We start from the raw sequence: 62,375 nt of genomic DNA, 5'->3' as shown, positions 1-62,375 counted from the left end.
TCTGCAAAGGAGCAAATGACAGTGTTGTGCAAATTTCATTGAACTCACAAGTGCATGAATCTATTGTAAAATAGATTAATGGCGACCAGTGTCGATCCCACAAGGAGATGGATTTTAATTATGTGTAGAATTAATTTTCTAAGTGAGTGCTTGGATTTATGGTGAAAATGACTTAGATTATCCTAAAATTTGAATTAAAATGGCAGTAATAAATTAAAGAGAAAACTATTAAAATGAAGTGCTTGAGTATCTGGATATGCATCAACATGCACCATGTGGTTAATATTCATTATTAGTGCCAATTAAATCATGGGGGGGGGGGGGGTTTCCACTCCTCATAAACCACACTCTAATCAATATGGTGCTAAGGGCTTATGGTGCCTAATAACAATAACCTTGCACTAAGGAGCCAGTTATACCAGTACGGTATCTAGACAAGATTATTATTATCTATCGATGAAAAGTTAAAACATCCACAAAAATCAGAGGGGAAGAGAAAATAAATTTATCAAATAAAGCCCATGGAACATGTTGAGATTTCACCTTCAACCCAAGCTTTAAAGAAAATTAGCTACTCATAATTGAACTAGGGGTACAATGAGAATTTATTAAAATACGTAGAAAATACAAGATGGAGAAGGAATTACAAAAAATGGAGCTAAAAAATGAATTCAGGAGTGTCAAATTAGGGGGGGCCCTTTTTATAGATACACTGAGTAAATCATGGCTATCGAATTAAAAATAATTTGGATGCTCAAGATTGCGCCACATGTCAACAGTACGCGGTTTGAATAGTAATATGGTATGAACAATGAGGCGGCTTGAATAGCAACGTGGTTTGGTTATAAATAATTTTGTGTATATGCATGTACCGTACGCACGATTTTTGATCCACTAACATGCTGCCACGACACCGATCAATAGTACATAAGAATTTTAGTCCAATAGGATCGTGACACCTCATCAGTCAATGTCATGCCATCAGTCAATGCCACACCATCGGTCAATGCCACGTCATCATTTCGTATATGTGAACATTGTCGTGAACAGTAACATGGATAATACCGTACATGTGAATAGTGTCATTTTTCCTTTTATGCTCTTCTTAAGGTTTTCGACTGTCCTAAGTTCAAAAGTGACGTCCGTTTTGTTGTCTGATCTCTTGTTCATTGTGAAATGACCATGATGCCCCTAAAATACATAAAATACTTAATTATAATACAATACACATAATTAAATCACAAGATACTTAAATACATAAAAGTAGGGATGTTAGTGAAACTTGGAGTGTAAAATGACAAATTTCTCCTTTATAAATATACACTTTCTAACACTCAACAGACTGTTGTTTTGCGTTATGTGGATAAAAATGGCTATGTGATTGAGCGTTTTATTGGGATAGAACATGTTGCTAGTACTACATCTATTTCACTTAAAGAGGCAATTGACAAGCTATTTTCCAAACATAGATTGAGTATGTCTAGGTTGCTTGGACAAGGATATGATGGAGCTAGTAAAATATATGGTGTGTTCGATGGTCTTAAAGTATTGATTTTAGAGGACAACAAATGTGCTTATTTTATTCATTGTTTTGCACATCAACTTCACTTGACTCTTATTTCTATAGCAAAAAAGCATGAAGAAGTTAATTCTCTTTTCAATTTAGTTATAATGTTAGTCAATGTTGTTGGTGCTTCAGCAAAATGTCGTGATATTCTTCAAGAGAAACATGCTCAACTTGTTATTAAAGTATTTGATGATGGTGAACTTTCAAGTGGACAAGGTTTAAATCAAGAGGTTACTTTAAAGCGATCTGCTGATACACGTTGGGCTCACATTATGGTACATTATTGAGCATAATCACCATGTTTCCATCTATTATTGATGTGCTTGAGCTAATTTCAAATGAGGGAAATTATGAACAAAGATTTCAAGCTACAATGTTATTGAAGTGCATGCAATCATTTGAATTTGTGTTTAGCTTGTTGTTAATGAAAAAAAAAATACTTAGATTTGCACATGAGTTATCACAAGCATTATAAAAAAGGATCAAGACATTGTGAATGCTATGAAAATAATTGAAATGTATACGAGAAACTTGCAAAAAAAAAAAAGAGAGAGAGAGAGAGAATAGATGGGAATCTTTACTTGGTGAAACTTCTTTTGATTGTGTGAAGCATGATATTAATGTTCCTAATATGGATCATTTGTTTTGAACTCAAGGGAGATCACAAAGTAAGGCTCAAAAGATAAAAAATTTGCATCGTTTTCGTGTTGAATTATGTTATGCAATTTTGGACATGCAACTTCAAGAATTAAGCAATCGTTTCAATGAGACAAATATTGAGTTGCTTCTTTGTGTGGCATGTCTATGCCTTAATGACTCATTTGCAACTTTTGATAAACAGAAACTACTTCGGCTTGCTGAGTTCTATCCAAATATTTTTCTCCAGTTAATCTTGTGGCACTTGAAACTCAACTTGATGTTTACATTATGGATGTGGGTTCTGAGAACAAATTTTCAGGATTGAAAAGGATTGGTGAGCTAGCAAGAAAATTGGTTGAGACTAAGAAAGATAAATTATATTCATTAGTTTATTTATTGGTGACATTATTATTGATTTTACCAGTTGCTACAACTACAATAGAAAGTGCATTTTCAGTAATGAATTTTGTGAAAAATCATCTGGGAAATCGGATGGGAGATCAATGGTTTAATGATAGTCTTGTTGTATATATAGAAAAATATATATTTTGTAGTCTTGACAATGATGTTATTCTTCAACGTTTTCAACATATGAAACCTTGTTAAGGACAATTATAAGTGTATTGAATTAAATATTTTGACGACTTTTTATTTTGATATATGTATTTGTTGATTTTTTTCTTAAATTAAATTACTATTTGAACTTAACCCTGCTAAAAATAATTCCTAGCACCGCCACTGATTATAGCAATCTTAAAATATATAATTCAAAAAAGTTTGTTGAAACTTTTAACTTGGAAATTTATTCTTATTCATTTGGTCTACTGCAGATCCCCCACAGTAATTTACCTAGCTAACTATGTCACTATTGTTCATATAAATTAATGATTCAATTAAGGGCTCTTTTTAAACCATGTGAAAAATCATTAACAAGTACTAGAGGAAGACAAGAAAAATGAACCGTGTGACAATTCAGTATTAGTTAATCTACTAGCTAGGCAAATACCTATTCATTTGGGTTAACAGAAGATCATTTGCAGGTATAAATTTGGAACATTTTTTCTGAGTGATCCAGCTGGTGGGCCCCCAAAAATGGTTATTTATCACTCAAAATAGATATTGGAGGGAGAGCGGTCACTGTAATAGTGGCATGTTGCGTAATCAGGCAGGCGGTGATTGAACCCACAAAGTAGGGCATGCTTGAATGCTTCAGCTGAACTTTACGCGGCCTTGCCTGGCAAATTAATCCATTATAGTGTGTGAAGTTTTTAGATTCCAGTGGGTTTTCAGATGTATGTAATTAATTTGGTTATATATAGCTCGTTTGTAGCCTGGTACATTAGGGTACTAGTTGATATTGGTGAGGACTGAGAGTAGGGCATAGTTCGAGTGAGCTTCCAGGTGGCTTGTCTCGCAAATTGATGCCATACAGAATCAGATAGGTCCGATTTGCTTTAAAGGCAGCCTGAATGACTAGTAATGTGCATGTGAAGGAAAAGTTCAATGTCACAAGCATGTCCAAATGCAAGCCATTAGCTAGCTGGCACTATGCTTAAATTGAAAAGGTACTCAACTCTCAAAAGATTTATGATTTACAAGTGGTCCTAATTATATTATTTGTTTTTGCAAATGTAATAGGGCATGATGTTTGCTTTTTGATAAATTTTGCTTGAAAATCTGATAATGAGCTGGAAGACAAAACCATGTGCTCCCTCACGAACTAATGTCTCTGCATCCAAAATGCCTCTTCACACACCCTCCAGATACCAGAAGAGTTCTCGTAGACCATTCAATGCATTCATCTATATATACATATGATTGGGTTTTTAAGCAACCCAAGTCACAACTTAACATCTCAAGTACTAAAAGTTACCTTCATTTTCAATTTCTTTGAAATCCATTTCTAGTTTTATCAAATCAACTCATGGGTTTCCGTTTCCCTGGTGTTATTCATGCTAAGAAAATTCTTCGAAAGTATCCTTATAATAGACCCCAATCGGCTACAATAACTGCAGAAGTCCCTAAAGGCTATCTTGCAGTTTATGTAGGAGAAAACGAGATGAAGAGATTCATGATTCCTGTATCATACTTGATCCAGTCCTCATTCCAAGACTTGTTGAGTCAAAGCTGAAGAAGAATTTGGATTTGATCATCCAATGGGTGGTCTCACAATTCCCTGCAACGAAGATATCTTCATAGATCTCATTTCCCGGTTAAAAAAGCAATGAGAATTAAAGGATACTGACATTGATCCTTGAATACAATTTTTTAGAGTAGGCATATGCCTATATCCTGAACATTGTTTTTTTTTTTTTCCCTGTGGTGTTATTATTACTTTTTCTTCCTTGAAAAGGGGAAATGTACTTGCAGTAGGATAGAAAATGGATACTGTTTCCTTTTATGTCATATTCTTGGAAATCAGTTGAACGAAAACTGTCTCTTTAAAAGCAATTGAGTTTTTGTTTTCCTTACCAGTATTAGTGTTTATTTTAATTCCTCACCACACTCATCACGTATTAGACGATTTAGCTTCCAGCAAACCCTTTCTGTATGATTGGATCCAGAAGAAGCACAACTCAACTCCATATTCTCATATACAAAATATCCTTCAACTTTTGGTCGATGATGATGAAATACATTTTCTGTTTTGTGCTTCTGCTTTAATTTATAGCGTCAGTGCACAAGTACATGAATTTTGTCACAAAGAAATTACATCAAAATCTGCAAAAGTGTCGAAGTGTCAGCATCCTGTATAAGAACATCCTCCACTGGACCAAGTGCATGTAATCAGTTTGCAGCATCTCTAGTAACTTTCCACAAAGGTCACCGAAAGTTGTTAAACATAATCCCAAATTTTCCACTGCAAAGATACATTTGTTTCATTCAATTAGTAGGATCTTAGCTATAGAACTTTGCTAGTTTCATGCAGGTTTAGCTGCAGTATGGCTCAGTAAGGAATGCTTCAAATGTATTTCACAGACTCTCCCAGCTTGCTTGTGGTTGCATTAATGAAGCATGAGGTAGAAAGTTTCTCTACAGCTGTAAAAGAAATTTGGCAAATTGCCTAGTGGTGATGACACAAGGAATGACATGTCTCTGTTTTCTTATTCACTTTTAAAAAACGTGGGGTATTCATTTAAATTATAAGCTGTAATGCAATAATGACCTAATTAACTTTGTTTAAGATACTCAACCTAATATTTTGCTATTTCAAAAGGTTGAATGAGACTAACTGTTTTTCAAGAATAACGGCGAAATCTTTTCAATAATAGAGTGTTTACTGAAAAAAGAGAAAACAAGTCATTAAAGCTCAGATGAGCTGAAACAAGCGCAACCAATTTGAACTAGACATATACTAACCTATATACTAATCTAACTTATCTAGATGAGGAGATATATACTATTTTGTTCCTTTTTAGGAACCACAATATAATATCAAAATAGTTATTGGCATGCACTGGGAATGCTGTGAGTCAAACACAGTAAGTTATCAGCAACAGACTTTGTTTCTAATAACATAGTTGACAAGAAAATTCCCGAAAAGTTGAGCATTGAGCAGCGTGATTATCCACATATTGTCAATTAATTAGCTAGAATACTGCAAATGGTCAATGAAATGAATTTTTTTTTTGTGTGTGTAAATTTGTCCAAGCCTTGGCTAGTTCTGATAGGTTTCTTTGTTGCTTCCAATGGACATATCATTTCATTAAATGCAGTCCAAGTTCAGGAAACACTATCCTATGAGCTGATTAATTGCTTGACTTTTCCGGTCCTGGCAGCACCAAATGTCTAACTACCAGAAGCCTTGTTCAAAGTTTTCCACATATGACTGCGTCAAAAGATTTTAGCAAATGATCCGAAGTTGTGACCGACAGGCCACGAAACAACGATAATATCTAATATGAAATCATTGTCATCACTTATTTCACTTGTTGGTAGGCCACAATGAGTTTCAATCAAATCTCAGTACAAACCCTGCTCAAACCTTATCATTGGTTGGGAAGCAGAAACATGTGATCTTTGCAGCATATGCCCTTTGTTTGACCCCATTTTCATTATATTGTAGGCCGTTTGCAGAAAATTTTCTCTATTTATATACAGGTTCAATAGATAGCAACTCACAAGGTTCTACTGCTTTCCTACGTCTTTCATATCAATACTACTCTGCAAAACATTTTCATCCTTTTCATCACTTAGAAATATAGACTTATGGCTATCCGATTTCCCAAGATTGTTAATGCCAAACAGGCTCTAAGGCGTGCTTTTATGGCTTCTGAGGCCGCAACTGTACCCAAGGGACACTTCGCTGTCTATATTGGAGAATTTGAAAAGAAAAGATTTGTGGTTCCCATTTCACACTTGAAGCATCCTTCATTTCAGAATTTGCTAAGTCAGGCTGGAGAAGAGTTCGGGTTTGATCATCCTATGGGGGTACTCACAATCCCATGCAGCGAACAAGTATTTTTTGATCTCACTTGCAGTTTGTAGGCCTCAGGAAACATCATTCAGAAGATCTGGAAATAGCTAACCTGGATGTTACTAACAATTCTGCTCCGTTGCCTCGATTACAAATTTTTTGTAGTATAGGTTTTCATTGTGATCGTTTGCTTCAATCCATGTAAACTTAGTCGTATTTGTATTCAATATGATTCTTTCTCAACAACATTTCTTTTAAGCATCTCTTTCTTGCCAATTCTGTTCTGTTTCTATGTTTCCTTGAACAAATTGCTTGTCAAATTTTTCTGCACGGTTCATTTTCTTCCAACGAATTTAACTCATAATCTATGAAAGTGTTGAATTTTTCTTGTACCTGAGACATTAAATTCAACTTCCATTATGTCTCACTTTCCCATCGTAGCACTCAGAAACCATGTTCAGATCTATTAACCTGAAATTTTGAATTCTGCCAATCGTTGTTCTGAGCTCATTCATCACTTGAACAATTCACCTACTTAATCATGTCACTTTCTTTTTGGAAAAGGATAGACCATTTAATGATGGGTCTAATTAGTAAAACCATGACTTCTACTTAAAAGTTGCGCTAGCTGAACCTGGAAAACACTGTTATTTGAACAGTAGTAAGATAGCAAGAAGACAAAAATACGGATACTCTTCATACACAGCAAAACTGTAGCATACAAAACCACAGCATTATTTATGCTACAGTGTTGCTTTTTGGAAAAGGATTGACCATTTAATGATGGATTTAATTAGTAATACCATGACTTGTACTTGGAAGTTGAGTTAGCTGAACTTGGAAAATGCAATATTTTAAATAAGATCACTGGTATTTGAACAGTAGTAAAATAGCAGGAAGACAAAAATATGGATGCTATTCATACACAGTAACAACGTAGCATACCAAACAACAGTATTATTTACGTTGTCTTGCTGACGTTCAAATAGCATTTTCCTTTTAAGTAATGGGGCCCTGAAGATGATCAAGCATCTTTAACGATAGACATCGTGGACGATAATGATGCATTTAGGCGACATTAATGGCCTTAAGAGGGTAAGAACTAAGAAGTAGGGATGTTTCATTTGTATTTCATGGGCTTGTCTATGTAAGTTGATCACTTTGATCCATTTAACAGAAGGCAGAATGTTTATTTCCAGGATATACGGTAGCTGCTTTGCACTGGCACCTTTACCATGCTAGCTCTGTCAAAACTACCAGTATTATCTGTTTCGTATTTCTTTTCTTCTGACATAAGAAAAAATAAATAAACAAGATATAAACTTGCATATACAGGAAGGTAAGGCCTAAAATAAGCCAAGAATATCCCAAATTCGAGAAGTTACACAGTACTGTGATAAAGCAATCAAGCATTTTTTTTTCCTTTTTTTATTTTCTTTTTCAAATTCAAGTGGTTCATCTGTCTTTTAAGAAAGGGTCTGACGCTGATCACAATAATTCAATTGTCATTGAGTCACTATTGCAGATGACGACTAGAAAGACAAGCCATGTGATAATCACGAATTGATAATGTACTAGGAAAGTATTGGCTTGGTCCACTTAGGTAACATCTAATAGCTGGAGATCATTTAGCCAGTAAAAATTTGGAGGCACCCTCAAACTGGTCACTCATAAATCAAACCGGATAACCTGGGGATTCTTTAAGTGAGTTTCATATCTGGCAGGTTGATGCATTATGTTATAACAGGTGTGGGACCTGTATATAAATTTGATGCTGCTCATTTCAAAGTTTATTTCACTTTCTTGCCAACACTGTGAAATGAGTTAGGGTTGAAATACAGTCAACTTTAACTCTGGATATGATTGCTAGTGCTTAGCAAGGTTTCAGGACCCATCATCGATATTCTTTTATGCATGTGTTCTAATAGATGCTAATCTCATCAACAAATTGTCCATGTGACATGTTTTCTTAACATTGTGAGGGAGTAGTTCAATGGCCCAAGCATGTCTTAGTAGTTGCAATGAGACTTGGTATGCTTAAAATGACAGGTTACTCAGCTATCCAATTCTATCTCTGCAGGCAATTTGATTAATCCTAAGTTTAGACTTCGATAATGAGTTGGAAGACAAAACCATGTAATCCCTCGTTGGCTATTGTCTCTCCACCATTCGCATTGTGGACCAGAAAGTTTCCTAGGGACTGTTCCATCTATATATACACAAAGCATTGAGAGTTTACAAGCAGCAGAAGTCTTAATCCTTCAGTCTCAAGTATCAATTGAAAATCCCCTTGAGGCCTAATTTCTTTTTGAGTTTCATTTCTAGTTTTATCTAAGTCTAAACAAAAGAGTAATGATACAGCCACAAACTCTTGTACAAACTTATTTTGTATAAACTGATGTGGCATGATAAGATTGGTTGAATTAAATATCACCTGGCCCACATGATTTGTTTTATTAATTTATATTTTCATTCAACCAATGAATTAATATCATGTCAGTTTGTACAAAATAAGTTTGTATAAGAGTTTTTGGCTGTATCATTACTCCTAAACAAAATCATGGGTTTCCGTTTGCCTGGTGTTGTTCAAATGAAGAAAATTCTTCTACAGTCTTCGCCTGCAGCAAGCAATTCAGCTGCAAACAAACTCAAATGTAATGAATCACTTGACTGAAAATTTTCCATTTCTGTTGGCTTATTGGTCGATTTATATACCTTTCATTCAATGGAGCATTATAATTTTTCAGTTATCAAACATTACAGCTAGCTGCTATTGCAACTAGTTCAAGCATGTACTCGGGAAAACGAACCTTGAAATTATCCTATTATTTTTCATGTCACTACAGATTAATAATGTGGTGTGAAACCAGTTTTGAAGTACTATAGCCCCCCCCCCCCCCCCCCCCCCGGCCCCCAAAAAAATAAACTCAACAATTTCCCAAAAAAAGAAAATAAAAGCAGTCAACACCTCACTGGCAACATATATTAAAAGAACAAAATAATAAATTTATTTATTTTGATTGGAACATATAAGTAACCGTCGGTATCTCCACGGAAGCCACTCAGGCACCCAATTACAAGGAGTAAGCAAATAAATACTAAGGTACACTGTAATTTCGAATCACCTTTGTAATTCCTTCAGATAGCGTGTTGATTAATTCACTTTCTAGCCGCATTTACCATGATCTCCTTAATATCTTGACCTTCATCACTATCACCAGCGTCATTAGTATCATCACTATCCCCATTTTCACTTTCATTGCTCTCTGCATTTTTTTCGCTTTCATTATCATTATCGCAGTCATGATCATCCTCCTCCATTGTCTTTCTGGAAATGACGACCTTGCCGCCTTCTGAAAATATGCAAAAATATTTATTCCCTCATCAGGACGGACAGACTTCAATATACTATTAAAAAGAAAAAAGAAAAAAAAAACTCAATGCATAGGAGTTCACAATCACCAGCTGATTAATTAAAAATTGTTATTGCCCCATTTGCAATAAACATTCATACCTCGATTGAAATTACCAATAGGATCAAGAGGGTTAAAAAAGAATTTAGACTCGTCTACTTTCCCTGCATTCTTTTGACCCTGATCAAAATCACCAGCACCCATCTGTACTTCTCCATTCTTCTCCATTGTCTTTCTGCCAAAAGCCTGCTTAGCAATGTCCTTTACCTCCTTTTGTGCCTCTGAAATAATATTTGAAAAAACACAATTTGAAAAAACTTCAAAATTAGTACTCTTGCATATATAAAATTTAATTGAATATACGAAGTCAAAACACAATAAGTACTCTAATTAAGGACAGTTGATTAATTATTACATACGGTTTGCAACATTTTTGAGTGGATCGAGGAATCCAACGGCTACATTCAATAGCATTGACATGATCAACATCGAAATAAGCATGTTCTTCCCCATGATTTCAATGTCAATCAATATCAATCCAATCAAATTAAATTTATTATCAAGTTAGAGAGATTCAATTTCTCTTGTTAATTCCCATGCCTTTGTTGCTCTTATATACGCTTCATTATTCCGACTAACGGGGCAATGGATGGCCATTGTAAGTTTGTAATAACTATTTTTGGCACTTGTATTTTTTGATAAAACAAGGCTGTTGTCCGCTTCTTATGCATGCTTTGAATTGATCGCTGCCAATTGTTTTTGCAGAATTGGGTGTATTTCAATTTACCTGTCCCCACAATTTTGGTGAAATATTTCTATCTTGATTTACTTGATCCATTTAAAATAAATGAAAATAATGATATACATTGTTAAATTTTAACTCAATCACTAAAACTATAGGAAACATTAGCTCTTAAAAAGTATGCGCTTTTGACGACATGGGACAATAATGAGGCCAAAACATTTAATTTACTTTCCATTTTTTTTTTGGGGATAATGAACTTTCAACAATCTCTTAGTTAGATTGATTGGCAACTCAACTCTTTAATCTTCTAAAAGAAGAATTTAAATCCTCCTATTTTCTTAATTCCTTTTCTGCTTTTTTTTTTCTTCAAACTCTTTTTTTTTTTTTTAGGTATTACGATAAAATCTCTTTGTAATTATAATGTTGGGACCAAACTAATTTATTACTATAAATAGATTATGACATAATAGAGGTGTAGTTACAATTTATTAATGGAGCATATCAAATTCAATGTAAAGACATTGATAGAGTGGTTTACATGGTTTCAAAGAACTAGTAAATTTTTTTATGCAGATATAAAAAATAATCTTTAGAGTCTTTAAACTTTTGCACTCTCTTTAATATTTTTCTATCATTTTCTTACTGTGCTATGTGAAGACAAGTTCTTTTAATTTAATGTATAGATAATTATTACTATAAAGAGGTAAGTTTTTTAAGATGGGATTTAAAAAATTATAAATTATTATAATGTAGAGTTTATTCTTATTCATAATTAGCTTAAACTAGGATCAAAATTTTTTATGACTATATAGTGGTTATATATATAAAAAGTATTCCTATGGAGAAGTATTCCTGTAGATCAATTTTTTTTTTTTCATATTGACACATTACAATTATTACCAAAAATATATATATATACAACCCAGCCCAAAAAACCATAGTTCAAGCCCATGCCCAATTCTAAAAATTCAAAGAAAATACTTCGATAACACGCAGGAAAGCTCGAATGGACCTCGAAAACAATGTGAGGACAGACAAGGCACACACAACTCACCCTAGAATTTGATCGAATTTTAAAAGCAGATTCTGATTGATATTAGGTTATGGTCATTTGTAGGAGTTGGATTAAAACATACTCATTATGATGGAAGTAAAAGAACAGCTGTATATATTTAATGATACTAAGAATTTTCATTGTACAAACTCTGACAAAAATTGTAGTATAAAACTAATAATCAGCTCTCATATGGGTAACATTCCCCATTTGATCCAATCTACAGCCTTAACAAAGAAAAATAAATTGTACAAGAATTAACAAAAGTTTCATGTAATCGCTCATTGCTTAAGAGCAGCTAGCATTATGACCAATTCAAGCGAGAAGTGAGGTTAATGAAGGCATCTTTTCTGCAGGGAATGGTGAGACCACCCATTGGATGATAGTATCCGAAGTCTTCCCCAGCTTTGGTTAACAATTCTTGAAATGAAGGATGATTCAAGAATGATACAGGAATGATTAATCTCTTCTTTTGTGATCTCTCTCCAACATAGGACTGCTAGGTGGCCTTTAGGCACATCTGCAGACACCGAAGCAGTTGCTGCTGCTTGATTTGCTAACAGCTTTAATTGGCGCAGAATGTGCTTAGCATTTAAAGCACTTGGAAAACGAATTGCCATGGCTTTGAAAATGGCGATGAAGATAAAAAAATTACTTGGGAGAGAAGTGTTGGGTTGGATTTTTCTAATAGTGTCTTAAAATATAGTCGATCCTAATCTACTCACAACTTATTGTTGTTGAGTTGGCCTCATAAGTACAACCTGGAGCCTACGTTGGCGACCTGGTTTACAAGTACGACCTAAGATCTATGTGAATGACCTAGTTTAAGAATACAACCTCAACGCTATATGAGCGATTGAGAAATTCATCTGTTTGATCTGAAAGTGAAGTAATCCAACCTTGAAATTCTCTTGTCCGACCTAAGAATTAACTTGACATGGAAAATTGCTAGTTAAGAGAACGTGGCCTAATTTATAGGGAAGTTGTGTGCCACGATCTATTTAAACCACCTCCAACTGACAACCACTTACAATTGCTGAAGAAAGCGAGCTGAAGTTAAGGAGGTAACTGTACACGACGAAGAGTCTATTTAAACTGAAGAGCGCATCAGGTGAGGGGGTTAGCAAAAATGAACCAAAAACTCTATAAGTGACCTATCTAAGAGCCTTAACGGGGCAGACCAGATTTTTAGTTCCTTTATCGGAAAATTCCTTTCTTTTAAACCCATTCACAATTTTCCCTCTCATTTTTATCTATTTATACGCAATTTATGACTTAAGCATCGGAGGGTCTACGCCGGAACCCCACCAGCGTATCCTAACCGTGTTTTCTGGTTGACAGGTACAGAAAATTACGGTCATATTGGCGTTTGAGCTTGGATTCGTGCTGTAGTTTCCCTAAAGAAACAAATTCAGCTGTTGAGGTCGTTTTTCGACATCAACCAGAAGAAAGCAATGATTGCAGATAGAGAAGGTGATGAGGATTTGGTTTTGATTGTGTGACATGATGTATTGTGTGTATGTATCTATAGATAAAACAGTGTCCTAGAAAATCTATTGAGCATAGAAAAAAGTGATGATCAGAGGCATTTTGTGGGGTTTGCCAACAGACATTGGCACCCGCATCATGACATGGTTCTGTATTTCAACTCATCTTTAAGAAATTTCGAGTGATTGAACGTGTAAGTTTGTTGGTAGACGTCCTGCTAGTGAGTGATGTCCTCTAATTTCTCAAGAAGTGTCTACGCGAATGAATGGCGGGTCCTACTATAGATATTATATAAAAGCCACTCAATGACCAGCTATAAATATTACAAATGGTCCGGTAGGGCGTCGAATGCTGACATAAGTAGTTCAGAACCTTACTGACTCTTTGATTAGGAACATGTACATAAGACATCTATTGTTGCGTATGCTCACAGATCGTGAAGGATAACCATTGATTGTTGATGCGAGATTCTGGTTGCCTTCTCTACCAAGACCAGGACCTCTGCTCGACTAACTCTACCACGATCAGGATCTCTCCTCGTAAGGTTTCTTCTCCGAAAGTTCCTGCGTACACAGAAGCAGGTCAGAGTACGCCGGTTGTTTCCCCGGCATAAACCCTCCGACGCTCAAGTCAGAAATGAAGGTTCTGGGAACGCTAGCCACAAATCTTATGGCTTTTCTGTAGTTTCTGTTCTTTAGAGCTTTCTTTATCTCTGTTATAATGTCAAAATTGCTAACCCTTTTACTTTCGTTGGCTACCTTTTTATAGGCCACTTCTGAACTCAGGCCTTCCCTCCATTCGCGCTTGTTATCCTCCCACCTCTCGAAAGTGGATGCCCCATTTCCGTAGTCGTGGGTGGTTGCATGGCCTTCGTGCCTTGATTCTCGGACTGGAGAACACGCCTTGCCAACTGTCGTTGACCAGGTCTCCTCGACTCAACCCTTAGCAGGAATGTAGCAGGAATGGCTTTATGCTTCCAACAAGAGATTGGCCTCGTGGATGAGCAGGATATTCCTGTTCCTGCTCCCCGGATACCAGACTCTTACAAGATATACCTACTCGAGGAACCCTGTTATCAGATGTCTGCTCATCACTGCTGGTCTTCGTCGAAGCGTATCCCACAAACACCGGTCCCCCAGTTTCTGGTGTTGGGTAACGTAGTAAGCCGACAGTAGAAACTTGAAAGTTCTTGCTTGCGCGGGATAGGAAAAAGGCTGCCAAGAGTCGTGTCGCATTTAATTGCGGACGAGGTGATGTGGCAGAAATCTACCCCTCTATTTGAATTTCAAACCGACGGTTACGAGACCCTCGGGATTTGGTGCTGTTAAATGCTGGCAACCCAAGAGTTTGTACTTCATCAGGAAACCCGAGACTCATCAAAAGCAAAAATCGTCTTTTACTCCATCTCTGTCCCTGTCTCTCCGGTGAAGAAGCTCCGGCACAAAAGCCTCCATCCATGTCTCTCCCCGACTGAGTCATTTCTTCAGGTATTACTTCTATCTCCTCGGTCTCGGATAGTTATAGATAATATAATTTCTTTCTGTTTTGCTTGGGTAGTATTTGGTGGTGTTGCTCTAGTTATAGCTTAGAGAATGTCCAAGGGTAAAGAGAAAATCGTTGAGGTTGATGACGATGAGTTAGACTTCCTGCCTAGTCTGCACACCAATCTTGCCTTTGACCTCGGGATCCACTTAGAGCCCATTAGATCTAGTGTTGGTACTAGCGCTAGGAGGATGTCCCCCCAAACAACCTCCTCGAGCGGAAATAACGATGAGGAGGGATCTTCTGGCTCAGAAAACACCTTAAGTGAGGATGGAGGAGGTGATTCTGATGAGGTGTCCCCCTCAGGAACATCACGACCAGAAGAGCAGAGTACAGTAGGAGGCAGAGCCCTATCACAGGATTACGCCATTGATTACATGACGTGCACGACCACGTTTGACGAGCTCACAAACCTCCGGCTTAGGTATAGCATTCCTGGTGAAATACCTCTTAAGATTCCAGGAAAGAAGGATACTCCTAACCGGCCTCCTAGGGGATACGTTACCCTATTTCTGGAGAGCTTTAAGTATGGGCTGAGGTGTCCCTTGCAACCCTACTTTGCCCGGATACTTAACGGGCTAAATCTGGCTCCTGGTCAGCTGAAACCCAACGGGTGGAGAGTACTCTCTGTTCTGTTCATATTGTGGGACAGATGTTGCCAAAGCAAGCCCATGGTTGATGAGGTGAAGCACTTGTACCAGCTAAAGAGCAGCCCCAAAGATGCCTGCTGGTACTACTTTCAATCTAGTACCAAGAGCAGGAAACCCATAACTGATCTTACAACTGGTGGTGGTGGGACTTGGAAGAGAAAATTCTTTTTTGCTGGGAGTCCTTGGGGTCAAGTTGCACAAATTGACGGGAAGGATTATCGCGTCCCACCCCGTTTCGTGGTCCCAGGTTGCCTGCTCGCTTTAGATGTCTTGTATCCATAATTGTTCTCGTTTTACTGGTTTGTCTCTAACCAAGTGTCTGTTCGTGTTGTAGGTTCTTGGGGTGTTCACTTCCCGCTCAAACGGGTCGAGGCTGTACTAGCCAATTCCTGCTCGAGCCGAGAGCTGATAACTACTTACAACTTGATCGAGTCTTGTTTGGTGCCTCCTAGCCACAAGATGGAGGATGCTGTGATTGGGGCTCTGACTGGGAAACGTTCTCGACCTTCAACGACCAAGTGGGACCAGAATAAAGATGCTTCTACTGCAAAGCGGGTGAACATCGTGCAGCAGGTTGCTCCCTTACAGACTCTACCTCCTCCTCCTGCCAAAGTCGGAGAGACTAGTGGAGCTGCCATTGATCCTGCTTCCTCTTCTCCTCCTGTCGGGCCTAGATCTCGTTTATCTGACCACTGAGCAGAACACTTGGTCCCCTATCTCAACGAGCTATCTAAACTCGTGAGCAAGAAGGACCTGGAGGACTTTAATGGCTGCACCCTGGGTGAGCTGGTGGGGGCCATGCAGTATAGCTCTTTCCACCTCAGCTGCATGACCACTTATTATAAGGCCAAGGTCGGCCGTTACGACCGGAAGATGAAGGAGGACATTCAATTGGCGACGACCAGAGCCGATGTTGTCGAGAAGAAAGCGGGAGACTTGAATCTCGAGAATCTAAAGCTGATAGAGCAAGAATCTCTTGCTCAAGCAAAGGCCATTACTCTCGAGGAATAGCTGACTAAGGTCAAGGAGGAGCTGCAAAGGCAGAAAGTTATGTACGAAGCTCAGCTCGAATCTCTCTACGATTCCCACCGAGTTCAAGTCGAGAACTTGGAGAAGAAAGCCGACAACCAGTACGACCAGGGACTTCAGCATTCCTATCGTTGCATCATGGCCATCCTCGGGAAGTAGCATCCTGATCTGAAGATGGATGACCTTGCGGCTGGTGTTGCTCAACACATGGACGGGGAGGCGGTAAAGGAAGATGCCGAAGGGGTGGAGCCAATCGTGGTTGAGGAGGAAAACTCTCCTCCTCGTGTAGTCCCTGCTGACGTTAGTGAGGCGAGTACCCCCCCGGACGCAACTGGTGACACCCCCCCTGCCCCTGAAGTGGACCAGCCAACTGAAGCTACTCAACTTACTGATCCGCCGTCCTCCTGAACTTGTCTTGCGTTGTAATTGCTTTTTGAACATTGTATGTAACAGCATTGCAGACTTTTAAGAGCTTAATAAAATTGTTCTTATTTACTTTCTCGCATTGGAATTTTAATTTATTTATCCATTTGGCTTCTAACCTCGTCACAGAGGAGGCTTTGAGAGTTGACGAGCTTTCTCATGCCTTAGATAATTTTCCCAGTGTTGGGAAGTCTGCTAGCCTTCACTTGGTCGAGCAGATCCCGGCATGCTTGGCTTCTGGTCTCGTTATAAACAGGCTTTGAGACTTGACGAGCCTTTGTATACCTTGGTATATTATTCAATGATTGGGATTCTGCTCGCCTTTGCCTGGTCGAGCAGATCCTGGCACGCATGGCTTCTGGTCTCGCCATAAACAGGCTTTGAGACTTGACGAGCCTTAGCATGCCTTAGTAAATTCTTCAATGATTGGAATTCTGCTCGCCTTCGCGTGGTCGAGCAGATCCTGGTACACTTGGCTTCTGGTCTCGCCATAAACAGGCTTTGAGACTTGGTGAGCCTTTGCATGCCTTAGTAAATTCTTCAATGATTGGGATTCTGCACGCCTTCGCGTGGTCGAGCAGATCCTGGCACACTTGGCTTCTGGTCTCGTCATAAACAGGCTTTGAGACTTGGTGAGCCTTTGCATGCCTTAGTAAATTTTTCACAGTTTCAAGTGAATGAAATTCCTCGACATTTCATTAAGTGCAGGATTCAACTTACATGAAATTACTTTGACATAAAATAAATAACAACAAACATGAACAGAAATAACTTGAAAACATGGACAATTCTTACTGGAAATATTTCCTGAGGTGTGCTGCGTTCCATGGGCATTTCACTTCGCGGCCATCCGAGCGAACCAGCTTGTAAGCTCCGGGTCCAACTAGCTGCTTGACCCTATATGACCCCTCTCAATTTGGTCCAAGTACTCCCTGAGCAGAGTCTTTCGTGTCCTGATTCACTCTCCTTAACACCTAATCTCCAACCTTGAACTGCCGTACATTCACCTTCTGGTTATAATACCGAGCAACCCTCTGCTGGTAAATGGCTGATTGCTCGGCTGCTTGCTCTCTCTTTTCTATTAGCAGATCTAGATTCAAACACATCTGCTCATCGTTCTCCTGTTCATTGAAATTATCTGTCCGGTGCGTGGTCGTTCCTATCTCGGTTGGTACGACCACTTCATGTTCGAAAGCCAAGGCGAATGGTGTCTCCCCAGTTGCTATTTTGTGGGTTGTCCTGTATGCCCATAGAACACCTGACAGCTCATCAACCCATGCACCATTTTTTTCTCCAAGCCTGGTTTTCAAAAGCCTCTTGATGGTCTTGTTAGCTGCTTCTACTTGTCTATTAGATTGAGGGTGAGTAGGCGAGCAATACTTCAATTCTATCCGGAGGTTTTGGCAGAAATCCCTGAAGCTGTGATTATCGAACTGCCTGCCATTATCCGTTACCAAGGCATAAGGGATCCCGTATCGACAGACCAGGTTTCTCCACACAAAGTCTGTTGTTTTCTTCTCTGTGATCCTGCTAAGGGCTTCTACATCTATCCACTTCGTGAAGTAGTCTATCGCAACTATTGTATGTGTTGCTGCTCCTCATCCCTTTGGCAACGGGCCGATCAGATCAATTCCCCATTGAGCAAATGGCCAGGGGGAGGCCATAGAGGTGAGCTTCTCTGATGGTTGGTTGGAGAAACTCGCAAAACTCTGGCAGCTTACACAGCTCATAGTCTTCTCCTGCGTATCCTGGTGCATTGTCGGCCAAAAATATCCCTGCCTTAGAACCTTGTGGGCCAAGGAGCTCCCACTAGAATGATTTCCATAAATTCCTTCATGTACTTCTCTCAGTACGTAGTCCGCGTCGTCCTCATCCAAACACCGAAGGAAAGGTAGCGTATATCCTCGTCGATATAGTATCCTATCAATCATCGTGTATCTCGAGGCCTGGGCTCTAATCTTTCGAGCTCGCAGTTTATCTGGTGGTAATACCCCGTCTCTAAGGTATAAAATTATCGGGTCCATCCACGAGCATTTTTGTTCTATCCGCAGCACCCTCAAATTCTGCTCGATGCTCAGGCTAGACTTCACCTTCAAAGGGATCGACTTTGGCATTTTTGGGTCTACTACTGCTGCCATCCTGGCCAAATAATCTGCTCGACTATTCTACTCCCTGGGGATTTGTATCACCGCAACTGCTTCAAATTTCCCAATCATCTGCCTAACTATCTTCAAGTACTGCTCCATCTTCTCCTCTCTCGGTTGAAATCTTTCACTGACATGATTTGCGACCAGCTGAGAATCAGTTCTGATCTTCACTCTATCCGCTTTCACTGCTTTAGCCAATTCCAAACCTGCTATCAAGTCTTCGTATTCTGCTTGGTTATTTGTGGCTGCGAATTCTAACTTTACAGCATAAGAGATCTCCTCCCCTTCTGGGCCTTCCAAAATAATTCCTGCTCCTGATCCCTGCTCCCCTGATGACCTATCTATAGACATTTGCCATACTCGGGCTTCGTTGCTGTCTGTAGCAATATCTCGCTGGTCCAAACATATTTCGGGCTCTGTGAATTCTGCTACAAAATCGGCCATCGCCTGAACCTTTATCGCTACTCGGGGTTTGTAGTCTATGTCGAACTCGCTCAGCTCTATAGTCCACTTGACGAGCCGACCAGAAGCATTTGGCTTGTGCAGAGTTTGACGCAATGGCTGGTTTGTTATTACCGAGACTGGGAATGCTTGAAAGTATGGCCTCAGCTTCCGAGCAGCAACCACAAGGGCAAGTGCCCATTTCTCCAATGGTGGGTATCTGGTCTCAGCGTCGAGCAGAGCCTTGCTGGTGTAGTATATCGAATACTGAACCTCTTCTTCCTCTCTCACCAGAACAGAACTTGTGGCCCGATCTGATACCGCCAAATACAAAAATAACTTGTCCCCATCCCTCGGTGTGGACAACAGAGGTGCTTGCTGCAAGTACTGCTTCAAGTTTTGGAAGGCTTCTTCGCATTCTGGGGTCAATTCTGTTTTCTTTCCCATCCTTATCACTTAAAAGAATGGCTGACACTTATCAGTAGCCTTGGATATGAATAGGCTCAATGCCGCCAACCTCACCGTGAGGCTCTGCATCTCCTTCAGGCTACGAGGAGACCTCATCTGCACGATTGCCTGGATCTTCTCGGGATTTGCTTCGATCCCCCTATGGCTCACCATGAATCCAAGAAATTTCCCTGACTCAACCCCAAAAGCACACTTTTCTGGGTTGAGCTTCATCTTATACTTCTTCAAAAGCCCGAATGTCTCCTCGAGGTGTCCGACATGTTCTTTCGGGATTTTCGACTTGGTTATCATGTCGTCCACGTACACCTCCATGGTTCTCCCAATCAATGCCTTAAAAACTTTATTCACCAGCCTTTGGTACGTGGCCCCAGCATTTTTAAGACTAAATGACATTACCCTGTAACAGAATAAACCCTGGTTAGTAATAAAAGCCATGCTCTCCTCATCCTGCTTGTACATGGGAATTTGGTTATATCCCGAAAACGCGTTGATGAAGCTAAGCAGGCCGTGTCCAGTTGTTGAATCTACTAGCTGGTCGATCTTTGGCAAAGGAAAGCTGTCTTTCGGGCACGCCTTATTGAGATCTGTGAAATCTACACACATCCTCCACTTGCCATTTTCCTTCTTTACCAACACCACATTCGATATCCACTCAGGATAATTGACTTCCCGAATGAACCCTGCTCTCAAAAGCTTCTCCACCTCGCCATTTATAGCCTCATCCCTCTCTTGGTTGAAATACCTCCTTTTCTGCCTTACTGCCCGAGCACCTTTCTTTATTGCCAGCTTATGACATGTTATCTCAGGATCAATCTCTGACATGTCTTCATGTGTCCAAGCAAAAACATCTGCATGAGCCTGTAAGCATTTCACCAACTCCTGTTTCTGCTCTTCCTTAAGTCTCGACCCGATTTTGATCGTTTTTCCCAGATTCTCTGGTCCCAGGCTTACTGTCTCCAGCTCCTCTACAGGTTCTTGTCAGCCATTCTTGTTTTCCACTCAAGTATCAAGGGATGTTATCTGCATTGCTTCCCTTGCTGCCGAGGAGTAGCAGCTTCGTGCGATTCTCTGGTCTCCTCGTACCATTCCAACTACCCCATTCACCTGGTAATTGAGAGCCAAATAATGGTTGGACAGTACCGCTTTGCTCATTCTCAGAAATGGCCGACTTAGGATCATCTGGTAAGGACCTTCTTCATCCACCACCACAAAGTCCAATATCATAGTCCTTTCTATCGGCGAGCTCCCAATCGTGATAGGCAGCCCGACCACGCCCAGAGGGACTAGCTTTCCTCCTCCAAACCCCTTCAAGGAGGTATTGGTGTACTCCAACTTCCGGTCTGTTATTCCCATCTCCTTCAGAGTTGACTTAAATAACACATCAACTGAGCTCCCTGTATCAACCAGTATCCGGTCAAACTTCTTACTTACAACAGTAGCCTTGATGACTAAAGCATCCTCGTGGGGGTATAGAATCCCTTCTTCATCTTCATTCGTCCACATGATTGGCACTTGCTTGACTCTTGCTCGTTTGGCTGCTGGGGTGTTGAAGAATACCTCTTTACTAGTCATAGCGTATCTAGCATAATTCTTCCTCGATCTGTTAGAATCTCCGGTCAATGTTGGGCCCCCAGCTATCACCCTTACTGCAGGCTACTCGCGCCTCAAGTTTCTATCACTCTGCTCCCCTTCACATGTCGAGGCCACTACGGGAAAGTCCCATCTATAAACTCGTCCAGGTACCGATTTCTCACCAAATCTTCAACCTGGGTCTTGAGATCTCTGCATTCTGCAGTGGTATGGCCATGAGTGCCATAGAACTTACAATAGTGTCCCCTATCCCTCCTGCTGGGTAGCTTTGTTATTGGGGCATGGAGGTACAGCAATCCCTGGTCCTTTATGGCCTCGTACACCTCGTTCAGGGACATCTTTAAGGAAGTATACCACCTATAGTCCTGGTCCTAGTCGATCATATGCACTGCCTTTTCTCTATTTGCGCCATTCTGAGTTGGAGGCGGTGGCAGCGCTTCTCGTCTCCTCCCTCTACTACCGTGGGAGTGTTGATGAAGACCACTATATGCCGAGTCATGCCTTCTCCAAGGCTCCTTAGCTGGGGAACGAGGAGGTTGCGCCCTGCTGCGCTGATACTGTGGTGGCCTCTGATGAGGCTGGTAAGCGGTTACCCGACCTCCTGCACCACTACCTGAGGCCTGGTGGTCCCTCCTCTTGATCGGCCCATTCCCTGGTAATGCTTTCTTCTCTTTCTTTCCGAACCCTTCTAGCTGGTCTATCTTAATCCGTGCTGCCTTTTCTTTTTCAATCTCAATGTCCCTCTTAGCCTGCTCGTATGCGGCTGCATACGTCTGAATAACTGGGCTCCTCAAGTTGTACCACAACCTTTCTATCTTCACCCCTTCTTTCAATCCCCTTAATGCCTGAGGATGGTTGAAGGCTCCCAAATCGAGGACAACACGATGAAACCTCTTGATGAATTCCTGAAGGGTTTCTTGTTCCCCCTGCTTCATGCTTTTCAACTCCATCATGTCATCTTCTGGTGCCATTGCCCTACGAAACTGCTCTGTAAATTCCTGGCACATCTGCTCGAAGGTTTTAATCCTCCCCCGAGGAAGTTTCCTGTACCACTCGCATGCACGTCCCTCAAGGGATAGTAGGAACACCCTGTGTTAGCCTATATGGCTATAAATATTGATTTTGATGATAACAAACCACATGTATTTATTGAGTAAAGATTTATGAATTGTGCTTTTATTATAAGAAAATGATGTTATGGAATTAAAGCATTTTGGACTAAAATGAAAGTAATTTTAAAATCTTTGATAGTATTTTAAATTTTGGATTTGGACCTATTTGAAACTATTTAAATATTTTTGGGCCATTCTATAATTTCATAAAGTTTGGGTGAAGTCATAATTTCAAAAAGTTGTGGGATTGAGAAAGCATTATTTAAAATTCTGAAATTGGACCTATTTGTAAACTTTTATAACATTTTGGGCCATACTATAGTTTTATAAAGTTTTGGGGTCAAATTAAAAATATAGGAAAAATTTCACTGTAGCAGGTTACTGTAGCAAGCAGCTTACCGGATTCTAAAAATCAAAAATCCAGATTCGGGGCAGTAAGCATCCAGAACGAAAACTACATACCGGATTTCATAACCGGCAAACCGGTTAGGCAAAATTTTGAATTTTGCCTTAACGGTAACATAAATCCGGCTTACCGGATTCCATAAAACGGCAAACCGGATAGCCCAGAATGTGAGTAACGGCTAGTTTTCGAGCTCAAGCTATAAGAACTCAAATCCAACTCATTTTGAAGCTCTCCAACAAGCAAAAACAAAAAGCACACGTGATATCTTGAGCTTACAACTTGCAAAACACAAATCATTGAATCATTCATTGTTCTTCATCTTTGAATATCTACTCATTGAGTGAGTTTGATTGTAACTTTCATTTATTCATTTCATTTGTAAAAGTTTGAGTGTGTGAGACACTTGAGTGAAGAGATTGGGAGATAATCTCTTTATTGTAAAGGTTTATTGACACCTCGAAGTCAATTGTAATCGGTTGAAGCTTCGGAAAGGCTTGGATAGTGAAATCCTCAAGCTTGGATTGCTTGGAGACGTGGACGTAGGTGGGGATTGCCGAACCACGTAAAAATTCGTGTGTTTGTTTCTTTTCTCCATTACTCTTTAATTATTGTGCCTTTATTAAACTTATTGCTTTCAATTTTTATTAAGGCATTAAATTGCTTGTTGTGTGGATTTGCTAGGTTTATTTTTAAATTTCCAATTCACCCCCCCTCTTGGGTTGCACACCTATATTTCATTTGGTATCAGAGAAATGTGCTTTTATTTAGATTTAACCATCTAGAGTTAAAGATCAATGGCAACTCAAAATGATTCTACATTTAGGGAATGGCAGTCCACCACTAGACCACCTTACTTTGATGGAAACGATTACCCATATTGAAAAACTAAGATGAGAATTTACTTGCAAGCCTTAGATTATGAGATTTGAGAAATCGTTAATGATGGTCCTTTCATGCCTTTGACTAAAAATGAAGTAGGAGAAGATATTCCAAAACCTTCACGGGATTGGAATGATTTCGAAAAGAGAAAAGCTTTTCTAAATTCCAAGGCCATGAATGCCTTGTTTTGTGCTTTAGATAAGAAAGAGTTTCATAGAGTGTCTAGTTGCGAAAGTGCTAATGAGATTTGGCACAAACTTGAGGTTGTCTATAAAGGCACGAACCAAGTTAAAGAATCTAAAATAAGTAGGTACACTCGATAATACGAATTGTTCCAAATGGAACAAAATGAAAATGTGTACTCTATGTATACTAGATTCACGGACATAGTGAACACTCTAGGAGCCCTAGGAAAGACTTTTTCAAATAGCAAAAAAGTCAAGAAAATCATTAGGTCTCTACCTAAGGAATGGAGACCAAAAAGAACTGCCATTGAGGAAGCCAAGGATTTAAATGTGTTATCTATTGATGATTTAATTGGCTCTCTTATTTCATATGAAGAAGATTTAGCAGCTGAAAATGGGCATGAGGAAAAGAAGAAGAACATTGCTCTCAAGGCTTCAAAACGTGAGAGTGATGAGGAAAGCGAAATGGATGATGAGGAGCTAGCTATGTTGGCTAGAAGATTCAGAAAATTTTACAAGAAGAATAATGAGTAGAGAAAGTTTAAAGGCTACAAGAATAAGAAGGAGAAGAAGAAGCCAATCACTTGTTATGAATGCAAGAAGCCCGGACACATACAATCGGAATGTCCTCTTCTCAACAAATTCAAGAAGAAGGCTATGATGGCCACATGGGATGATAGCGATGAGGAAACAAGTGATGATGATGAGCAACAAGAAATGACAAATTTAGCTCTCATGGCCATAGGGGAAGAATCATGTGATGAACTTGATGAGGTAAGTGTTCTTCCTACATATGATGAATTGCATGATGTTTTTAATGATTTGCATGATGAGCTAATGAAGATTGGTAAAAAGAATATTTGTCTTAAAAAGAAGATGATAGAGCTTAAGAATGAAAATGATTCATTTAGTGCAAAGATTACATGCCTTGAATTAGAAAATAAAACATTGCATGATAGTATTGCATTATTTAAGAATTCTAGCACTTCACATGAGCACTTAGAGTCACACATGAATGACTTGAAAAATGAGAATGGAATGCTTAGAAAGAAGAGCAATGAACTAAATGAAATTGTGCTAAAATTCACAAATGGGCAAAAGATGTTGGACAATTTGCTAAACTCACAAAAATGTGTATTTGACAAAAGTGTCATAGGTTATAAACCGAATTTGAAACAAAAATTTTATAAGAGTTATTTTGTGAAGAATACATCTATTAACAATAAAATTGTATGTCATTATTGCAATCAAGATGGCCATATGAAAAATAGATGTGCAGTGAAGAGAAATGCATATTATGGTATGAAATGTGTTTGGGTTCCGAAAGGAACCATTGCTAACTCTCAAGGACCCAAAAAAGTTTGGGTACCTAAAACTTGAGATTTTTTCTACAGGGCTCAAAGAAGAAGAAGAATAAGTGGTACTTGGACAACGGTTGTTCAAGACACATGACAGGGAATTATTCTTGGTTTTCAAGCTTTACCAAGATCGAAAATGGTAGAGATGTATCGTTTGGGGATAATTCAAAAGGAAAAATAATTGGAATTGGAAATGTCGGTAATGTATCCTCTACTCTCATTGAGAATGTGTGTTTGGTTGAAAACTTGAAACATAATTTGCTTAGTATTAGTCAATTATGTGATAAAGGATATAGAGTTATCTTTGATGAATCAAAATGTGTTATTGAGAATGCATGTGATGGGAAAGTCTTGTTTGTAGGAAATAGATGTGTTAATGTCTATACCATTAATATAGATTGTGCATCTATATATGAAAAATGTCTCTCCTCATTGCATGATGATGGTTGGTTATGGCATAGAAGATTAGGTCATGCAAGCATGGATTTGATTTCAAAAATCGTGAAAAATGATTTAGTTAAAGGTCTTCCAAAAATCAGTTTTCAAAAAGATAGAATTTGTGAAGCATGCCAATTTGAAAAATAAATCAGAACTTCCTTCAAAAGCAAGAATCTTGTCTCTACTTCAAAACCACTTCAATTGCTTCATATAGATTTGTTTGGACCTTCTAGATATGCTAGTTTAAGTGGCAAATATTATGCATTTGTAATTGTGGATGATTATTCTAGATACACATGGGTATTGTTCTTAGCGAATAAGGATGATGCCATTGATGCATTTCGAATTTTCTATAAAAAGGTTCAAAATGAAAAAGGTTATTCTATTGCTTGTATTAGAAGTGATCATGGTGGAGAATTTGAAAATCATTCATTTGAAAATTTTTGTAATGACTTTGGCATTGAACATCAATTTTCATCACCTAGGACTCCACAACAAAATGGAGTAGTAGAGAGAAAGAATAGGTCTATTCAAGAAATGGCTAGGACCATGTTGAATGAAAACTCTTTGCCTAAGTATTTTTGGGCCGAAGCCGTCAACACCGCTTGTTATGTTTTAAATCGAGTGTTGATTAGACCTAATCTTAATAAAACTCCATATGAGCTTTGGAAAGATAGAAAACCCAACATTGGTTATTTTAAAGTTTTTGGATGCAAATGTTTTGTTTTGAACACAAAAGATAATCTTGGTAAATTTGATCCAAAATCTGATGTTGGTATCTTTCTTGGTTATTCAAATTCAAGCAAAGCTTATAGAGTTTATAATAAAAGAACTTTAGTTGTGGAAAAATCTATGCATGTTACATTTGATGAGACTAACCCCTCTTCTACCGAGAAAGTCATTGTTGATGATAATGCAGAAGAAGAACAACAAGAAGAAGCATCAAATGACAATCAAGAAGACGCACCATCTGGAATTCAAAAGGAACATCATGAAGAACCAAATGCAGAGCAAAATGAAGGTACTTCAGAAACACTCCCCAAGGAGTGGAGGTATGTATCCTCTCACCCTAAGGATGTAATTTTAGGAGATCCCTCACGAGGTGTTACCACTAGATCATCTCTTAGGAACACATGCGAGCATACTGCATTTATTTCTCAAATTGAACCAAAATCCTTTGCGGATGCGGAAAATGATGAATCTTGGATTATGATAATGCAAGAGGAGTTGAATCAATTTGTGAGAAATAATGTGTGGGAGTTAGTTCCTAATCCGGAACATCAATCCATTATAGGTACTAAATGGGTATTTAGAAACAAAATGGATGAATCCGGTGTGGTTGTAAGAAATAAAGCTAGATTAGTGGCTCAAGGTTACAACCAAGAAGAAGGAATTGATTTTGATGAAATTTTTGCACCTGTAGCAAGGGTAGAATCCATTAGGATGTTGTTAGCATATGCATGTCATAAGGATTTTATTTTGTATCAAATGGATGTCAAGAGTGCTTTCTTAAATGGATACATTATGGAGGAAGTTTATGTGAAACAACCTCCTGGTTTTGAAAATGAAAAATTTCCAGATAATGTGTATAAGTTATCCAAGGCTTTGTATGGTTTAAAACAAGCACCTAGAGCTTGGTATGATAGACTTAAAAATTTCTTGTTGGATAATGATTTCTCAATGGGAAAAGCGGACACAACTCTGTTTGTTAAGCATAAGAACCAAGACATACTCATTGTTCAAATATATATTGATGATATTATTTTTGGTTCTACTAATGAGTTATTGTGTAAAGATTTTTCATCATGTATGAGCCAAAAGTTTGAGATGAGTATGATGGGAGAGTTGAAGTACTTCCTTGGTCTTCAAATCAAACAAAACGAGGAAGGAATTTTCATAAACCAAGCCAAGTACGTGAAATATCTACTCAAAAGATTTGGCTACGATAATGGAACGGCAAAAAGCACTCCTATGAGTACTACCATCAAGCTGGACAAATATGAGAAAGGAAAGGAAGTTGATATCAAGACTTATCGAGGTATGATGGGATCCTTACTCTACTTGACTGCTAGTAGTCCTGATATTATGTTTAGTGTTTGCTTGTGTGCTAGATTTCAATCTTGCCCTAAAGAGTCTCACATGCTTGCTGTCAAACGCATTTTTCGATATTTAATTGGCACTATTAATCTTGGCCTTTGGTATCCTAGAGGAACTCATATTGATTTAACTTGTTATTCGGATGCCGATTTTGCTGGGTATAAGGTTGATAGAAAAAGTACTAGTGGAACATGTCACTTCCTAGGCCATTCTCTTGTCTCTTGGTTTAGTAAGAAACAAAACTCGGTTGCACTTTCAACCACTGAGGCAGAATATATTGCCGCAGGTAGTTGTTGTGCACAAATTCTATGGATGAAACAAACCCTTAGAGACTATGGTATTAAGCTTGATCAAATTCCTATCTTATATGACAATACTAGTGCTATATATCTTTCCAAGAATCCCATTCAACATTCTAGGACTAAACATATAGAAATTAGACATCATTTCCTTAGAGATCATGTTCAGAAAGGGGATGTTGTAATTAAATTTGTTTCCACTGAAAATCAACTTGCGGATATCTTTACAAAACCTCTTAGTGAAGAGCATTTTATAAAGATAAGGCATGAGCTTGGAATGATGAATGTTGAATCTTAATTCATGTTTTACTACATGGCTTGATATGCTTGTTATCATATGGTTTTATGCTACATGAATTAGATAACTTGATATGCTTGTGAATTTATGTTTTTTTTACGATTTTGTGTTTCATGCATTAAATGGCTTATTGAAAAGTTTTAAATCTCAAAATGATTTAAAATTAATCAAATTTTAAGGCCATAAATAAAATGGTGTGAGTAGTACAAGCATAGGAGCTAGCATACATTCCTTTTCTATTCATCCAGAAAAACATTATTTCTTATTGATTTCTCTCGGAACAAATTCCGGATAACCAGATTAGCTTTGGGTGCTCTCAGGACAACATTCGGATAACCGGATTTTCAATCCGGTAAACTGGTTTTGCTTAGCTTCATCTCTGCCTCACAACTGGCCTACTGGTTCTCCAAAACTGGCAAGCCGTTTTCGCGTTATGGCTCTCGGGTTCACATCTGGCAAACCGGTTCTCCAAAACCGACAAGCCGTTTGTGAAATTGTGACTTGCTGCCCATTAACCGGCAAGCCGGATTCGTGGTTTATGTTGTTGTTCATCTTCTTCCTCCTCCATTCGGCAAACTGTTTCTTGTCTCTTCTCTCTCTAAAACCCGTTTTCTCCTCTCTTGATTTCACTCCAAAATCCATTCTTTTCTTCTATTTTCACATCAAATTGAGTTAAGAAAATCATTCCCCATCACTTTATTCACTCAAAACCATCTTTAAACTCCATTTTCAAAATCCAAAACTCTAGATCCGGATTTCAACCTAGGTTTTGAGCTGAATTTTCTCTCTCTAGATTTCTCACTCTCAAGCCGTTTTTTATCCAATTTGTTTCACCAAATCACTTTCAAACTTCATCATCATCATTCTCCTTATCTTTTTTTACTCCAAATCAACCAAATCACCATGTCAAGCTCTCGGCCGGTTCGTAGAAAAGGCAAGGAACCGGTTCAACCATCCACACGGCCACGGGAAGCAAGGGGCATCTTCAATCAATCCACATTTGAGTCCATTCATTTTCAGAACAAGCAACACTTGATCAAAAGGTTCCATCAAAACTTTCGGACTTGTGAGGTACTCAACACTTTCTTTGTTTTACCAGATGTTTTACATTCTCTCCAGATTAGTCATAAAACTTTATTTCAATTGTTGGAAGATGTTGGTTGGATTAATGCATTGTTGATTGAGGAGAATATGTATCCCGACTTGGTGAAAGTATTTTACTCGAATATGGATTGTTCTGCGGAGAAAGAGAATCGAGTAATCACCACAGTTGGAAGAGTTTTGATTGAGTTTGATGATTCGGACTTGGACAACATCCTAGGATCTTCCGATGATGGCTTGGACATTTTTTCTCTTAGAAAACCTCCTGAAATTGATGATTATGTTCATGTTGATGCCGTTTGTAATATTTGTCGGCGTAATGATCTTTCTGTTGAAGACTGTACCATTCATTTCCGTACTCAATGTCTTTGTCTTCAAACTCATTTTTTGCTTCGTATCATCCAGTCCATTGTACTTCCTAGATCAGGACATTTGGATGAGGTGTCTCACATGGATGCCGCCATGATTGACTGTATTCTTAGAGGTCGCCCGGTTGACTTGGGCTATTTCATTGTTCGCACCATGTTGAGCATTCTAGCCTTGATTACCCGCTCTCTTCCTTATGGTCATTTCATTACCTGAATTCTTAAATTCTTTGAAGTGCCAATTCTATAACCATCTTGTAGGCCGTCCAAGGGTATTGGGGATGAGGTTATTGTTGGGTTAGGCTTTGAGTGGAAGGATGGCACTTGGGTCAAATACAACGATAACAAGTTTACCTTTCTAGCCCCAAGTGATGATCGGCCACTTAATGCTGTGATTCCAGTTGATCAGCTTCCAGTATTCTCACTCTCATTTCGAGGGCAGCGTAGACGCCAAGTTTCTTCCACGGTTGCTTCGGCTCCTAGTGCATCTACATCCGCTTCATCACCTCCACGACCTCCTACCTCTGAAGATGTCACTCTTCAGCAGCTTATGGATGAGGTTCAAACACTTTCGGTACGGCAGACCGAGTTTCAGCAGGAGCAGCAGCAGCAGCTCATTCATGGACAACGCCTCCTCTTCGAGCACTTCGGCATTCCATATCCGTTTCCACCTCCATCCTCACCACCTGAGTAGTATCTTGTGCTTGTACTTGGACACACCTACATTTTATTTACTGCATTGTGTGTTCTTTTATTTTCTACTCTATGAATGGTTATTGTGCTTTTCAGTTTATGTATTTGTTTTGGATTATATGGATTTGTTATGACTATTTATGTTGGATGTTATGGATTTGTTTTGATTGATCATTATGGATTATATGGATTTTCTTATGCTTATGGAAATATATTTTTACTAATGTGCTCATGGTGCGATTTTGATGATTGATAAGGGGAGTTTTTATTCTTTTTGACGATGAAGGGGGAGAATGATTTAATATGTGTTATGAAAATATGCATGTATTTAGGGGGAGCATGTATGCAGGGGGAGTTTTTGTTAAACTATTTTCAAATCATTTTTTAACTTGCATTGATTAAGGGGGAGCTTTTTCATAACAAGATTAAGGTTTTTAATGTGTTTTTTCATCATCAAAAAGGGGGAGATTGTTAGCCTATATGGCTATAAATATTGATTTTGATGATAACAAACCACATGTATTTATTGAGTAAAGATTTATGAATTGTGCTTTTATTATAAGAAAATGATGTTATGGAATTAAAGCATTTTGGACTAAAATGAAAGTAATTTTAAAATCTTTGATAGTATTTTAAATTTTGGATTTGGACCTATTTGAAACTATTTAAATATATTTGGGCCATTCTATAATTTCATAAAGTTTGGGTGAAGTCATAATTTCAAAAAGTTGTGGGATTGAGAAAGCATTATTTAAAATTCTGAAATTGGACCTATTTGTAAACTTTTATAACGTTTTCGAAGTCAATTGTAATCGGTTGAAGCCTCGGAAAGGCTTGGATAGTGAAATCCTCAAGCTTGGATTGCTTGGAGGCGTGGACGTAGGCTTGGATTGAGAAAGCATTATTTAAAATTCTGAAATTGGACCTATTTGCAAACTTTTATAACGTTTTCGAAGTCAATTGTAATCGGTTGAAGCCTCGGAAAGGCTTGGATAGTGAAATCCTCAAGCTTGGATTGCTTGGAGGCGTGGACGTAGGCGGGGATTGCCGAACCACGTAAAAATTCGTGTGTTTGTTTCTCTTCTCCCTTACTCTTTAATTATTGTGCCTTTATTAAACTTATTGCTTTCAATTTTTATTAAGACATTAGATTGTTTGTTGTGTGGATTTGCTAGGTTTATTTTTAAATTTCCAATTCACCCCCCTCTTGGGTTGCACACTTATATTTCACCCTACACCTTTGGGATTGAGATAATCTTTGTACCCCGGTTATGTCGTTGAAGCACTCTATGTGCACCAGCGGATCAGTTCGTCCCGAATATCTAAGGTCTGGGAGGCGGAAATCTCTTGGGATAACTGCCCTCATGATCTCTACTGCGAGCGGTGATTCTCCGTCCAGCATTATCCTCCAACCAGGAGCTCTGCTCCTTCCTTGCATGTCATCAACTATCTGCACTAGTCTGCGCACTTCCTCCTCCAGCAGCATTGCACGACCAGGGTCACGTGCTGCAACTTGATCCCGCTCTTGCTCTACATCGTGCAAGTGTTGCCTCAACTCTGTTTCCTTTGCATTCACCACCCCATCGTCCTCGTCAAAAATCTGTCTAGCTGGGGATTGCTCTTCCTCTCTATGAATTTCTCCCCGCAGAGATAGGTTACCTCTCTCACCACCAAATCTTCCGGTGGTTTGACTTCTCCTCGTACTATCGTGACCTGGTGCCACTCCACCACCTCTCACCCTTTCCTCCTGGGTCCCCCTTCGTTCACTCCGTAGCTCATGTAGGATGGTTGTCAGGGTCTCCATCTACTTTTCCATCCGTTCCATCCGGTCAAACATGGCTTTTTCCCGTGCTTCACTGGCTATCTCCCTCAGCGTCACGGAATCGCTAAGCCTCATATCACCCCCTTGTGAACTACTTCCTCCTGCTTCCATTGCTTTTCCACTTGCTTCACTCCTCTTCTTACTATCAACAGAAGCTTTTTGATCAGCTCCCCACAGACGGCGCCAAAATGTTGATGCGAGATTCTGGTTGCCTTCTCTACCAAGACTAGGACCTCTGCTCAACCAACTCTACCACGATCAGGATCTCTCCTCGTAAGGTTTCTTCTCCGGAAATTCCTGCGTACACAGAAGCAGGTCAGAGTACGCCGGTTGTTTCCTCGGCGTAAACCCTCCGACGCTCAAGTCAGAAATGAAGGTTCTGGGAACGCTAGCCACAAATCTTATGGCTTTTCTGTAGTTTCTGTTCTTTAGAGCTTTCTTTATCTCTGTTATAATGTCAAAATTGCTAACCCTTTTACCTTCGTTGGCTACCTTTTTATAGGCCACTTCTGAACTCGGGCCTTCCCTCCATTCGCGCTTGTTATCCTCCCACCTCTCGAAAGTGGATGCCCCATTTCCGTAGTCGTGGGTGGTTGCGTGGCCTTCGTGCCTTGATTCTCGGACTGGAGAGCACGCCTTGCCAACTGTCGTTGACCGGGTCTCCTCGACTCAACCCTTAGCAAGAATGTAGCAGGAATGGCTTTATGCTTCCAACAGGAGATTTGCCTCGTAGATGACGTGCTCGTGGATGAGCAGGATATTCATGTTCCTGCTCCCCGGATACCAGACTCTTACAAGATATACCTGCTCCCCGGATACCAGACTCTTACAAGATATACCTGCTCGAGGAACCCTGTTATCAGATGTCTGCTCATCACTGCTGGTCTTCGTCGAAGCGTATCCCACAAACATTGATGATCAAGCATGAGAAAGGTATATGCTTCAATCGTATTCAGGAAATCAACGGCTAACATGATTATTCTGCACCAAATTTTACTGTACACCAGAAACTAAGTAGTAAACTTAAAATATCCTTCATATTTTCTTTTCAACTTTATAATGTCATATTTGATCTACCATCACATAGCACAATTTGCATACTTTATTTTTTATTTTTTATTTTATTGAATAGATATAAAAAAAATCTATCCTAGGGCCCTTTCGAAAGTAGGTATATATGATGGCGCAGGTGCCCAGGTGCCACACATCACGGCCTAGCTATTTTTTATTTTATTTTATTTTATTTTATTTTTTTAATGTTATCAGCAATCTTATTCTTACAATAAGCTTCTTGAAAAATCAGCTGCTATGGAGTCACACATAACAGCCTCTCATTTTTCCTTTTTCATATTAGTTAGCTCTAAATTGTCCCTATTTATATCTACAGCCTTGCTTATCAACAACAGATGCATGTTTTACGTAAGCCATTACCTAGATGAGGGGATTGCCAATTTTTTCGATTAAAATTAATATAATTTATCTTTATACTATTTATTTTTCTAATACCATACTTTTATAGTGTTACCTTTATTTTTAAATTTACTTTTATCTATTTTCATTATAAACTAAATAAATCATATGAATTGAAATTAAAATAAAAAATTAGATACTAAAAATAAGAAATATAGGTTATATTGTGAATAAAAAAAAAAACAGAGACTTTTTTTTTGTATTTTTTGTTATTTTTTATACATTTGTTTATAATAAATATATATTGGGTGTGATTATTTATAGTCTAAAATTATCATGAACACTCTATTTTTTTAAAAAAAAATTATATCACTAAAATATCCATAGTTATATTTACTGTTAAGAAAATTTGTGCAATTAAACAAAAAATTAAATTTAACACTCGTTCATTTAAAATTCGGTTAAACAAAATATAAGACTTAATTTTTTATTAATATTCTTATTTGATCAGGTTATCCAATTATTCACGACTTTCAACAACTCCCGAGTGATATCGTAAAATCGTTAATTAATTAAATCAAAGAGCTGCAAGCTGTTTTCCGTTATTGATTGTAATTATGGTCTTGACCAAATGAACAAGAGCAGGACAACGATGAACTACGTAATCTCCAATTAATAAAGAAAATTTATTAATCAATACTGTAATTAATAAAATAAAAATTAAAAAAATATTTATGTATAATAGGAATTAGGATGAAGGTGGGGCGGAGAGTACAAAATCAAACCCATACCATTAAAAATTTAAGAAATATTTGGTATCCCTCATTACATGGATTGCACTGCATTAGCAATGCAGCCCCATGATTGGGGCACCTAATTGCTGCATTAGCTTAGTTTCCTTTTTTTTTTTTTACTTTGTAATAATAATAATAAATGAATATAATTTTTTAATTTAATATTATATTATATTATTTATTTTTACATTATAATTTTAATATAAATTAATAAATTTATTATTTAATAATATTATATTATGTTTTTAATTTTTATTATTTTAAATATATAACTAAATAATGTATTATTTAATTGTATTATATTAATTAATATATAAAATTATATTAATTAATCTTTAATAAGTTAATATAACTAGTAATAAATACTTAAATAATATAATATAATATTACATTATTAATTATAGTACAATAATTAAATTAGTTATTTTTAAATAATTTAATATAACTAATAATATATATTTAAATATGAATAAATTTGAATAATATTAATTGAAAAATTAATAATATAAATAATTACTGGATTATTTAGCCCAATTTATTTTCTTAGTGAATATGTCATAACAATTGTTTCACTTTATTATTCTATAATTACCTTGTAATATGCATAAACAGTGATTTTATTATTCTAAAATGATTTTTGAACTAATGTTGAAGATTTTAACTATTTATTTATGTTGTTAAATTATTTAGAGATTATTTGATTAAATTAATTACTTCGATCTTTATTTCACAAGTTATATATTTAGAAAATATTGAAAAATACACTTCCAAAAATTTAAGACTATAAGCTTAGGAAGAATTATGACATTTTAATATTTTTTTAATAAAAATGTTAAATTTTTAAAATTTAAGAATTTTATATTTATTATTTTTTAAGTACTAATAAATATTATTTTCTAAATATAAAATTTAAATTAATCACAAAAAAATTGAATACCATACAGTGCAATACTAAGTATAATATAATTAAAAATTAATACAGTACAGTGTAGTGCCAAACATTATAGAATATTATTATAATACAGTACTAATACAATACATCATAATACAATACACATGCATTAAAATATTTAAATATCTAAAATATCCTTTATTTATTACATAATCTTATTTTATTCATTTTATAATATAAATTTAAATAACTTGTCTATTAACGTAATTTTATAATTTTTAATAAAATCTCTCATTGATAACCAAACAACTAAATTTTTTTAGTAAATACTCTATTTGCAAAAACTTTATTAACAAAAATTCTACGCTCTATTTGAAAAGTTATATCAAACTGAGTCAAATACACCAAAAATGCTTTTCGATAATTTAAAAATGATATTAAAATCTACTTATATAAACTCTATATGAAAAACTTTATTAATAAAATTTATATTTAAATAATCGAAAATTATAACACGGAGTCAAATCCACCCATTGGCTTTCTGTTAGTTTAAAGATGATATCACAATCTACTCCTTTTTGGGTCTAGCGTCCTCGTTGACAATGACCATCCACACACTGCCCGTACGGAGCGGCTCTTATGTACATCCAACAAATAATTGAAAAGTCTACGAAGACGCAAAGAAATATGATTACACGTTAAAGGTTCATATCTATATGACCTGTCCTCATTTTAAACAAAATAGACGCATTATTAGAATTAGAAAACCACTCGATAGCGAGGACCTTGACTTGTACTCATTTTCGACATTCAAATCAATATTTCTTTTTCTGAAAAACCAAAAGGCTAAGACCTTGACTTATGTAGACACTTTCTATTTGTTTTGCGCGTTTGGTTGTTGTACAGTATTATTTTATAATAAGCCCAAAATCCATGGTGAGGTACAATTCCAGTTACGTTAATCTCAAGAAATGATGCTAAACATGGTGTTGTCTTTCTGCATTGCCAGGGTGTTTGTAATAGGGGCTACCCTTTTGGTAGGTGCAAGCTATTTTGGGGCTACTACTGATGATATATGCGTTGCAGCATTCGAATTAGAAAGGGAAGCTTTAGTAAATAGCAGTTGGTGGAGCAATTTGATTGATAGCAATTCTTCAGATCATTGCAAGTTGGACGGTGTTACTTGCAACACAGCAAGAAGCATCATTGAGATAAATTTACCCGGAAAGAAACTGAAAGGGGAGCTTAGCCAGTTCAACTTCTCTTGCTTTCCAGGCCTTGAAAGTCTCAGTCTTCGGTTCAATTATCTCTTCGGAAGCATTCCATCTCAAGTTGGAGCTCTTTCAAAACTCAGATATCTTGACTTTTCTTTTAACAATCTTACAGGTAAGTCTTGGAACTTGTCTTAAATACTGTTCTTGTGCCCTTATTTATTAGGTTAACCTTTTGGGTTAAAGTGATTTATCTAAAGTGTGATATTATGGTCATGATCTCTAAGTTGACTCCCTTTATGTGCAAAGCCTTTCAATTATTTCTTTTCGAGCTCATCTTTTGGCCAATCTATGAATGTCTATCCTAAGTTTTAATCTATGTTTCACGTTAGGATGTCCATTTAAACTTATCTTAAATACTATTATTAGTCCTTACCTATCAACTTGAACTTTTGAGTTAAGACAGATTCTCTCACATAAATTTTTAGTTAAGCTCATAAGTTATTAATTGAGCTAGCTGCAAGCTATCCCCTCATCAAAAGGTAACCTATTATTGAAATGTATTAGTTGATGATATTACAGGTTCTATTCCTCCAGAGCTTGGGAGTTTAAGGAACCTGGAGGTGCTGAATCTGAAAGGTAACAACCTCAATGGAGCAATACCTTCAAGTCTCTGTCAATTAACAAAGTTGATAACCATGGCCCTGTCTCGTAACGGGCTTCATGGTCCAATCCCTTCAGCTATAGGTGATCTAAACAACTTATTGATCCTGAGTCTTGACTCCAACAAACTCAGCGGTATGCTCCATCAAGAACTTGGAAAACTGAAGAATTTGGTTGCATTGAATGTGGGAGGTAACAAATTAATGGGACCTATTCCTTCTACCCTGTTTCGTTTGACCAATCTGACCTATCTGTATCTTCATTCTAACCATCTCAATGGCTCGATTCCTCCAGAGATAGGAAATATGACTGGTCTATTAAAAGTAGACATGTCAATGAACAACATAGAGGGTACCATTCCACTTGAGCTCACCAGATTATCTCAACTTCTATATCTCAGCATTTCATCAAACATGCTTTCTGGCCAAATACCAATTACAATTGCTGGACTCATCAGCCTTAAGGGTCTAGACCTCTCTAATAACAAACTTAGCGGTCCCATCCCACCCGAGATTGGCAAATGCTCAGAGTTGAGGAACATAACATTGAGAAACAACAATTTAAGTGGAAGCATTCCACCCGAGATTGGATTAATGAAATTAGAATACTTGGATCTTTCTCACAATAAACTTAATGGTACCATCCCTCCATTTCTGTATCATAGGTTTCCTTTAGACTTGTCATATAATGACTTGGAAGGTGAAATCCCAGACTATTTTCGGGATTCCCCATTCAAAGTTTATGGCAACCAGGGTATCTGTTATTTTTCTGCTTGCTCTACACTCCATACGCCTACACCTTCAAAATCTAAAAGCTTGGTCCTTCGCGTACTGAATATTATTCTCCCAATCACTGCATGTGTCATCTTCTTAACTCTTGCATTCATAGTTTTTCTTCTAAATAAGAAGGAAATAGCTAAACTCATGACGGGACCAACCAAGAGTGGAGATGTGTTCTCAATATGGAATTATGATGGTAGAATTGCATTCGAAGACATAATCAAAGCGACAGAGGATTTTGATATCAAATACTGCATTGGAACTGGAGGTTATGGCAGCGTTTACAAAGCACAGTTACCCAATGGCAAAGTAGTAGCCTTGAAGAAGCTTCATCGTGCGGAAACAGAGGAAACGACCTTCTTCAATAGCTTCCAGAATGAAGCTCATGTACTATCCAAAATAGCACATCGAAATATTGTGAAGCTTTATGGTTTCTGTTTACATAAAAAATGCATGTTTTTGATTTACAAGTACATGAAGAGGGGAAGCTTGTTCTGCTTTCTACGCAATGATTATGAAGCTGTCGTGTTGGATTGGACAATGAGAGTGAACATCATCAAGTGTGTGGCTAATGCTTTGTCATACTTGCATCATGACTGCATGCCATCAATAGTTCATCGCGACATATCAAGCAACAACATTCTTCTAAACTCAAAACTAGAAGCATTTGTTGCTGACTTTGGTACGGCTAGACTTTTGGATTCTGATTCATCCAATAGAACTATAGTAGCAGGCACTTATGGATATATTGCTCCAGGTGATCAACTATCTTCCCTATTCTTCTCATGCTTTATTTATCACCTTTAATTTCGACATTTAAGACATATAGACAATGTCATTTCATCCCTTTTATTTTTTCATATAGACAATGTCATTTCATCCTTTTTTTTTTCTCTCTCTCGTAGAGCTCGCATACACTATGGTTGTGACAGAGAAATGTGATGCTTATAGTTTTGGGGTGGTGGCATTGGAAGTATTAATGGGAAGGCATCCAGGAGAACTCCTCTCGTCGTTGTCATCACCATCATCTGATCAGAAGATAATGCTAATTGATGTCCTAGATCCACGCCTTTCACCTCCTGTAGATCGAATGGTCATGCAAGATATTGTTCTTGTTACCACAGTAGCATTGGCTTGCTTGCATTCCAAGCCAAAGTTTCGACCTACAATGCAGCGTGTGTGTCAAGAATTTCTTACCTGCAAAATAGCATTGGTAAATCCTTTCGAAGAAATTTCAATCTGGCAACTCAGAAACCAAATAAATACAACTTCTTGATGAATGTGATCGTTATTTATGGAAATTCTTACTGATAAAGTTCCTGTACTCTAGCATTTTCTTGTGTTCAGCCACTTTCAGAGCATGTTCAAAATACAAAGCCATGAAGACAGCAAACATATTTAGATAGCAAGATTACTTTCAAGAGCATTTCGCATTTCATGACAGAAAATGAAAACTGAAATGAATTTGCTGTTATTGAAGGTTTTGGTTCCCAGTAAGCTGAGTTTGAATTAAAACAGAGTGTTTTAAATTCAAATCAAATAAGTTTCCTATCAACTGCTTCAACTCCTCATCTCTTTGGAGGTGCCGATATTATCAAATGGAATTGATCAGAAAGCCTCAGCATCAAAGCTAAAAACGAGCATGTGCTGATTGGAAAAATTTCTAATTAATGTTTTCTTTCTCAGCTTATTGGCCATCATGGAGTAAACTTCATAATTTATTTAGTCTTGAACTAGATTTTCAATCACAAAAAATATATATAGTCTAAACTCTTAACATTCAATTTAGTATAAAAACTGCAGTAATGTTTACAAATAATATCTCTTTTGGGCAGTTAACATTCCCCATCGTATCAGATCATCTGCCTAAATAGTGAAAAATGAATATACAAAGAATTCACTAAACTGCCCTGCCTCAATCTTTCGTGCAGCATCAGTTTGCGCTTAAGCTAGAAGTTAGGTTAATGAAGGTGTCTTCCCTGCAGGGAATTGTGAGGCCCCCCATTGGATGATTGAATCCAAATTCGTCCTCAGCCTTACTTAGCAATTCTTGAAAGGAAGGCTGACTCAATAATGATGCAGGAATTACAAATCGCTTCTTCTGGCTCTCTCCAACATAAACTGCAAGGTAGCCTTTTGGTACATCTTTGGACATTGAAGTTCCTCGAGTCGCAAACAATTTTGATTGGCGTAAAATGTTCTTAGCATGTGCAACAACGGGGAAGCGAATAGTCATGGCTATTTTTAATGTTATTGCTTTAAGAAGGTGATGAATACAGTTAGAAAAGAGTCCAAGTCAGATGCCACATAATCATGTGAAGCTGTCAAACAATAACCTTGGACACAAAGCAAGAATCTGTATTCAGGGAAGGAGATCAACAAAATTGTAAATATGAGAAGAATAATCTCATGAAAATATTGTATAATTAAATGGTGATTCTTGCCATGTAAAACACTTACCATGTAAAGTATCTAGCCATGCATATAAATAGCAGAGCTCTGTACAAAGATCGTGGACAGCAATAAAAAAGCTATTCCTTTAAGAATTTTATCTATATCAATAACGAAATGAGTGCTAGAAGAGATGATGACGATGACTTGGTTTGCTTATGAGATATCGTGTGTGTGTGTATAAGACGAAAGGATGTGATTGAGACTCTGAAATGAGTGGTGAAAAGGCATTTGTGTGGGGTTTGCTTAGAGACATAAGCACCTGAACTATCACATGGTGCTGTCTTGCAACTCATTATCAGCAAATAATGTAATCAGTTCTTTTATTTCCTTAATAAATTTAGCCATTGTAACTACTCTATCCCTTATCCTCGATCATTACCCTTCACTTGTGAGCATACGCAACGTTATTAAAGATGTCTTATGCGTGTCTCTACTCAAAGGGTCGGTAAAGTTTACAATTACATCAGCATTAAATGCCCAGCAGACCATTTGTAATCTTTAGCTGGTCGTCGAGTGGCTCATATCCAAATTTGTAGCTTGTAGGACCAACTATTCATTTGCTTAGACACAGTTTGATCTCTGGTCCCCTATAATACATGCTGATCAATTAACAGTTAGGTCCATGTGATTCTTGGCCACTATCACTTGAGAAATTAAAGGACATCACTCACTAACAGGACATTCAGCACAAGCTTTTCATAATGTATGCCACCAAAGTTACACTTTGAATGATGCAGAAATTTCTTGATTATGAGTTGAAAGATAGAATATGATCAGTCAGGTGCTAATGTCTACTGGCAAGCCCCACAAAATGCCCTTGATCACCACACATTTCTACATTCAATAGATTTCCAGGACCCCATTTTATCTATATATACAAACACATGCATCATATCCCAAAACCAAATCCAAGTCCTCACCAGTTTCTCTCTAAGAAATCTTCGGTTTCTTCTCCCGGAGTCATCTTTGATCTTCGTCATCACCTGCAAAGCTATGGCAATTCGTTTTCCAAGTGTTTTACATGCTAAGCAAATTCTGCGTCAATTACAGTTGTTAACGAATCAAGCAGCAACAGCTTCGGTGTCTAGAGATGTGCCAAAAGGATACCTCGTAGTCTATGTCGGGGAGAGGTCACAAAAGAAGAGATTCATAATTCCTGTTGTTTGGGGGGTATACTTCGACAAGGCCAGCCATGACGAGCAGGTATCGGGTAGTCGGATTCCGTGAACAGGTATATTCTGCAGAAGTCTGGTAGCAGGTGAATACAAACAGGACTACTCTGCTCGTTCACGAATGTACCCTCTACGGGGCCACAGTAGGAGCCGGCCTCCTACTAGGAGCATAAGGCCGTTCCTACTTGAGGTTGAGGTGGGGAGACCTGGTCAATGACGGTTGGCGAGACGTGCACTCCTGCCTGAGAATCAAGCACGAAGTCCATCCAGTCACGATTACGATAATGGAGCATCCACTTCCGAGAGTCGGGGAGATGATGGACGTGGATCGTGGGAAGGCCTGAATTCAAGGGAAGCCTATAAAAAGGTAACCAACGAAGGTAAAAGGGTTAGATTTTTAGAAATTAGAACTTAAGAAAAGAATTTTTCTACCGAGAGATCAGAAAAGATCAGAAAGGGAGTCTTACGAGGAGAGATCTTGGTCGTAGACGAGTTAGTTGAGGAGAGATCCTGGTCGTGGACGAGTAGAAAACCAAAATCTCGCATCAATATTTTGGCGCCGTCTGTGGGGAGCTGAGCAAAAAGCTTCTGTTATTAGAGAGAAGAAGAGGAAATGGAGTGAGGGAACAATGGATGTAGGAGGAGGCAGTGCACAAGGAGGTGACTTGAGGCTTAACGAGTCCGTGACGTTGAGAGAGATAGCCAACGAAGCACGAGAAAAAGCAATGTATGAGCGGATGTAACAGATGGAGACCCTGACAACCATCCTACACGAGTTGAGAAGCAAACGAAGGGGAGTTCAAAAGGAGGGGGTGAGAAGTGGCAGAGTGACACCAAGGCACGACAATATAATGAGAGGTCGGACCACCAAAAGATTTGGTGGTGAGGGGGGTAACTTTTCTCTACGGGGAGAAAGCCATAGAGAAGAAGATCAATCCCCGGGAAGACAGATCTTTGATAACGATGACGGGGTGGCGAATGCAGAGGAAAGAGAACTCCGGCAACACTTGCACGATGTTGGCCAGGAGCGAGATCAGGTTGCAGCACGTGACCCTGGTCGTACCGTACAACTGGAAGAAGAAGTGCGCAGATTAGCGCAGATAATAAATGATATGCAAGGACGGAGCAGAGCACCTGGTTGGAGGATAATGCTGGATGGAGAATCCCCACTCTCGGTAGAAATCATGAGGGCAGTCATTCCGAGGGATTTTTGCCTCCCAGACCTCAGATACTCGGGGCGAACCGATCCGTTGGTGCACATAGAACGCTTTAACGACATAACTGGGGTGCAAGGATTATCCCAAGCTCAAAGATACGGGGTTTCCCGCTGTCTCTAGAGGGACGAGCACGTCAGTGGTACCGGAAACTTCCTCGAGGGAGCGTTAAATCCTTCGAGCAGATGTGCCAGCAATTTACGGAGCAGTTTTGTGGGGCAATGACACCTGAAGTTGATATGATGGAGCTGACGAGCATGAAGCAGGGAGAGGAGGAAACCCTTCGGGAATTCATCAAAAGGTTCCATCGTGTTGTCCTCAATTTGGGAGCTTTCAACCATCCTCAAGCATTAAAGGGATTGAAAGAATGGGTGAAGATAGGACGGCTGTGGTACAATTTGAGGAATCTTGCTTTTAAAACATATTCAGCTGCTTACGAATAGGCCAAGAGGGACATAGAGATTGAGGATGAGAAGGCAGCACGGGTTAAGACAGATCAGCTGGAAGGGTTGAGGAGGAAAGAGAAGAGAGCTCTACTAGGAAATAGGTCGATTAAGAGGAAGGACCATTATGCCTCAGGCAGTGGTGCAGGGGGCCAGGTCACCTCTAATCCCGAGAAGATCCAAGCAATCGTGCAGATGAGATCTCCTCGTAACCTGAGGGAGATACAAAGCCTTACGGGGAGGTTGGCAGCGTTGAGTCGGTTCATATCCAAGGCAAAAGATAAGTGCCAGACATTTTTTCAAGTAATAAGGAGGAGAAAGAAAACAGAATGGACCTCTGAATGCGAAGAAGCCTTCCAGAATTTGAAGCAATATTTACAGCAAGCACCTTTGTTGTCCACAACGCGGGAGGGGGACGTGCTGTTCCTATATATGGCGGTATCGGATCATGCCACGAGTTCTGTTCTAGTGAGGGAGGAAGAAGGGGTTCAATATCCGATATATTACACAAGCAAGGCCCTGCTTGGTGCCGAGACCAAATATCCACCGTTAGAGAAATGGGCACTTGCTCTTGTGGTTGTTGCTCGGAAGCTGAGGCCATACTTTCAAGCATTTCCCATCTCAGTAATAACAAACCAACCGTTACGACAGACTCTCCACAAGCCGAATGCTTCTGATCGGCTAGTGAAATGGGCCATAGAGTTGAGCGAGTTCGATATAAGTTATAAACCCCGAGCAGCAATAAAGGCCCAGGCAATGGCCGATTTCATGGCAGAATTCGCAGAGCCTGAAATAGGTTTTGACCAGCTGGATGCTGCTACAGCCAACAACGAAGATCGGGTATGGCAGGTGTCGGTGGATGGATCCTCAAGGGAGCAGAGGTCTGGAGAAGGGATTGTTTTTTGAAGGCCCAGAAGGGCAGGAGATCTCATATGCTGTAAGGTTAACATTCACTACCACAAATAACCAGGCAGAATACGGAGCTCTAATAGTGGGCTTGGAATTGGCTAAGGCAGTGAAAGCGGATAAGGTAAAAACCGAACTGATTCCCAACTAGTTGCAAATCATGTCAGTGAAAGGTTTCAGCCGAGAGATGGGAAAATGGAACAGTACTTAAAGAAAGTCAAGCAAATGATTAGGAAGTTTGAGGTGGTTGATACAAATCCCAAGGGAGGAGAATAGTCGAGCAGATATTCTGGCCAGGATGGCAACGGTAGCAGATCTGAAAATGCCTAAGTCAGTCCCTTTGGAGGTGAAGTCCAGCCCTAGCATCGAGCATAATTTGGAGGTGCTGCGGATAGAACAGAAATGCTCGTGGATGAACCCGATAATCTCGTACATCAGGGATGGAGTATTACCACCAGATAAGTTACGAGCTCGGAAGATTAGAGCCCAGGCGTCGAGGTACACAATGATTGATGGGGTATTATATCGGTGGGGATATACCCTATCGTTCTTTCGGCGTTTGGATGAGGACGACGCAGATTACGTACTGAGAGAAGTACATGAAGGAATTTGCGAAAACCATTCTGGCGCGAGGTCCCTTGCCCACAAGGCTTTAAGGCAGGGATACTTCTGGCCGACGATGCACCAGGATGCGCAGGAGAAAACCAGGAGTTGCTCGAGTTGCCAGAGTTTTGCAAATTTCTTTACCCAACCACCAGAGAAGCTCACTTCCATGGCCTCGCCATGGCCATTTGCTCAATGAGGAATTGATTTGATTGAGCCATTGCCAAAGGGATGAGGGGCTGCAACACATGCAATAGTAGCGGTAAACTATTTCACAAAGTGGATAGAGGTGGAAGCCCTCAATAGGATCACAAAGAAAAAGACAACTGACTTCGTATGGAGAAAACTGGTCTATCGGTACGGGATCCCTTACGCCCTGATAGCAGACAATGGCAGGCAGTTTGACAACTATAATTTCAGGGACTTCTGCCAGAACCTCGGGATAGAGTTAAAGTATTGCTCGCCTGCTCACCCTCAGTCTAACGGACAAGTAGAAGCAGCCAACAAGATAATCAAGAGGCTTTTGAAAACCAGGCTTGGAGCAAAAAAAGGTGTATGGGTTGATGAGCTACCAGGTGTATTATGGGCGTACATGACAACCCACAAAACAACAACCGGCGAAACTCCATTCGCATTGGCCTTCGGACATGAAGCTATTGTACCGGTCGAGATAGGGACGAGACGACCACGCACCGTACAGATCACTTCGATGAGAAGGAAAACAACGACCAGATGTGCCTGAATCTGGATTTGTTGACCGAGAAGAGGAAGCAAGCATCGAAGCGATCAGTCATCTACCAGCAGAGGGTTGCTCAGTATTACAGCCAGAAGGTGTGTATACGACAGTTCAAGGTCGGCGATTGGGTACTAAGAAGGGTGAATCAAACACGAAAGACTCGACATAAGGAGTACTCGGACCAAACTGGGAGGGGCCATATAGGGTCAAACAGGTAGCTGGACCCGGAACCTATAAGCTTGTTCGTGCGGATGGCCATGAGGTGAAACGCCCCTGAAATGCAGCACACCTAAGAAAATATTTCTAGTAAGACTCGTTCCTGATTTAAAGTCATTTCTGTTCGCTTTTGTTGCTATTCGCTTTATGTTAAATCAATCTCATGTAAGCCGAATTCAATAATCAATGAAACCATGAGGAATTTCAGTCAGTTGTAATGTTATAAAAATTTCTAAGGCATGCAAAGGCTCACCAAGTCTCAAACCTTGTTTTATGGTGAAACCAGAAGCCAGGCATGCTTGGATCTGCTCGACCAAGCGAAGGCGAGCAAACCCTCAAGTACTATAAAAAATTCTAAGGTATGCAAAGGCTCACTAAGTCTTAAAGCCTGTTTTATGGCAAGACCAGAAGTCAAGCGTGCCAGGATCTACTCGACCAAGCGAAGGCGAGCAGACCCTCAAGTACTATAAAAATTTCTAAGGCATGCAAAGGCTCACCAAATCTCAAAGCCTGTTTTATGGCGAGACCAAAAGCCAAGCGTGCCAGGATCTGCTTGACCAAGCGAAGGCGAGTAGACCCTCAAGTGTTGTAAAAATTCCTAAGGCATACAAAGGCTAAGTCTCAAAGCATGTTTTATGGCGAGACCAAAAGCCAAGCGCGCCAGGATCTGCTCGACCAAGCGAAGGCGAGCATATTCTCAAACATAAGGCAACGGTAAGCCGAACGTTTCGGCACCTGCTCGACCATATTATAGGAGAACAAAAAATAAATTAATTTGCCAAGAGCTCGAGGCGAAAGAAAGCAAATAAGAACATTCTTATTAATCTGCCAGTAATTATGAAAAGCTGCTAGTCTTAACATACAAACAACTGTTGTGCAAATTTTAATGTACTCGCAAGCGCACGAATCTATTGTAGTATAGATCTATGGTGACGAGTGTCGATCCCACGAGGAGGTGGATTTTAATTGTGTTTAGAATTAATTTTGTAAATGGGTTGTTGGATTTATGGTGGAAATGATTTGGTATATGCTAAAACTTAAATTAAAATGGCGAGGATAAATTCTGAAATTGGTATTGAAATGGCGAGAATAAATTCTGAAATTGGTATTGAAATGGCGAGAATAAATTGATGAGAATTATATTGAAATGACGTACTTGGGTATCTGGATCCGTATCAACATGCATCATGGGCTAAATAATCCGTATTAATGCCAATTAAATCATGAGGGGGGAATCCACACCTCATGAACCACGCTCTAATCAATATGGTGCTAAGGGCTTATCGTGCCAAATAATAATAACCTTGTACTAGAGGGCCGGTGAAACCAAGGCGGTACTAGACAAGATTAGTATTATTTGTCGACGAGAAGTCAAAACATCCACAAAAACTAGAGGGGAAGAGAAAATAAATTTACCAAATAAAGCCCATGACACATGTTGAGACTTCACCTTCAACCCAAGCTTGAAAGAAAATTAGCCACTCATAGTTGAACTAGGGGCAAAATGGGAATTTATTAAAATACGAAGAAAATACAAGATGGAGAGGGAATTACAGAAAATGGATCCCAAAAATGGATTCAGAGATATCAAATTAGGGGGGGGGAGGCCCCCTTTTTATAGATACATGGAGTAAATCATGGCCATCGGATTAAAAACAGTTTGGACGCCCAGGATTGCGCCACGTCATCAGTCAACAGTCCACGGTTTGACCACGCGGATGAACAGTAACACGGTTTGACCCGACTTTGAACAGTAACGCGGTTTGACCCGGATGAACAGTAACGCGGTTTGGTTGAAAATAATCCTGTGTGATGCATGCACCGTACGCGAGATTTTTCGTCTACTGATATGCTGCCACGTCACCATCAACAGTACATAAGAATTTTAGTCCAACAGGATCGTGACACCTCATCAGTCAATGCCACATCATCGGTCAATGCCACGTCATCATCCGTCTATGTGAACAGTGTCGTGAACAGTAACGTATACAGTATCGTACACGTGAATAGTACCGTACATGTGAATAGTGCCATTTTTCCTTTTATGCTCCTCCTAAGGTTTTCGACCGTCCTGAGTTCAAAAGTGATGTCCGTTTTGCCGTCTGATCTCTCCTTTATTGTGAAATGACTATAATGCCCCTAAAATACATAAATTACTTAATTAAAATAAAACACACGTAATTAAATCATAAGAATGTTAAATACATAAAAGTAAGGGTTGTTAGTAAGACTTGAAATGTAAAATGACGGTTTTCTCCTTTATAAATATGCATTTTCTAACACTCAACAACAACCACAACACAAGATACATTCAAGAGGACGGCGGGTCAGTAAGCTGGGCCGCACCTACTGGCTGCTCCACCTCAGGAGCAGGGGGGGTTTCACCACTTGCCCCTGGAGGGGTACTTGCCTCGGCAACATCAGTAGGAATTGCACGAGGAGGAGAGGTTCCCTCCTTAGTGGCATTTGGCTCCAACTCTTCGACATCTTCTTTGGCTGCCTCCTCATCCATATATTGAGCAACACCAGCAGCAAGCTCGTCCATCTTCAGATCAGGATGCTGCTTCCCAAGGACGGCCATGATGCAGCAATAAGAATGCCGAAGCCCCTGGTCATATTGGTTGTCAGCTTCCTTCTCCAAGTTCTCGACCTGAACCCGGTGGGAATCCTTGAGAGATTCGAGCTGAGCCTCGTAAGTAGCCTTTTGCCTCTACAGATCCTCCCTGATCTTAGTCAGCTCTTCCTCGAGAGTGATTGCCTTTGCCTGCACGAGAGATTCTCGAGGTTGAGATCTCCAGCTTTCTTCTCGGCAGCGTCAGCTCTGGTTTTGGCCAATTGAACGTCCTCTCTCATCTTTCGGTCATAGCGGCTGACCTTCACCTTATAGTAAGTGGCCATGCAGCCGAGATGAAAAATACTATACTGCATAGCCCCTACCAGCTCACCCAAAGTGCTGCCGTCAAAGTCCTCCAAGTCCTTTTTGCTCACGAACCTAGAAAACTCACTGATATAAGGGACCAGATGCTCTGCTTGATTGTCAGGCAGACGAGATTTTGACCCAGCTGGTGGAGAAGGAGAAGTGGGGTCAGGGGCTGTTTCACTAGTTTCGCCGACTTTAGTAGGAGGAGGTGGTAGAGTCCTCAAGGAGGGGACTTGCTTCGCAATGTTCGCCTATTTCGCAATGGGAGCATCCTTATTCTGGTCCCGCTTAGCAGCCTGAGGTCGAGGACGCTTCTGATTCAGAGCCCCGATCACAGCATCTTCCATCGTAAGGTTAGTGGACACCAAACGAGATTCGAACAAGTTATAAGTAGACAGCAACTCTCGGCTTAAGCAGGAATTGGCTAACACAGCCTCGACTTGCTTGAGCGGCTCAGGTTTAAGCTGGTAGTGCACACCCTAAGAACCTGCAGTACGAGCAGATATTGGGTTAGAGATAAATCAACAGAATGAGAACAACTAGGGATACAAGACATCTAAAGTGAGCAGGCAACCTGGGACCACGAAACGGAGTGGGACGCGATAGTTCTTCCAGTCAATCTATGTAACTTGACCCTAGAGACCCCCAGCAAAAAAGAATTTTTTCTTCCAATTCCCACCACCACCAGTTAGAAGATCAGTTATGGGTTTCCTGGTCTTGGTACTTGACATGAAGTAATACTAGCCGGCGTCTTTAGGGCTGCTCTTTAGCTGGTACAGGTGCTTTACCTCATCAACTGTAGGCTCGCAATGGCAGCATCTGTCCCACAGTATGAAAACACCAAAAAGTACCCTCCACCCGTTGGGGTTCAGTTGACCAGGAGCTAAGTTCAACCCACTAAGTATTTGGGCAAAATAGGGTTGTATGGGGCACTTCATCCCGAACTTAAAACTTCCCAGAAACAGAGTAACGTATCCCCTAGGAGGCCGGCTGAGAGTATCTTTTTTTCTTGGGATCCTAAGGGGTATATCATCAGGAATGTCATACCTAGCCTGGAGGTCATCAAGGTCGTCTACTGTGGTCATGCACGTAATGAAGTCAATAGCGTAATGCTCCGATAGAGCCCTACTTTCTATTTTGCTCTTCCTATCTGGTCGCGATGTTCCTGGTGAGGACATTTCACCAGAATCTTCTCCCTGGTCCTCACTCAAGGTGGCTTCCAAACCAGAAGATCCCTCGTCGCCGCTATTGCTGGTTGAGGAGGTTACTTGGGGAGACATCCTCTTAGCACTAGTCCCAACACTAGATCTAATGGGTTCTAAGGGGATCCCGGGATCAAAGACAAAATCGGCGAGCAGACTAGGCAAGAAGTCTAACTCATCGTCATCAATCTCAATTACCTTCTCTTTGCCTTTTGACATTTCCTAAACTATGACCAGAGCAATATCACCAAATACAACCCAAGCAAAACAGAGAGAAAAGAAATTTTCTATAACTATCCAAGACCGAGGAAATAGAAATAATACCTGCAATTGTGGCCCAGTCGAATAGAGACAAGGACGGTAGCTTTTGCGCCGAGGGAGGGGAATGACTCAGTTGCCGGAGAGGTAGAAGAGGGATAAAAGACGAGTTTTCCTTTTGGGGTTTTGGGTTCCCTAATGAGGAACAAACTCTTGGGCTCTCAGCATTTAACGGCACGAATTCCAAAGGTCTCATAGCCATCGGTTTGAAATTCAAATGGAGGGATAGATTTCTACCACATCACCTCATCCGCAATTAAATGCGACACAACTCCCCAAAGCCTCTTCTTATCCTGTACGAACCAGAATTGTTGAATTTCTACTGCTGGTCCACTACGTTACCCAACACCAGAAATTGGGGGACCGGTGTTTGGGGGATATACTTCGACAAGGCCAGCCATGACGAGCAAGTATCAGGTAGCCGGATTCCGCGAATAGGTATATTTTACAGAAGCCTGGTAGCAGGTGAATACGAACAAGACTACTCTGCTCGTTCACGAATGTACCCTCCACGGGGCCACAGCAGGAGCCGGCCTCCTACTAGGAGCATAAGGTCATTCCTGCTCGAGGTTGAGGTGGGGAGACCCGGTCAATGACGGTTGGTGAGACGTGCACTCCTGCCTGAGAATCAGGCACGAAGTCCATCCAGCCACGACTACGATAATGGAGCATCCACTTCCAAGAGTCGGGAAGGTGATGGACGTGGATCGTGGGAAGGCCCGAATTCAAGAGAAGCCTATAAAAAGGTAACCAACGAAGGTAAAAGGGTTAGATTTTTGGAAATTAGAACTTAAGAAAAGAGTTTTTCTACCGAGAGATACAAAAAGAGCCATAAGATTAGTGGTCGTTTTTCCCAAAAAGGCAAAGTTTATATTTCTGACTTGAGCGTCGGAGGGTTTACGCCGGGAAAACACCCAGCGTGCTCTGACCTGTCTTTGTGTACGCAGGAGTTTGCGGAGAGGGACTCTTACGAGGAGAGATCCTGGTCGTAGATGAGTTAGTTGAGGAGAGATCCTGGTCGTGGACGAGTAGAAAACCAGAAACTCGCATCAACACCTGTGTCATTCTTGAGTCAGCCTCCATTTCAAGAATTGTTATCAAAAGCTGAAGAAGAATTTGGTTACAATAATCCAATGGGTGGTCTCACTATTCCCTACAGAGAAGACATCTTCATTAATCTCACTTCTGGGTTGAATGGATCATGATGTTGCTATAAAAAGCAATGATTGGTGACATGACAATTTTTTTTATTTCTTGTACAATTCATTTTTCTTGGTTTACGCAGTAGATTGGATCCAATGGGGAACGTTACCTATATGAGAGATTAGTTGTCCAATTCGTTCATTAATTAGTTTTTGACACATTTTGTTCTCAATGAAAGTATACTTCCTTATGCTTCCAAGATAAATTTTCCTTTTAATGTTTTAACGCCATTCCTTCGACCTCATTTGTTCGTGTTGGGAAAGGGACTACCACAAGCAGTTGGAAATTAAGTGGAAACAAAACTTTTTCCCTCTTTGTGTGATTAAAATAGGATGTGTAACATAAATAAATATGTAGAAAAATAAACCAATAAATCCAAAGCAAAAACCAACCACAAGAGACACCGATTTTTACGTGGAAAACCCAAATCGAAAAAAATCACGGGACCGTAGTCTGATATAAACTTCCACTATATTAATGAGATTACAGTATAAATTCTTTTTCAGATAACACTAGAGACTAACAACATCAAGATTCGCAATAATCTTGGCTTACAATAATAGATCTAAGATCTATTTCTACAATAAGTGGGTATCTCAAGCTACAGAGAGAATAAAATACAGATCAACACCAGTAGAAATGTAGAGGGCGATTTCAAGAACTTACTCTCCAAATTTAGGATGAATCAGAGCTAAAATCATCTTCCGATCGTTGAATCAAAGACTAAAATCCCAAAGAAATCTCTCTCTCGCAGCGTCTTCTCCCTCTCGCGAAATGGCTACAGCTCTCGCCATTCTTCACTTATTTCCTTTATATATTTTCTGGTTAATTTCATCCAAGTCCAAAATTTTGTAATAATTACACATCAAGCAAATTAGTTTAGACTTTGGGCATTTTGGTCCACCGAAGTGAGATGGACCCTACAAATCTCCCCCTCCATGTCATCTGAGGGCACCACCAAGCCCGCTCTCTGCTTACAACTCTCCTTGGGCAGTGCTTCTGTCATCATATCTGACGCATTTTTCGTTGTCTGAATTTTCTCAAGTTGCAACTGTTTCTGCTCAAACACGTCTCGTATCCAACAATACCTCACATCAATTTGCTTCGACTTCGAATGTTAGTCCGTCATTAGGCTAATTATTAGTTTGCAGTGTTCAGAATAACCTTGAATTCGGATCAAATTGCTTTGTATCTTCTTTTGTCTTTTCTGTTTCCGAAATCGTTTAACTAATTTTTGTGTACATCTAAAGATGTGAATTTTCAATGCTTATGAATTTTCAAATTGTTATTGTGCGATTTTGAACACTGTTTGTGCAGTGATGGATCTGCTCTTTAACCTTAACAAGAACATCCATTGCCCAAGATCATGGGACAGATCAATCAAGTTGTACAAACCAAACGAAGATTAGAGATGGTTCGATAGTGATACAAGAACAATCAGCAAGATCTAAGTTGTGAGAATCAACAAAGATAATTAATCAAACCACAACAGATTCAACGTGGTTCGGCTATGATTGCATAACCTACATCTACGGGAGAAGTTATCAGTGTGAGCTTCATTGATGAATCAAAGGAGAAATTGCATCGAGCATGCCAGAACTTTTTCCCAGTAAAGTCTGTCTCTCTACAATGCTCTCAAAATTGTTAACAAACTGGCTCACTCATCAGCTTATATAACATTGCAGAAGCTGTAAAAAACTAAAGTGGCTGACAAACTTAACTAACTCTCTTTAAGCTCCTCCACATGCACCTCACTCACGGGAGAGATGTAACCAAAACGCAGCAAGCTGTGCCATTTTGAATATTTCTGTTTTCCGCAATGAAACCATGCAAGCAGCACGTGACAACTAAAACACAGCCAAGCTAAAAACGCTGTCGTTTCTGTCCCAGATTTTGATTCCCCTCTATGCGCTACAGTTTGATCGGTGTTTTGAAACTCAAAATAAACTTTTACTTCTACAACACCGCATCGCCATATATAAATAAAGGTCCAAAGGATTGAGAAAGGGTTTTTGACTAATTTGGAAAAATTCAAGAGAAATCTCCAGATCTAAAAGTTCTCTAAAACGGACATTGACTTGAGCGTCAGAGTATTTTTAGAATGCTCGGATCCAATTCGTGGAGTTCTTCAAAGATAATAGATCACTTCCCGAGTTCTTGAGGCACAGATGTTTATTCTTTGAAGGTTTTAAGAACCTTCAATACTGAATTCAGAGAGTGGTCAGCGTTTTTCTTCTTTTTCAAAATAAAGCACTCGACTAAGCGAGGTAATGCATTCAACAAATAAAAAAAGGTACAAATTAAAGATCATAAAAACATTAACGCACAAGATAAAGAGCCAAACAAAAAGCAATTACATAATCAAGAGAATCTGTATTGAGGAAAACCACAACGATCTTGTAGGCTGTTATCTTTGTGCAAGTGTTTACAATATTGTGAATTTAAATATTATTCGAATAACTGTTATTCGAGGTAAGTGAATTCTTGTATACTATATTTATTTATATGAAATGATATTTTACAGTTTACCCTACTTGAAATTTGTTATTATGTTATCACATATGGAATTAAAAACTACATAATTAAAAAAATGTTGTTTAATAGTTTTATTAACTCAAGCACATTAGTGAGGTTCCAACATAATGTGTGAGCTAAATCTTGTCCTCGTAAAAGATGTTTTATTTGAAGACCAAGGTTTCCTACATTAATACCATTTCCTAAAAGACTGTAAATTACACATAAATTTTATTTTTGAAGTAAAAATTTTTCAAGGGAAAATAAAATATTAATGGCTTTTCAGCGATGATTTACAATTGCAAGCGGTAAAGAAGCTCCTCCAATAACATTTGAGGACTAAAAGCAGTAAGAGAAAAAAAAAAAAAAATTGGCCCCAAAAAAAAAAGAAGCAATTTAAGCGGTCAATTCAGTTGCATGCGTGAAATGCAGACAATAGCGGTGTTGTCAAGATACATGTGGCACAAAACTAGTTATATGCTTGTTAAAAATAGCGGCAACACAGCTATATGCTACGTATAAAAGAGGAACAAAGACATGGGAATTAATAAGGGATATTGAATTTCAACTTAATTCGTAATTAATTTGATCGATTGACATATTGAGAATCATGGGGAAGATCGTGTTGTTTTCGATGTTGATCATTGCAATGCTGTCGGTGATGGTGGCCGCCGGATCAGGGGAAAAAAAATCGAAAGGCAATAACGTGGGATTTGGATCAACATTTACAAATGCTGTAAAAGGTAATAACGATTGGATTAGGATCCTCTTCTCATTGGAGCTTTCCTGAGCTTTTCAGATCTTTATTAATTAGTTATCCTTATAGTATTTCTTGCGAATTAACTCTATTCAATTCAATTATACATCAAGAGTACTGCTGCTTTTAGAGTTTTCTTGAAAAAAAAAAAAATTGCTATTGCATCATTTCAGGAACATCAGGCCAGTATTTCAAGGATGGTGCCAGAAAGACAATGGAGGAGAATGAAGAAGACCAAGCAGCTAGTGATTGTGATGAAGGAAAAGTCATTCATAACCCTCATGACGCTATTGGTGTGACTGATGAAGGTATAAGTATTGTATATGGGGCAAAAGCTATATTTATTCAGCCTGCAAATTGAAGAAAAAAACGATACGGAAATAATGTGTGTGAAATGGAGAACCCAAATCCAATGATTATTATTATTTTTTTTAGTGTATTAAAGTTCATGTGCCCTTACGAGAGACTGAATTTTAGAGTGTTCTGAAAAGCTTAAGTTTGTACATATTTTCAGGATTACAACTTGGTAACGAGAGGGGCATTGAGTTTACTGACCAAAAGACAACAGAGGAGAATGGAGGAGAGCAAGCTTACGGTCAAGGCCAAGGTCAAAATCTTGCGGACAATATTGTAGATGGGGCTAAGAACATTTTTAAACAGCCTGTTAACTGAAGAAGATGATTGGGGAGTTAAAGTGGGCCAAGTGCACACAGTGTATTTTTGGCATTTATTATTTTGAAAGCGTGCTCTCCCTTTAGCTGTGCATGAGTGGCTGCTGCGGGAGGCATAGTACTAAGTTTTAGAATAATTAATAATAAAATTCAAAAAATATCATATGCATTAAATATAAATAATTACTGACATATCATAGAAATAAATATTAAGTATATATCTAAACTGTCGGAGTAATTGACTATGTATAGAATTATTGTTTTGTTAAATATTTATGGATTGTGCATCCCAAAAAAAAAAAATGGATTTGGTATTTAATATACAAATTATCCTCCCCGTCCTTGTTCTGAACGAGGCACTCAAATCCTATACAAACCAAGTCACTCATTTTTTGGTAAAATAAAACCCAACATTGTCCCAACGGGATATATGACTTGTCGTTACAACAAATAATAATCTTTCAAAGTTAAGAGTGGATTACTCAGACACAATGAAGACTGTAAATGTTGCCATAATAACACATAAAGGCTCTTGGATTATAAGCGTTTTTAGTTTCTCTAACCTATTTGTTAATGAAAAAAAAAAACATGAGGTTATTTGATATATGTACTTCGGTTTCTCTAACTTAAAGAATGTATAGAGTAAATCTTGCAGAGATCATCATTGAACACGAAGATAAATTCCTTTTGAAAGCTAATAGAAACTAGTATAATTTTCTAGTTGTAATTACCTAAATGATTTCATATTGCTTCTTGATAGTCTTTCATTAAAATTTGTGTATGATGGGGCATTTTTCGGTTATTAAATTATAAAATAGTTTTCATTTTTATATCTTTTGTGCCGTCATATTTTGTATTTATAGGGATAGATTTTTTCCATCGCCACATAGACCACTGTTTTTGTAATTAAATAAACGGAAACTTATTTTGATTCAATTAAAAAAATCAGTAGGCTTAAGGAAAATCAATTAATTTATTAATTGTTGAAAAACTGAGAGGACTACAATGTAAAAATAAAACTATTTAGAGACAATAAAAGAATTTTGCTAAACTAAATGACTCTATTAATATTTTATAAGAGAATAAACTTGTAAATGAAGTTGAGCTTGGACAAGGATTAGATCATAGAATTGGTGTTGACTTTTAGCACTCCTTCTCAACACCAACTTTCATCCTTTGATCCATATTGAGCTGCTAGCCGAACTCTTTAAATTTCGCGATAGTAAGACTTTTTGTAAACAAATCCACAACTTAATTGTTCATCTTGATATGCCGCATTTCAACTTTATCTTGCAAGACCTTTTCCTTGATGAATAGTGCGCCTCCACATGCTTAGTTTTTGCATAGAGAACTGAATTTTCTACTAAGTTGATTGCCAAATGATTATCGCAATATAATGGTTCTACTTAATCTATTGGTTTGTATAAATCCTTTATCAACTACATTAATCAAGTACTTTCTTGAGCTGCCATTACTGCTGCTCTATACTTCACTTTTGTGATTGATAGTGATACAATTGGTTGTCTTTTATTATACTAGGAAACTACTCCAGACCCAATTATTAAAACATACCTAATAGTTGATTTTCTTGTATCATGATCTTTAGCACAGTCAACGTTACAATAGCCAGTCAATTTGCAACTTTCGCCTTTCTTATATAATAGACTGTAGTCGATTGTACTTTTCTCGTATCTCAATATTCGTCGAATTACTTCCAAGTGAAGCTTCTTCAGATTTTGCATGTACCGACTTATTACAACCATTGTATACTAAATATCTAGTCGAGTCAACGTTTGGTAGATTAAACTACTCACCAATTGTATCTTAGAAGCGAACTTGTAAGTTCTCTCTTGTTCGCCAAATCTCTTCTTCATTGCCACCAGTAAAAATCAAATCACCCATGTATACCAGTACAATTGCTAACTTTCCTTCACTAGCTTTGATAAATAATTTAGAATCTGCATGTGCCATTGAATAACTACTCTGAGTTAGGAATTCAACAATCTTGCCACACCATGCCCATGGTGCTTACTTTAAATTGTAAAATGTCTTTCTCAACTTACATACATATTTCAAATGAGCTTTATTCTTAAATCCTCTTGGTTGATTCATGTAGATCTCTCGATTTAATTCTCTATGTAGAAAAGGCATTTTTTATATCCATCTGCCATAATTTTTATTCCTTGTTGACTAAAAGTGCAAGTAAGACTCTTACTATTGTGACCTTTGCCACTAGATTAAATGTTTTTTTCATTGTCTAGCCTGTATTATCGAGAAAATTCTTTAGCTACTAACCGAGCTTTGTACCTTTCAACTGAACCACCTGGGCACTTCTTAATCTTGTAGATCAATTTGCAAGATATTTGTTTTACATCTTTTGGTTTTGGAACCAGATACCAAGTCTAATTCTGCTTCAGTATGGCGATTTCTTCCTCTATCGCTTTCATCCAATGAAAATTCTCTACTACTTTTTTCAAATGTCTCAGGTTCTTTTAATTTTTTTCTTCATCTACAGTCACTGCATTAACATGCTAGAGATTTGGCTTTTTACTCTTTTAGATCTTTTTAGTCGAGATTCAGGAGTTTTGGTCCTGGTTCACTTAGTTCTTCACCTTGAATAGGGCTCTGATGTATCTTCCAAGAACTTTACGCCTCATCATGTTCCATATCATCATTCCTTAGATTATTAGAATCTTCAGACTCTTCTTGACTCGATGAATTTCGACAATTTTTTTCTTTATTGGATCTTTAATTTCTTTTTAATTTGGTAGCTTTTCTTTTTCTGAAGACAAATATAAAGATGCTTCATCAAACACCACTTAACACTCTCTACTGATTGGATCAAAACACCTCAATCTTTTCTTCCGACTGTTATACCTGATAAAGATACAACGAATCACTTTCTTATCAAATTTACTTCCCAAGTGGCTTGGAATGAAGACATAACACACATATTGGAATACATGAAAATGGCTGACTATAGGTTTCACATTCTGCGGCTTTTTATAGGTGATATGAACCATAGTTTTGGTTAAGAAAGTCTGTTAATCGTATGAGCTGTTGTCTTCATAGCTTAGGCCTAAAACCTCCCTGATATATTCTTTACATGTACCATACTTTGACAAATCTCTACTAGAGCCTTTATTTTGTTATGGTATGACATTCTATTGTATTGTATGGGCACAAGTGAACTGATAGCATATCTTATAGTCTCGAAGATGCTAGAAGAACTCATGTGATGTATACTTTTCTCCATTGTCTGTTCATATGCAGCAAAACTTTTTCCTTACTTCTCCTTCAACTATATATCTAAATCCTTAAACTTTAAAAAAGTATTAGATTTTTCTTTTATTAAGAAGACCCAGACATACTTGGAGAAATCACGGAGGATTGTGACCGTGTATTGCATGCCACAGATAAAAGGTTGCTTAACAAGACTAAATACATCAAAGTGTACTAGCTTTAATGGTTCATTTCCTCTAAACTTCGACTCCTCATATTAACACCCTGCACCCATTGTGTCTATTCTTGCATCAAGTTGAGGCAGACTTCTGAGCATTAACATGTTCACCATCACTATAAATTATGATAACTAACATATCCTAATCGAGCATGCCATAAATTTACTGCCTTATTCCTTCGAGCCTTGTCTATATAAGCAGACTCAGCTGGCAATACATAGATTGACTTTAACCATTATCCTTCCGTAATAAGTGTCTTACGAATCTTTAAGTGTTGATACACCTTAACATCTTAGGACTGAATAAGACAGTTGCCTAATAATGTTAGTTGTGATATTAAAAATAGGTTTTTCTTCATACCGAGGACATAATACACATCTTGAAGCGGTACTTTATGTGGAACAAATTGAAGTGTAAGGACTTTACTGTCAATGTGAGTTATTGGTAGTCGCGAGTTATTTTTTCGCCATGTGGCCCCTTTTTCTGAGTTGTAGCAATTCCATTCGAACTTTCTTTTTGGCTTGTATTGGCCACCGTTGCTGTGATACTTTTGTGCTCCCTGGTCTGTGAGCTACTTTCTTGTTGGTGTTCTCATGACTTATCAACATCTCCTTTCGATCCTTCATTACTATGTCGTTTGAATCGATGTCTCTTTTTATCGGTGAAGAGAGATTCCTCGTCATTCTTTATTGAGACCTTACTTATTTGCTTGTCAATTACTTTTTAATCAGTAAGTTTTCTAACTCCTCAATGGTTGGTTAGGTTAGCCAACCTTTGGACTGCTATAACAAAGCTACTAAACATGGGCCTCAAACCATAAACAATAATTTTTTTATTCTAATTTCAAAAATTGCAACAATAGGGTCCAACTCAAAAAGATCGTGGCATAATGACTTTACCTTGTTAAAGTACTCGATATTGTCATATTTCATTATGAAATTGAAAGTAGTTCGTTCTCGAGAAGTTATAGTAATATGTTATCCTTCTTTGAAAAAATAATTGCAAAAGTATCTCAAGCTTCCTTAGGCGTTTTAGCCTTCTTTATGAGTTACAACATCTCTTCTTTAATTATACACTTATTGGCAAACATGGCCTCCCTAGCTGTAATGTTCCACTTCTTCAAAGAAACATCCTTAGTTGGTAGTTTCACATCGTTACTGTAAACAATCTCCTAAAGGTCTTGGCCTTGTAAGTAGGACTCCATCAATGTTGCCGATGTATTTTAATTTTTGTTGTTGAGCTTCTTGACTCCTTTAACTACTTGAAGGTCACCCATCGTGCTTACAAAACTTTGGCAATGCCAAGCAAGTTTGATCTTCACCAACGAACTTGTAAAGTTTCAAATTCTTCACGACCCAATAAAACTCTGCCAAACAACCCTTGATCGTCTTTGGTGTACTCTTACAGTCTTTATGTTAGTCCTTAACTGTTATAAACTTCCAACAACACTGCTATTGCAGTCCTTGACCAACTATGCTTTGATACCAATGGTTGAAACTGAAGAAAGCTATATTGCTAAAGAATAAAATTGCTCGGACAACAAAGAATTTTGCTAAACTAAAGAACTTTATTGATATTTTACGAGAGAGACCACAACACTCAAGTTTCATTATTATGTCTCTCTTTTAATTCTTCACTCATCACTTGATACTTACAACAAAGATTATAGGGGTATTTATAGCAATCTAGCACTAAAACAAACTACACAATTTTAAATTATAGAAATATGACAACCATATTTTATAAATATATCTAAATATTCAAGAAAAGTCTATATTTAGATATTTGTACCACTATTAGATAATTTTAACTTTAGAAATATCTCCCATTCTCTATACAATTCTTGAATCTTCTAGGAATTGGGCTTTGAACTTAGGCTTGGGCAAATGTAATTGGATTGGATCATGAAATTGGTGGTTGATCTTTTAACATTATTATCAATCATTTTGAGTTAACAAAATTAGAGGACGTTACTCACTAATAGGACGTTTTGAACAAGTTGTTTATAATGTATGCCACCAAACTTACAATCTAGATCAATCACTTAGAAATTTCTTGATTATGAGTTTATAGACAAAATCATGTGATCATTCAAGTGCTAATGTCCGTTCGCAAGCCCTGCTCAATAGATATAGTCGTTCTTTTGCTTCCAACGTAATGAGTGTATTCTAATCCAATTCCGCTAAACAAGCATGAGCTGCATGACCTAATATTAGGCAAAATATGTTTTTTGTCGTAACTGTACTTTAGTGCAAAAATGAAATTCTCTCTCTCTCTCTCTCTCACACACACACACACACACACACACACACACACACAACAGGTGATTGAAATATTTTCTTAGTGTTGAGAATAATCTTAAATGTAGATCAAATTGTTTTAGGTATATATACTAGCAGATGTAATACCCAAAATTTGAACCCCATTGTCGTTCAGTTGTGGGCACCTCCTTAGTCCTTACCATGTTTTCAAGGTTGAGGGTTCGAGCTTTCCTGTATGTCATGGAGTATTTTCTTTAATTCTTTTAGAATTGGGCATGCACTTCAATTGTGGATTTATGGGTTGGATTATTTATTTTATTATTTTTAATGGTAATGTGTACATGATAATATCAAAACAAATAAAATACCTAAAATCAAAAAGAGAAAAAAAAAGCATTAGAAGAAAATGGGGACGATATAAGAAATTAAGAAAATACAGGATAATTTGATTTTCTTTTGTTTTTTTAAAGAAGGTTAAAGAGTGGAGTTGCTAATCAAATCCAACAAAGAGGCTATTGAAACTTGAAAGTTTATAACAAAAATTAAAAATTGAAAGTCAAATTAAATGTTTTATGATGTACGATGCTTGCATAGAATGAGCAAGGTACTTTGCGGAGGTCATAGCATGGGGTATATGTGACTTTTTTTAAGTGTATAATATACTATCTCAAAGCTTGTAATGAGACAAACCAAATCCAAAACTGCATATGCTATTTTGCCCTATACTTAAGCCAAAAATTCCATTTCTTTTAGGTTATTTTTAATCTTGTGTTATTTTTCTATTTTTCTTATTGCTTTAAAGATTTTTTTTATCTTTTTTTCCTAAATATTGGAATTAGGTGCCGTGGTTTTTCTTATTTAGTTTAGTAGAATTCTAATATAAAATAATATTTTCAATTTATTTATTTT

At 38.4% G+C, this 62,375-nt stretch overlaps 6 protein-coding genes and 2 pseudogenes across 7 annotated transcripts; 4 read left to right on the top strand and 4 right to left on the bottom strand.

Moving 5' to 3' along the window:
• The first annotated feature begins 3,946 nt into the window (after nt 1–3,946).
• LOC107174957 (auxin-induced protein 15A-like) lies at nt 3,947–4,680 on the top strand (annotated as a pseudogene).
• Nucleotides 4,681–6,191: 1,511 nt separating this feature from the next.
• LOC127899451 (auxin-induced protein X15-like) lies at nt 6,192–6,916 on the top strand. The gene has a single exon (XM_052433020.1). It carries the CDS (start codon nt 6,416–6,418, stop codon nt 6,692–6,694), a length of 279 nt encoding a protein of 92 aa, XP_052288980.1. The 5' UTR covers nt 6,192–6,415; the 3' UTR covers nt 6,695–6,916.
• A 2,690-nt stretch (nt 6,917–9,606) lies between these two features.
• LOC112496675 (uncharacterized) lies at nt 9,607–10,605 on the bottom strand. The gene is made up of 3 exons (XM_025094071.2): nt 10,456–10,605; nt 10,138–10,317; nt 9,607–9,976 (listed from the first exon to the last, which is right to left on the bottom strand). Exons 1-3 carry the CDS (start codon nt 10,547–10,549, stop codon nt 9,783–9,785), a joined length of 468 nt encoding a protein of 155 aa, XP_024949839.2. The 5' UTR covers nt 10,550–10,605; the 3' UTR covers nt 9,607–9,782.
• A 1,534-nt stretch (nt 10,606–12,139) lies between these two features.
• On the bottom strand, nt 12,140–12,455 carry LOC112496674 (auxin-responsive protein SAUR22-like; annotated as a pseudogene).
• A 5,486-nt stretch (nt 12,456–17,941) lies between these two features.
• LOC127899263 (uncharacterized) lies at nt 17,942–19,105 on the bottom strand. Its single transcript, XM_052432602.1, has 2 exons — nt 18,582–19,105; nt 17,942–18,386 (listed from the first exon to the last, which is right to left on the bottom strand). The coding sequence occupies exons 1-2, from the start codon at nt 19,103–19,105 to the stop codon at nt 17,942–17,944; spliced, it is 969 nt and encodes a 322-aa protein (XP_052288562.1).
• A 17,533-nt stretch (nt 19,106–36,638) lies between these two features.
• LOC102618692 (MDIS1-interacting receptor like kinase 2-like) lies at nt 36,639–40,078 on the top strand. Its single transcript, XM_006494530.4, has 3 exons — nt 36,639–37,148; nt 37,556–39,172; nt 39,321–40,078. Exons 1-3 carry the CDS (start codon nt 36,734–36,736, stop codon nt 39,689–39,691), a joined length of 2,403 nt encoding a protein of 800 aa, XP_006494593.2. The 5' UTR covers nt 36,639–36,733; the 3' UTR covers nt 39,692–40,078.
• A 98-nt stretch (nt 40,079–40,176) lies between these two features.
• On the bottom strand, nt 40,177–51,788 carry LOC102618988 (auxin-responsive protein SAUR22-like). Of its 2 annotated transcripts, XM_052433019.1 has the most exons (4): nt 51,656–51,788; nt 41,977–42,025; nt 40,876–41,904; nt 40,177–40,771 (listed from the first exon to the last, which is right to left on the bottom strand). In XM_052433019.1, the coding sequence occupies exon 4, from the start codon at nt 40,649–40,651 to the stop codon at nt 40,349–40,351; it is 303 nt and encodes a 100-aa protein (XP_052288979.1). In that variant the 5' UTR covers nt 40,652–40,771; nt 40,876–41,904; nt 41,977–42,025; nt 51,656–51,788; the 3' UTR covers nt 40,177–40,348. The 2 variants fall into 2 exon arrangements, with proteins under 2 accessions (XP_052288979.1, XP_052288978.1); XM_052433018.1 differs by having other exon boundaries at nt 40,876–42,025.
• Nucleotides 44,903–45,406, top strand: LOC107175491 (uncharacterized). The gene has a single exon (XM_052432601.1). It carries the CDS (start codon nt 44,903–44,905, stop codon nt 45,404–45,406), a length of 504 nt encoding a protein of 167 aa, XP_052288561.1.
• Nucleotides 51,789–62,375: the final 10,587 nt, after the last annotated feature.

The sequence above is a fragment of the Citrus sinensis genome, chromosome 8 (genome assembly GCF_022201045.2).
Source record: "Citrus sinensis cultivar Valencia sweet orange chromosome 8, DVS_A1.0, whole genome shotgun sequence".
NCBI classification, from domain to species: Eukaryota; Viridiplantae; Streptophyta; class Magnoliopsida; order Sapindales; family Rutaceae; genus Citrus; species Citrus sinensis.
This window is presented reverse-complemented; position numbering and strand designations above follow the sequence as displayed.

Excerpts from the sequence above, each read along its gene's own strand:
- LOC107175491 (XM_052432601.1), top strand. The coding sequence starts at position 44,903 with ATGGCAACGGTAGCAGATCTGAAAATGCCTAAGTCAGTCCCTTTGGAG.
- LOC112496675 (XM_025094071.2), bottom strand. The coding sequence starts at position 10,549 with ATGGGGAAGAACATGCTTATTTCGATGTTGATCATGTCAATGCTATTG. Across the intron at positions 10,318-10,455 it reads ACTCAAAAATGTTGCAAACC|AGGCACAAAAGGAGGTAAAG; the intron begins GTATGTAATAAT and ends ATATTATTTCAG. Across the intron at positions 9,977-10,137 it reads TATTGGTAATTTCAATCGAG|AAGGCGGCAAGGTCGTCATT; the intron begins GTATGAATGTTT and ends GCATATTTTCAG.
- LOC102618988 (XM_052433018.1), bottom strand. The coding sequence starts at position 40,651 with ATGACTATTCGCTTCCCCGTTGTTGCACATGCTAAGAACATTTTACGC.
- LOC102618692 (XM_006494530.4), top strand. The coding sequence starts at position 36,734 with ATGATGCTAAACATGGTGTTGTCTTTCTGCATTGCCAGGGTGTTTGTA. Across the intron at positions 37,149-37,555 it reads TTCTTTTAACAATCTTACAG|GTTCTATTCCTCCAGAGCTT; the intron begins GTAAGTCTTGGA and ends ATGATATTACAG. Across the intron at positions 39,173-39,320 it reads TTATGGATATATTGCTCCAG|AGCTCGCATACACTATGGTT; the intron begins GTGATCAACTAT and ends TCTCTCTCGTAG.
- LOC127899263 (XM_052432602.1), bottom strand. The coding sequence starts at position 19,105 with ATGGCAGCAGTAGTAGACCCAAAAATGCCAAAGTCGATCCCTTTGAAG. Across the intron at positions 18,387-18,581 it reads GGAATTGATCTGATCGGCCC|CTTCAGGGATTTCTGCCAAA; the intron begins GTTGCCAAAGGG and ends CGATAATCACAG.
- LOC127899451 (XM_052433020.1), top strand. The coding sequence starts at position 6,416 with ATGGCTATCCGATTTCCCAAGATTGTTAATGCCAAACAGGCTCTAAGG.